General features: G+C 35.2%; 1 protein-coding gene across 3 annotated transcripts; it reads left to right on the plus strand.

Annotated features, from left to right (window-relative positions):
• Positions 1-4629: 4629 nt before the first annotated feature.
• On the plus strand, positions 4630-60566 carry FOXN2 (forkhead box N2). Of its 3 annotated transcripts, none has more exons than XM_068564709.1 (6): positions 4630-4789; positions 35141-35691; positions 46172-46296; positions 48560-48624; positions 54948-55016; positions 56531-60565. In XM_068564709.1, the coding sequence occupies exons 2-6, from the start codon at positions 35155-35157 to the stop codon at positions 57052-57054; spliced, it is 1320 nt and encodes a 439-aa protein (XP_068420810.1). In that variant the 5' UTR covers positions 4630-4789; positions 35141-35154; the 3' UTR covers positions 57055-60565. The 3 variants fall into 3 exon arrangements, with proteins under 3 accessions (XP_068420810.1, XP_068420812.1, XP_068420811.1); XM_068564710.1 differs by lacking the exon at positions 4630-4789 and adding an exon at positions 5500-5580; XM_068564711.1 differs by lacking the exon at positions 54948-55016 and having other exon boundaries at positions 56531-60566.
• The last annotated feature ends 382 nt before the right edge of the window (positions 60567-60948 follow it).

The following is a 60948-nucleotide window of genomic DNA, read 5'->3' on the forward strand; positions in this document are numbered from 1 at the left end:
CTTTTAGTCCTTTGAAGTTATCATTCTATCATTTTCTAGCTTAAGATAGTTCTGTTATTAAGTAAGTTGTGGGACTTCCCTGGTGGTCCAGTGATTAAGACTCCACACTCCCAAAGCAGGGGGCCCAAGTTCAATCTCTGGTCAGGGAACTAGAGCCCGCATGCTGCAACTAAAAGATCCTGCATGCCGCAACAAAGATGCTGCATGCCGCAACAAAGATCCTGCATGCTGCAACAAGGATCCCACAACTAAGACTCAGCGCAGCCAAATAAATAAATAAATAAATATTTTTAAAAAAAATTAGTTGTAAGTCTAATTTTTGTTTCTTTAAAGATCAATTCTTATTTTCTCTAGCTGCTCTTAAGATTTTTCTTTGTCTTTGGATTTTAGCAGTTTTTTCATGATGTGTTTATGTGTCAATTGTGTTGATTAAAAAAATTTTTTTTATCCTGCTAGGAATTCATTCATTCAAATATTATTTCTGCCCAATACTGTCTTTTCTTTCCTTCTGGAATTCCATTCATGTGCATATTAAACTTTACCACTGTATCTTCTACATGCTTTCCCTGTGTTCTGTATTTTCCATCCTTTTTATTCTTTGTGCTTCATTCTGAGTATTTTTTTCTGACTTATCTTCTAGTTCCCTAATTTTATATCTGTGTCTAATATGTTATTATACCCATCACTGAGTTATTTTCAGTTAGTGAACTTTTTGGTTCTAAAATTTTCATCTGTTTCTTTTTTCAAGTTTCTAGTTATGTGCCTAAATTATTAATCTTGTGTTTTATTTATTTATATATAGTAAGCATTGTTATTTTTAAATCTATGTTTGATAATTTCACTCTCTGAACTCCTTTTGGGTCTGTTTTTGTTCTCTGTTGTTTCTGCTGATTTTCTTTCCTTGTATGACTTACTTTTAATTGTACACTAGACTTTGTATTTGCAAAATTGTTAGTAGAAATGACTTCAGGCCTAACATGATATTACTTTACTCCAGGAAGGATTTTAGTTTGCCTCCACCAAGGGCTTGTGGGTATTAGCTCAAGGGAATTATCCTAATCCACTCTCAGGGTTGAGATGTTTTGAAAATGAGATGTCACCCATTTACTTCTAGGATGTAGCCATTTGGATTCCTAGTACAAAGCAAGGGAGTTTCAACAGAGCTCTCCTCCTGCCTCTTTAGCACACCCTGAATTCCAATCACTGTCCCTCATCCCTGCTCATCCTCTCAGCAACCTTCTATGGAATGGATAAATGGACATCCCTGGGCCTCCATCATTCCTCAGATCCATGGCCTGGTAATTCCTATCATGTTAGCTCTCTGATGCCTTTGAATTGATTTTTAAATATTTTGTTGAGTTTTTCTAGTCTCCTCAATAGGAGGATTGGTCCAAATTAATCCCAATACCAGGGCTTATACAAATGTAGCTATGATTAAACACAGGTAGTTGTTTTTAAGAAGGACTTTGAAAAAGATCCTTAAAGGAAAAAAGAATTAAGACTTTCATTCACAATCTTTTGAGTCCAAGTGGCAGCTCAGTATTTAGGAATGTTGTATCCTAGTTCTGATATCATTTGAGGAAAGTTACTTCTTTTATTGACAAATACTATTGAACATCATCTTTGTTCTGAAACTATTCTAAGAAATTACATTATAAGGATGAAAAAGACATGATCACTGACCTCAAGGGGCTTGAAGTCTAGATTCCGTGTTGGTAAACTGGTTATTTTTGGACGCATCAATTCATGATCAAAAAGTCCTTTGTTAAATACACATGATACAATGATAAATACATTTAAAATTTAAACACGTATATTTGAGTTCCTATCACTTTTCAACCTAAACATGAGGGCATTTTAAACAATATATTTTCTAATGCATTTGTCTTCGAGTAAAGTTTACTAATGAGTACGTTCTTTTAAAGTATTTTGGAGAAAGAAGAATACAAGCTTCGGGACTTCCCTGGTGGTGCAGTGGTTAAGAATCCACCTGCCAATGCAGGGCACACAGGTTCCAGCCCTGGTCCCGGAAGATCCCACATGCTGTGGAGCAACTAAGCCCATGTGCCACAACTACTGAGCCCGTGCTCTAGAGCCCGCAAGCCACAACTACTAAGCCCGCATGCCTCAACTACTGAAGCCCACGTGCCTAGAGCCCATGCTTGGCAAAAAGAGAAGCCACCGCAATGAGAAGCCCACGCACCACAACGAAGAGTAGCCCCCGCTCGCCACAACTAGAGAAAGCCTGTGCGCAGCAACGAAGACCCAACGCAGCCAAAAACAAATAATAAATAAATTTATTAAAAAAAAAAAAGAATACAAGCTTTGCAGGAGATCTTAAACGCCAGGATCCTTTTTTTCCTAAAGATTTAGGCTGTTTCCTAGACTTTTTACTCTGTAAACTCCTGGGAAAAAGCTACTCACTCTGAAACATCATTATTTTTAATCAGAGCTTTTCCTTCGTAGATATTCAAAGCCCTCTAAAATAGCCTCTAAGTATAAACGCGTCCCTGGACTCTGAACTGTGTGACAGATTTCCTAAGAGACCTGAGCCTTACCCGCAGAGATTATTTAAATGTGCCAGCCTCTCTGGGGTGAATCAATCAGTAGAGAGGACCAGCAGAGAAAGCTTAGTGGATGCAGACGCAGTAGATTCATTATTTGACCATGGACAAGTTACGTCACTTTTCTGGATTTGTTTTCCCATCCATGATAGATTGGGCTCCTAGATGATATATCTCTAAAGTATATATAACTTCCAGTTCTCAAATTCTGCAATTCTTCTGGAATTGAGGAGGATTGTTTTGTCACCTGAGTTTAAAATAGATTAGAAGGAAAAACAGAAACTAAAGTTCCATATATCAAGTAAGACACTAGTGCAATAATCTATAAGGAGATGAAGACCTATGTTAGTGGCCACCATGACAATGACCAGCAGAGATAAAACAAGACTGAGGTCTGAGGAGACTGTCGCTCTCCAGAAGCCACCTTCTCTCAAACTTTCTTCCTTCTTACCTCTTCTCCCTTTCTGCTACACTGCTCCTCTAGAAACTTCCTTGACTTTGTCCACATGAGGGGGTAACAGTGATTGAGCTTAAGGGAGAAAGTGAAGCAACTCTTGCTTCAAATGAAGCACACTGTACATTTGCCTTGTGGCCTCTTACTCTGAACGCAGCTACGAGGCCCTCCAGGACAGTGTAATGAAAAACAAATGGAACTAGTAGATGACTGGACAAATCGTATAAACAGTGTTTTCATCTGTGGAATGAGGGGATGAAACTTCCATTTTTGTTATTATATATTGTGATTCCTATAATTCTTCTGTATCTCTGTCACCCCCACAGTTTGACTTGTTTAATTGTCAGTAGGCAGCTTGTTTCATATTCTGCCCACTTTATACTTAGAGCCTGGCACATATACAGTTAACATTCATTTTTCAGGAAAGAAATGAACTTCTGTTAGCACCTACTATGCCTCAGCCACAGTCCAGGTCTCTTTCATATACTCTTTTAAAAAAAAATCCATTCAACACATTTGTGAGATAGGTATCACTACTCTAGTTTTTGAAGATGTAGATATAGGAACTCAGAGATTTAATTATCAGGATCAAAATGATAGCAGTAAAATGGAGCCTTAATTTTGTCACTTACCCTCTATTTGACAGGTTATTTTTCTATGCCTCAGTTTCCTTATCTGTAAAGTTGGAATTAGTAAGAGTTAGGATAGGGTTGGCAGATTTAACAACAAAAAAAACCCAAAACAAACTAGGAAGTATTTCCCAAATGGAACATTCTTATGCTGAAATTCAGATTTAGCTGGGCACACCTGTATTTTATCTGGCAATGCTATTTTAGCACTATGGTTACGACAATGCATGTAAAGAACTTAGCCCAGCCCATATCACTTAGTGAGCGCTCAGTAAATGCTTATTAAATTTTGGATCTGATTCCTAAGTCTTTTTTTTTTTCTTTTTACCTCAGACACGTTGAGCTTAGTTTCCACATAAAATTTCAGTCAAGCGAGGGTGATACTACTTTAAGTTTCCATTAGTGCTTTACCGTTCCTAAAGCTCTTTCAAAGCCTGGCCAATGGCGGAAAGCTCCTGAGGAAACCCACAACAGATCGGGCTTTTGAGGGCCGTCGCTGCAGTCCCAGCACAGGCTCCACGGACGGACCAGCCGGGCGGCCACCCGTCGCTCCGCCCAGCCGCGCTCCGCCTCCGCCCCATCTCCGCCACTCAGCGGCCGCGCCGCGCCCCGCCGCATTCCTATAGGTCCTTCCCGGTGCAAGCGAGGCCTTTCCATTTTCCCGCCTTCCCCAGCCCCGCCTCAGCCCGAAACCCGACTGGCCCACAACGTCTCCGCCCTGCCTTCCGTGCGAGCCCCGCCCTTCCGGACACCGCATCCCCCTTCCTCCCCCACCTGCCGCCTGGGCAGCCTGCCGGGTCCCAGGCCTGGCCCCCCGGTAGGAGGTGGGAGGGGACAGGGAGGGACGGGCGGAGCCCCCATCCCAAGGGGTCACTGGAGGCGGGGACCGGAGGGAGGGGCGGGGCTCATCTCCTTGGCGCCGCGTTGCCATGGCAGCGGGGGAGGGCGGAGGGAGGGGAGGAAGAGAGCCGGAGGGGGATGTGGTACTGCCGCGGCCGCCACCGCAGCTGCCGCTGCCTGCTCGTTGCCGCGTCTTCCCGGAGGTGGCTACTGGAAGCCGCCGGGAGCAGCTGCGGTGCTCTGCCATATTGTGTCTTCCCCTGCTCGTTCCTCACCCCTCCGCTGCGGCGGCCGAGCTGACGGTGAGTCCCGGGAGGAGCGGCGCCCTCCTCAGCCGGTGCCGCCCGGCGTCCGCGATCCGGGCAGCGCGTGCGGCGGCCGCCGGGCGTGAGGCGCGGAGGCGGCTGTCCCCGGACGGGCCCGGACATTTTTGTCCCGTGAGGGATTGGCGCTGGCGCGGGGGTCTCCCCTGCGCGCGCCTTGGGTGGCGTGTGGGCTCCCGGGGGGGTGGCGAACTGAGGGTAGTGCGGCCCCGTGAGGAGTTAGGAGTTTTTCCTGAGGGGTGTAATGACCGCCCGGGAGCGGGTGTCGCGCGGCGGAAACCGCGGCGAGGGGTGCCGGCTCTTCAGAAAGCCTCGGAGGTGGCCCCGAGGACGCTTAGCGCTCGACTCGGGACGAATCTGCTGTTGGGGGAAGCGCCCCAAGCCCGTCGGGAGTCTTTGCAGCACACACCCACCCCAACCCCCGCCCCCGGCATAAAGTGCTGCGAGACGTGCCGGGCGTGGAGTCCTCGCCCGGCCCCGTGCGGACTGGCTGGGCCCGGCCAAATAGTGCCCGGGGAGGCTCCGGGCGCGGCCGGCAGTGAACTTCGAGCAGCGGGGCGGCTGGGCGTTGGGGGTGGGCAGGGGCGGGTCCCGGATGTGGGGGTGGCCGACCCCGGCACCCTCTGGCCCCTCCTCCAGCGGGCGCCCGGGGGGCCTCAGAGGGTGGCTGTCTTGGTGGGATGGGAGTTAGTGTTTCAGCGCTGCAATATGGACACTTCCTGTTCGCCGCTTCTCTTGGGCCCTTGGTTACCTCTGCCCTTACCAGGAAGGTGAGAGGTCGTGTGGGCGTGTGCGAGGCCCTTCAGCCTTCTGAGTTCGCCCCATCGCAACAGCAGCGAGGCTGGAACCCGGGAGGACGGTGGGAGTCAGGGGAAAGCGGCCCATGTGCGTAGTGCTCCATCTTACTCAACTCCACCCCATTGCCCCTTTGCAGAATGCCTCTGTTCCCATCGCAGCTCATGGGAGTTGGCGTGTCTTAATTCACTGGGGGCACACTCTCGGGATCTTCCTGGACCTGATTTCTGCTTTAAAGCCTCTTTAAAGCAGCCTCTGTACTTGGTTTTCTCCTTACAGAAAAAAGTCTTAGCGTGCAAAGAAATGACACATACTTTATTTCTTCTACCCCAACTCCGAGGTTGTGGGAGGAGGTTATTATTTCTAGGTTAGTTTACGCTGTTAATCTTGTCTTCTGCTTGTGACAGCCACGTGGCCGGTTGAGTGTAACTGAGCGCTCTAGCGCAGCTAGGGCTGAGGCTTCACTGGTAGCCAGGGGGCTTTGTAACCATGCAGTAGCTTTGCCTCCACGTTTATTTTGGTGTTTTCTGAGATGGGGAAGTGGAAAAAGCTGAACCGTTCATGTCTATCTCTGTTCCAACCGAATGGAAGACTTTGTTTTCTAGCAGTCCTTGTAAGGTATATATTGACATTTTTGCCTTCTGCTGTTTTGATGATTTATCTTTAAAATCTAAGCAGCAGTGTTAGGTACCATTAAGGAGTGATGGGGAATAGAAGAGTACATTATGGAGTTTCTCAACTTTGGGAAAAAATCGTTTGAATTTCAGAGTCGTTAATGAGAGTTTCTAATGTAAACAGAAATAATCACATTCCGCAGGATTTCTTTTTGATAGTTTCATAAAAATCTCAGTTTTTGTCTTTTTACATAAAAATTGTGAACTGAAAAGATATAAATATATTACCAGTGAAAATACTTGCTTAGGGATAAAATAAATACTTGTTTGATTTGTGCATGGGCACTTTCTTAAGCCTTTTTAAGGAAAAGTATTAACAATTCATATAAATGTTAATGTCAACAGATATTAAGGGTATGAAATTAAAGTTTTAGAATATATAAAAGTAAAAGATCAAGGGCTGAAGATCAAAAAATTAATAAAAAGTAAGATAAATAAAATGAAATAATTTTAAATAAATTATTCTAAAGTAAGATAAAGGTTGAAGATAAACTTTTGGAGAGTTTGGAATTTTTAGAATTTAAGAATTACATACAATCCTTGGTTACTAGTGCATCATGTTTCATTTTGTAAATGTTTTGGTGAATTTGAATTATTTCTGTAACATGTTTTTATTTGAATCAGTTTTACTTGAAGAGTGCTAAACCATAGAAAACATTTAGCATGTTTAAAAGAACTGTGCGGAGAAGTTACAGTAGCACCATTTATTAGAATTTTAATTATGCCGTAATAGTGGTTTTCAGTCAGTGAAGCTAATAGTTAAAAAGATTGGAGAGGCTTAGGTGTGCAAAAGATAATGCAATTGAGAAATGAATATGTGTGCTGACAACTGAGAGCAGTGCATAGTTGAGAAAGAAAACTAAATGAGGTGAAGAAATACTTATATAAAGCAGGAAGCACTGAAAACATATGCTGGGAGATAGCTACATTATTAGTTATGGGATCCGGCTATCAAATAAAACTTTAAAAAGTGCCATCCAAACAAGGATTAATCTTGTTCTTATGGCAGCTTGTATGTGTGTGCCTTGCTTTTAGATTGTTGTCATTTTAGTAAGTGGGTTTTGCATAAATGCAAAAAGGTCCTCCAAAAACAAAGTTTTGAGGGCCCAATTCTTTGCTGATTTTTTTTTTTTAATTTTTTATTTTTGGCTGTGTGGGGTCTTCGTTGCGGCCCGCAGGCTTCTCTCTAGTTGTGGTGTTCGGGTTTTCTCTCTCTAGTTGTGGCGCACTGGCTTAGTTACCCCACGGCATGTGGGATCTTAGTTCCCTGACCAGGGATCAAACCTGGGTCCCCTGCATTGGAAGGCGGATTTTTTACCACTGGACCACCAGGGAAGTCCCTTTGCTGATTTCTTAGGGAAGAAAAAGTGCTCTAATATTTGATTCCTATTCTTGGGTTGAAGAGACATGATTAATATATGTGAAAAAAAGTTTACAATGTGAGATGATATAATTCGGAGTTAAATTGTGTGATGCAGGCAGGTGCTGTAACAGTTGAGAACGAAACTAGAGGGTTTGAGTAGATAGGGGAGGCTTCTTGAAGAAAGTAAGGCTTTTGTTTTCAAAAGTCTAACCTTCATGTTACTCGCATTAGATTAATTTTCCTAAAGGTTGTATCACTCTAACAACCAAAACACCTTATTTCAAGCATAATACCAAATTTCTTCTCAAGATTTTTCAAACTTTGGTCCCAGTCTTCTCTCTTCTTATCTTCCACTAACCTACAGGAACTGTTCATTATTCACTACTTCAACATGGTATAACAATTTACTACTTTTTACGTTTGCTGATACAACATTTTTCTGTTGGAAATGCACCTGCACACATCCTCTTAACTGTTGAAGATCTTCTCAAACTTGAGGCTTGGTTAAAATCTTGATTGTCCTGTGAGCCTTAGAATCATAGAATTTTAGACCTGTCTTCCACCTCTCCAACTGAAATTCTTTTCTCTAATAGCATATTATTCTCTTGGGTTGTAGCATTCTATACTGCCTTGTTTTTATTTAATAAATATTTTTTGAGCACCTACCATGTGCCAGGCACTGTTATAGTAACTGAGGCTACAGCCTTGAATAAGACAAATTCCCATATTCTTTGTTATCTTTTTAGGTTTTATCACCCCAAGAAAATTATAGTCTTTGACCACCCAGAGGAGTCTTTCCGCCCCCCGCCTCAGGTATATGTTATATGCTTAGTGAGTATTTGATTATTTTCTGAGTAAAGAAAAGGCAGCACTTATGAGGTGGAGAGATGGATGGAAAGGTCTTTCTTTATAAGTGAAGGGTACAAAGGAATAACCAATTATGGATGGGCTTGAAAACATCACTTTTGAATTTAAACATGGTTTAATGCCAAAAAAAAAAAAAAGGTGGCATTTAAGCTTGGGAATGATAGGATAAAATCCTTATTTGAGGAAGGTTCATTTGACAGCAGTGTGCAGGACTAATTATTGACTATGGGAAGGAAAGAGATCTATTAAAGGACAAATTAATAACTTTGAGGAGGAGGTTTGGAAGGGGAGCATAATCAAGAAGATGGTGAGTTTAGTTGGAATGTTAGGTGAGTGGGAGATATCAAGGTGAATATAACCTTTAATGACTAGAGATTAGAGCTGTGAGATAATCCATTCAATATAGAGGTGACAGCTAATGTTACAATTTTTTGTTATAGAGTTAGTAATTGAAGTGTTGAGGCCTAAGAATGATGCTTTGGGAAACAAGAATAAGGGGCATCTGCTTTGGTCATATGTGACTTCATAATTAATACTGTAGACTTGTTCAATAACTTAATTTCCACTCTATGAGAATGCTACCAAATATATAGGAACCAAAAGAATGTTTATCATCATCCACTTCCAAAGGATTTTGATTCATATATTTCTTATTCCCCTTACCCTAACTTTTTAAATTTAAATAAACGTTTAATTTTAGAATAGTTTTGCAGTTACAGAAAAGTAGCAAGATAGTAGAGTATACCTCACCCAGTTTACCCTATGGTTGACATCTTATATTACAGTGGTACAGTTGTCACAACTAAGGAAACAAAATTGCTACTTTACTGTTAACTAAATTGCATACTTTATTCAGATTTCATTAGTTTTTCCCTAGTGTCCTTTTTCTGTTCCAGAATTCTAGTTTCTCAAATTTTTCTTATTTCTGATGATTGTGACAGTTTTTAGGAGTACTAGTCAGAAATCTTATAGAACGTCCCTCAGTTGAGATTTATCTAACATTTTCCTCATGATTAGACTGGGGTTAGAGTTTTAGGGAGGAAGAGAACAGAGGTGAAGTGCCATTTTCTTCACAGCGTATTAAGGGTATATACTAAGAACATAAAATTGATATAATGTTAACAAACATTGATCACCTGTTTGAGGTCTTTGTCGGGTTTCACTCCCCACCCAATCATACTCTTTGGAATCAAGTTACCAAGCACAGCTCATGCTCAAGGCCTTGACCTAATTTTAATTCATGTATTTCTTTATTTCCCTCGACCTAATTTTCTTGTCCATAAATAAACATTAAAGTTGGACAAATATTCATTGAGCATCTTCTGTATTTAAGTGCTAAGGGTATAGTGGTGAGCAAGAGACATCATTTCTACTCTTTTGGAGTCTGCCTGATGTGAACATAAAATAAATAGAATTTATCCCCTCACCTACATAGGTCTTATTTCACTGACAGTTGTAAGCATAGTATTACTGTAAGCCTAAAAGGCTAAATAAAGTTCTTAAGTAGCCATTTAGAAAATATGCTGTTATCACAAAGATTAAATATATATACCATTACAATAACCATCTTTTTGCTACCAGCATGGATAAGGGAAAATTACTTTGATTCTCTCCAAGTAGATGTATTACTGTTTAATTAGCAGAGTAGTTTAATTATTGTTAATTATCTTCGTATCTTATAAAGTTTGCAGGTTGTATAAGAAAATTCTTGGCTTCTTGATTTTATTTCAGAGGCATTTGGTGCTTTTGCTACTTAGAGGTTTTTTCCTAAGAAGTGGTTTGAAAGACGTGTTGAATAAGAATTTCAGTTAATTTTTTCTACTTAACTGGGTTAACTAAAAGCACTATTACTTTGGACTCTTATTGAAATTCTCCCTAAAATGTATTATTAATACATTTACACTTTTCACATTTTATGGTGTTCAGCCCTCTGAGCATAATTTAATATTTAAATTAGAATTTTGACACAGAGAACAGTTATTTTGAGTTTTTATATAACCTTGGAGGTAGAGAATTGAGGAAACTGATAAACTTATATCCTTGTGGTTTGTTTATCTTAAAAGAGGAAATACAGGAAAAAAGGAAGAGATTTCTTGTAAATTGAGATTTTACTGTTCCTTCTGCCTGCCCTATGCCTCTGTCCAACTCCTCCATCCTTAAAAGTTCAATTTAAATTCTACCTCTATGCTGATTGAGCAACATTTATTAATAATCATGGCAACAATTACTACCTTTTATCAGGTGCCTACTATGTTCTGGCGTGGCATTATACTAGACACATGAGTATATAATTTAATTCTCCAAAACAACTATGCAGGACATATTTTATTATAAAGAAACAGAAGTTATGTAAATGCAGACCTGGGTGTTTGAGCCCAGGTCTGTCAGATTTTAAAATTTCATATTCTTTGTGCTGTGACCTGAAGTCTTTGAAAAATAGATATTTGCCAGGATGAGATACTTCTTTCCCAGGAAAAAGTAAGGAAGAATACAGGGTAAAGAGAGCAAACTAATATTTATAGAATGCCTATTCTGTGACATGAATGCCACTACTTTATTGTCATAGTGAATTAAGTAAGTGGTGTTATTCCCTGGGATGTAAGGGGGTTAAGTCATTTGTCAGAGATTGCATAAGAAAGTTGGTAGGTGATGGGTCTGCTTGACTTCAAAGCCTTATTAGTCTTTTACTTTTCTAGTACAGGATGCTGCTATTTTTATTCATTCATTTAAACATTTGCTTACTAATTGTTATGGTCTGCGGTAGAGCATAAAAGTGAATGTATTTTTGTTCTGCCTACAAGGATTTATATTCTAGTACAATATTTCTTAAATGTATCCTAGAGAATCAATATAGTAAATTGTGACCAACATCTCTTAAATACAGTCAAATAGAAAATTTCAGTGTGTTGTATGTGGTAAGGGTAAAAGTGCTATTTCATTTTGTTTCCATTACATATGTAAGTGTATCATGGATCTCTTATAAAAATATACTTCTTATTGTGGGATAGCATCAAAAGTTTGAAAACTACTGGTCTAGTGGCTGAGTTGGAAAGGTAAGCAAATAATTATGAATAATCAGAAATAGCAAGTAAGTTCTATAATAGGGCTCTAAATAGTATGCTAAGGAAGCATGATTGGAAAAAATTGTATAATTCAAGGAGGGTTCCTAGAGAGATGACTTTGAGTCTCTCTGAAACATGGGGTAGAGAGCCTAAAATACATCTAAAAGCATGAAGAAGTTAAAGAGCATTGTATACTCAGGAAGCTTGGGGTGGTGTGAAATAGGTGCAAACAGGAGCCAGATTTTTTATGGAAGTTGTAGGCCACTGTACTAAAGATTGTAGATTTTATTAGGCCCATGGTTTTTCTGTAGTCTCATGGCATTCTTTTGCTAAAGAACAGATACATTTGTATATTTGATTCTATCATACAACCTAGAAACAATTTTAGGCATAGAAAATTTGACCACATAACACATTACGTAGTATAAAATGGTGGGTATGAGCACAACTTTTGATAAAAACAATCACAACCAAAAAAAGATTAAGCCGTTTTGAGGCGACGATCAAATGTTCCTTTTCTACTTTTTCTTGCATTTTTGCTATTGCTAGCAGACTAATGGTAGCAGGTGCTAAAGTTTGAAGAAAACTTTATAAGAGAAAATTGTTCGTTTTTTTCCTTTGAATTGGAAGACAGCCATTATTCAATTTTGAGGACAGTAGGGACCCTCTATTGGAATATTAATATCAGACCCATTTCTGTAAGCCACAGTTTGCAGCCTTTACCTACAGTTGTGTTTTGTTTGGCCTGGAATATTTTAAAAAATTTTTTGGCATATTTGCCAACATTTAAATATTGGTACATTTCACACAAAAATCTAGAGTTCTTTTGTCCCTTGAAAAATTGAACATCGTGGCAGCATTGGTTTCATAGGTTGATTGGCTGAAGCTTATAAGCAGCTGCCCTCTTTTGGCAGTTTCCATCATTCTCTGTTGTCTTACAGCAGACCAGCTTCACTTGTTTGTTGCCTGCCTGGTTCTTGTAAGGCTTTTGAATTGCCTGCTGTGTACTGTTATTTTGTGAAGTGTTTTAAAAGGGGGATTTGGGGTCTTTGAAAGATCATTCTGCCAGTATTGTAGAAGATGGATTGGAGGAATATGAGATGCGTCTGGTTAGAATTTTAATGCAGGTGGGATGCCCTTTTCTTCTTCTGAACCCATATTACTTTGTACCTTTCTCAAAGCACTTACTATATATAGCTTCCTCTTATATGTGTTACATATCTCTTCAACTAAATTGTAAACACCTCATACATAACATGTGCTGAGTGAATGCTTGTTGAATTTAATTATATTTATTTTTAAGAACACCATGTTTGTCTCAAAGGTGAGTTTTCTTGGCAGTTTTAGAGTACCTCTTAACTGAAAAAATCTTTTACAAATTTTAAGTATTAGCTGCAATTTATTCTAAGAATGAGTAAATGTCAAACACTTTAAAACCATCTGTTACATGTGAAAAACAGAACAGGTAGGTTCTGTATAATAAGACGGTGGACTTTTAATTCATTGTCCTGTTTGCCAAACATCAGGATGAAACGCTGTGGGAAACTTGTCTCTTGGTTTGCCGTGTAATTTTTTTAAGTCATTTTGAAGATTATTCCAAGAGCTTTTTGTTACTGTGTTTTCTACTGATAGCTAGAAGTAGTTTTAAATTAATACCATTTATGGTTTTTTATTTTCTAAATTTTTTAAATGCTTTTTACTATAAAATAAAATGTAGATGCAGAAAACCACACAAGAAATGCGCAGCAGTGAATTATTCTAAGGCCAACCCTCGTGTAACCATCTTCCAGGTTAAGGAATAGAATTTTGCCAGCCACCTTAGAAGCCCTTTCGAGTGCCTCTTCCAAAACCTAACTCCCTTCCTTCAAAAACTAACCACTATTCTAACTTTTTTGAAAATCCCTTAAGTTTCTTTTTGGTTTTATTACCCAAGTATGTGTCCTTAGACAGTGTGGTTAGCCTGCTTGCGCCCTTCCTCTCTCCCTTCCTCTTTATTTCTTTCTGATTAAGTTTTCTTCCTTTTTACCCTTGTTTCTTTTAAGGCTTTATCTTATATGTTTATTTTTTCTCATATTCCTTTAACTTAAGTCTTCATTTCTGAAATGGTTTTTTTTTTCCTTTTATTTCAGATTCTTTCTTGAGCTCTGTCACTTTATTTCTGAGCTTTTCGGTTTTTTTTAATTTTTAAATTTTATTTATTTTTTTATACAGCAGGTTCTTATTAGTTATCTATTTTATACATATTAGTGTATACATGTCAATCCCAATCACCCAATTCATCACACCACCACCACCACCACCACCACCCCCACCCCGCCACTTTCCTGAGCTTTTCTAATTCTGATTTTTTTTTTCATGTCTTACATAATTTTTTTAAGCTCTTTTTGAAATAGAAGCTCATTTTTATCTCTCCTGTGAGCATCTCTTTCTGGCATGCTTTCATTGTAGGATATCATTTTATTCCCTGTTTTTTCTTTTATATCTTTATTTTATTTACTTATTTATTTTTACTGTGGTAAGAACATTTAACACGAGATCTACCCTCTTAAAATTTTAAGTGTACAATACAGTATTGTTAACTATAGGAAATGTGTTGTACAGCAGATCTCTAAAACATATTCACCTCGTGAAATGGAAACTTGTACCCATGGAACAACTCCCATTTCCCCCTCTGCCCTGCTTCTCTGAGTTTAACTATTTTTCTTTTTTTTTTTAATATTTATTTTATTTAGGCTGTGCTGGGTCTTAGCTGTAGCATGCGGGATCCTTGTTGCAACATGCAGGCTTCTTTAGTTGCGGCATGCGAACTTCTTAGTTGCGGCATGCGGGCTTCTTAGTTGAAGCATGAGAGCTCTTAGTTGCGGCATTCATGTGGGATCTAGTTCCCTGGCCAGGGATCGAACCCAGGCCCCCTGCATTGGGAGCGCGTGGTCTTATCCACTGGACCACCGGGGAAGTCCCGAGTTTAACTATTTTTCTGTTTCTCTTTCCTTATTGTAACTTTGTATGATATTCAACCCTCAACACTTTTCATCATTTCTTTATATGAAACTAGTTTTCTTGAACTTGTAAGAGGAGGCTTGGTTCCGATAGCTCTTTTAACTTCACAGTCCTCTGTTTTTTGTTTTTATCCATCGTTTAAAAAATGGTGGATGGCTTTCTGAGATTTTCTGGCTCTTTCTACTCTGGCACTTCTGTGTGGACCCTCTTTCCTTAATCTTGTTTTTCCCTATCCTGCTCAATTTTGTTTCTATTCCCAGTACTTCCTCTTAAGTCTAGGGTCTGTCTTGGAAGAGAGCCCCAAAGGTCAAGTTTTGAGAGCTCAAAGGGACTAGATTGTTCCATGCCTGTAGGCTTTACTGTAGACCCCTTGCACTTACCCACTTTTGGAATAGCTTCAGCTTCTGTTCACAAACTGTCTCTCAGTACTTTCCAGGGACTACCTTTTGGCTGTTTTGTGCTTCTTAAGTCCCTCAGACACCTCATTGCTTCCCTCTATTTTCTCTCACTTAGACACTGATAGAAAATAAGTCTGTGGGCTGTTGGTGGTTTGTTTACGTCCTTGTATTTTGAGGTTTGTGGGGAGACTTTGTTAAATAGTTTTATAGTAGTTATTACCCATGGGTTTGGGGTTTGCTCTATAGCTGCTCTGCCTGTTTTTATGTGAAGATTTGCAAGGAGTCAAAAATTTGCTGCCACGACAGCTGCCATCTTCCCAAAATCATCTTCCTGATAATTTTAATTCAGGGAGTGGTCGTGTCTTTTTTTCCTAAAATCTTGACAAAAAACTTTCATTTCTTCTGAAATTATTGCCACTTAATGCCGTCCACTGATTGTATATAGATGTCACAAAATTCTGAACCTGTTGTTTTGCCCTGATTATTTCTTCATAGTTAAGAGAGCCTTTAAGAATCTATTAAAGATCCTTTGGGAAATTGTGAAAGAGTCATGGGATTGTCTTTCTGTTGCACATATACAAGTGTTAGTGCTTTGACTTTTAATGCTTTAGCTTTTTCGAATATTCAAAAGCTAACCTACATTGTGTACACCTAGGACCATTCTTAAATTACGGAGAAAAAATTGGGTTTAGTAACAAGAATCAGATGCATGAAAGTAAATAATTGCAGTGTGAGACATACCCTTCTAGACATGGATTCTAGTACTGTGGGAACACAGAGTAGGAACTTTCCCCAATGAGTGGGATTGAGTAAGGTGGATTTTATAGTCATAATGGAGGCTTATTAATGGTGTGTCAGTACCTTTAACAACTCATTATCTCTGTTTTTTTCAAACTTTTCCTTTAGTAGTTCTTAATACACATGGATTAGCATTAGGCTTTCTTTAATTGCAACTTCAAAAGAACATGTTCTTCAGATGGAATTAAAATAATTGATGTTTAAAAGTTTCCTTTTGTGATAAAACTGTTTTCCAAATATTTCTTAACTAGCGAACTGAAATTTAGGAAGTGAAAAGATCAGAGCAGAATGGAACATAGTATCTAACATAATATTCTTTACTTGAAAGTTAATTGCTCAGAAAATATTTTTTTAATGAATATCATATTTCACCCTTCAACTTATTGTTCCATATAGTTTGATTAAAATGTCTCCTTTGTTTAATTGAAAAAAACTTATCATGCAGTATAATTTGAGTGTAATTTTACCTTTGTGTTTCTCCTCTAGTTGGCAGCAAGTTAGAGCCAGGTTGTACTTGCTTGCAGTATTCTGCTTAGGTGTGTTGAACCCATTGTTTCCTAGTCTCCTCTGGTTTTTTACTTAGTCTGGATTAAATACTTTATAATATAGAACTTTAGTGTTTATAAAGTGATTTCATGTTAATTGTTTCTTTTGAGCTGTTGACACAAATAACTACTGTAAAAAGAGGACATATAAATGCAATTGGAACATTGTGAGAGAGATTGAAAATCCCTCAGAGAAGTTCAGGTGGGAATTACATGGAGGAGTTGTCATTAAATGAGGACTTAAATATTAGGGTTTTGACTGATTGGTGGTAGGGAGGGTAGACAATCCTGATGTATAGAATAGTAGGAGCAAGCATATAGAGAAATGTACAGGAAGTATTTGAACAGGTTTGTCTAGTTTGGACTACATATGGAAGAGCATTAGGTTGAGGATGTATTGATAGATACTGAGTCGGATATATTGACGATAGTATGTAGCTTTTTTTGTTGTTGTTCTTATGAAGCAATCTAGGTAGGATGACAGCTAGTATACTAGTGAAGAGCATGAGCTCTGGAGTCACATTATTCCCTGAGCTTATATCCCAGTTGTGCCATGTCAAGATTTGTGATGTGGGCACACTATTTAATCTCTCTGCATCTGTTTCCACATAAAATGGACACTGATAATAGCAGTTGCCTGGTCGAGTTGTTACAAAGATTAAAAGAGTTAATACTAGTAAAACACCTGGTATCAATAAGCATTCAATGAATTTTTTTATGTAAGAAACTACTAGCTCTCATTTACATAAATTATGTGTACATAATTTATACACACACTCACACATGTTGGAAATGTACATACAAGTAGGAAAGGTAGGTCTTACCATGTATATATCTACAGGAAAGCTAGTAATATTTGAATTTCAGTTTTTAATAGCACTTAGATTATTGTAGAACAAAAGTTCAACCATCTCGTTTTATAGATATCACAGTTATGTAGTAGCAGAGCTGGAAGCAAGATCTGTCAGACAATAAATATTTGAGCAGTAAACAAAACAGACAACTGTTTTGTCTGCCATTATGGAGCTTTCAGTCAGTTAGGAAAGATGCGTATTGAGCCATCTCAGGTGTGCCAAATGCTATTAAAAAGTATAGGCAATTATGGAAGAAAAGAACTTGGGGCCCTCTGTAGTCTGGGATGTTAGAGAAAGTCTCTCTTAAGATTTTTAAGCTGAAATATGAATGGTAGTCATTAGCCAGAGCTAGGTGAAATGTACATTCAAGTAAGAATGAAATGAAGAGTATTTTAGGCAAAGATAGTAGCATTTGTAAAGACCCTGAGGGAGGAGAAAGCATGGCCTATTCAGACATCTCAAGTGGGGAGAACAAGGAAGAGTGGCAAAAGATAAGGCCAGAGATGTTAGACAGAGGCTAAGTTAGGCAGAGTCTCGTACACCATGTTAAGGCCTTTGGACTTCGACCTAAGGGTCCCTTTGATAGATTAAGCAAGAAAGGGACATTTTCAGTTTTGCATTTTATAAGATTATGCTATATTATAGAGAACAAATTAGGAGCATCAGGCATAGATGCAGGGGAACTAATTTAGGAAGATATTATCAGAGCCACTGTGTATGTTTGTGCAGAACACAAACCGTAGGGGGTACCATTCATGTAGACTACCATCGTAGTGGTCTAGATGAGAGATCATGTTGACCTGGACTATAGTTGTGACTGTGAAGTGGAGAAAGATGGGCAGATTTCAGGTTTAACGACTCCAAAATCTATCTCCAGACCAAACCTCTCTCCTGAACTTTAGATCACATATATCCCAAATGCCCACTCTACTTAAGTATCTCACAAGTATCTCAAACTCAACAGGTCAAAACAAAAAATACACACACACACACACACACACACACACACACATCACCACAAACGTTGATCTACCTCCAAGAAGAAAAACAGCCATATTCTCTTTCAGTATTCTCTATATAGTATTATCAAACGGAACTAACATCCACTCAGTTGCTGATTCTATCTACTAGTAGTGACAACTAGCTGTAAATAGCTGCAGTTGATATGGCTACTTAGAATTCAGGTTTTATATTCCATGTAAGTTTATTTAGAAACTTGAATGATTATTACAGTTAAGTATTACTACTTTCTAAAATGCTCTGGAGATAGTCTATTTAATAACATATGCTTTTAAAAAAATAAATTTATTTATTTATTTATTTTTGGCTGTGTTGGGTCTTCTTTGCTGCGGGTGGGCTTTCTCTAGTTACGGCGAGCAGGGACTTCTCTTGTTTCTGTGGCTTCTCTTGTTGCGGAGCACGGGCTGTAGGCGCACGGGCTTCAGTAGTTGTGGCGCATGGGCTCAGTAGTTGTGGCTTGCAGGCTCTAGAGTGCAGGCTCAGTAGTTGTGGCACACGGGCTTAGTTGCTCTGCGCCATGTGGGATCTTCCTAGACCAGGGCTCAAACCCATGTTCCCTGCATTGGCAGGCAGATTCTTAACCACTGTGCCACCAGGGAAATACCAATAATATATACCTTTAATAATTTTTAGCATAAATATATTTTACTTAAGTAAGTGTTCATATAGGGTTAGTTTAGTCCTATTTTAAGGAGGACTTAATTCTGTGTTAAGTTAATCATGCTTTTGTATTGTTTTTAGAATTACATATAAAATCAGTATATTAAGTCAACCAGTATACAGTCTTAAGTTTTAATCTTGGTTTCCAAATTTGATATGGGGGTTATTAGTAAAGTAAGATATCATTGTCTGCCTTTATTAAATTTATTTTAATCATGAATGTGCTTTTAAAAGATGCTTATTTTCAGTGGAACAATTCACTGTAGATTTACTGCATGGCTAATTATAGCTTATATTCAAGGCACTGAAAACCATATTACACATAAATAAATTTTGGTGATAAAGAATACCACCTGTTTGTATTCACATGCCAACCAAATTTATCTTTGTATTTCAGAACATTAGATCTGTTGATTTTCAGGTTTCTGTAACTTTGTTCCTTTCAAAATAACTTTTCAAGTACAGTTACAAGGCTATCAAAAAACCAAAGTGCTGGTTGGCTAACTGGTCACTATATGGTTTGTAGCACAGGTGACATTACTTCATAATGTCATAAGGATATACATAAGGATATTTCTCTCCATTTGTGGTTTGTTTGTTTTTCTGTACTGTCAGTTTTTTTCAGCCTTTAACACATTTTGGTTCAGATATGGCATTGATTGCAATCCCAAAGATTGAGAAGATGGGTTTTCTCAGGTAGATTTACTCTGAAAGCTAGTAGTGCTTTTTTTCTATCACTATGTTTAATAACATGTAAGGTAAACTAGTGCTATGTTTTAGATACTAATAGTTTACAAATTATTTTGTCATCAACTTTTTAAAAACATTTATTAGAAATAGCTATTTTTCTCGACAGAGAAAACAATTTTCACTCAATTTAGATCTCTTGTGGTACTATTTTTTGAAACCAGTATTTCTCTGTGTGAAAGGCAGGGTTATGTGCTAGGGATTCATTGTTAAAAAAAAAGAAGTATTTGGTCTTTATATGGAAAATATCATGTTTGTTTACTGGTTAGAAGCAATTTTTTTTTTTTTTAACTTATAAAGCTATTGCTTCATTTTAACTTCTCCAAGAAGCAAATGAACAACTGAGACTTTTTTGGGGGGTGGGGGGAGACAAGTGCTGTAACAATGTGTAGGGAAACTCTATATACTGTATACAAGTAGCACAAAATTGTTTAGGTAGACATGGCATTTGAACCATGGTTTACACAAGGTATTTGGGCAAGTTAACTTAGGAGAAAAGTGGATTCAGTGGAAGATTACCACAACAGATCCCACTCCCCTCCCCAATTTTAGTGTTTTCTGCTTTTAGCACGAGTTGGGGAAAGGTTTTTTTCCCTACTCAATTTTATTTCATTTTTTACCCCTATTTGACAAACTGTTTCTCTGTGAGACAAATCTTTGACCCTTTTGTATTCTGCGTCCTTCCCTCCCTTTCCCTTTCTTGACTGGAAAATGCAGCTGCACACATTTTTTGTTTAGAGACAATGGATCACATGCTGTGTCACCTATATCTATGACCAAGAGGCAGTTTTATCCCTAAGAGACCATAATGCTTCAGTTGTCCTGGCTACATGACATAATGTAGCATTATAATCAAACATACGTCTTTTTGCAGTAGTACTTTTGGGATTTGAATCTGCCCTCTAATCTCAATATTGGATTTTATGCGATGGACAGTATTTATAATAGAGAACCTTAAAACAAAGAATGTATTGTAGGAAAGGTTGTGAGTTCCTTTTATATGGCTTAATTTTCTTACCTGAGGGTTACCAAAGTTATCAGATAATTTGAGTTAATAGAGTATCTTTAAAGTTCTAGCATTAAATTTGTTACACAAAGCCTTGCAAATAGTATGTGCTCAATAAGTGTTACACTATTATTGCTACCAATGTGATAAATTAACAAGAAAATTGTTTTCCTTATTTAAAAATGAGGAACTCTTAAGATTTTGAAAATAATTAGTATCTGTAAACTGCTAAAATATTTTATGTTGAGCTTATTATAAGCTTATTATACTGCTGAATAAATCTAGGAAATATAGTACTGTGGCTTCCAGTCTTGAGTTATGGTACGTTTTATAATTAATTAATAAAAATGGTTTATTCCTAAGGAGGTGAAGGTGAGGAAAGGAGGGGGAAATTGAACGGAAATTCCTTTTATTATATAGTAAATCTTAATCAGAGACAAAGCTTAAATTACAGTAAAGAATTGAAGTAATTGCCAGGCAGTTCTGATAAAATTCACAAACATTTTGGATTTCTATGTATGCCTTAGCTCTGTAGTAGATTTTTTTTTCTTATGGAAAACATTGTTTAGTCATGTGAGCTAAGTGAATGACAGCCTGTTTCCCCTTGCGAGGGTTGTCTTAGCCTGTCAAATGGTTTTTTGTATTGGTTACTTTAAAGTGATTGGATGGGAAAGCCACAAATCTGAGAAGGTGCCTACTCTCTGGTTACTCTTTTGACACTGCTAAGATTGTTTAATTTACTGATGACATTAAGTTCTTGGTGAGAGGTAGAATAGCAAGTCAATAGAAATAAAGTTTCCAGATGTCTTAAGACCATGTAAAAAAGCATAATTAGAAATTGTAAATATATATAATTAAATACAACCAAATATCATACTCATTTGTCACATGCTTCAGGAATTTAGATGTTTAAAGTATTTATAATGAGACTGATTTTAAATAGGAAGCTAGACTAGTAGGGTGAAGATGGTGAGAAACAACTGTATCTGTAGGTCAGATGCTGCCATATAGTTCCAGATTAATCATCCCGTGCTTTAAGTATTCTTCGGGGCTTCTCAGTACGATTGCTCAAGAGCTGGTTTCAACTTCTTTCCAGTTCTAGTAGAACATAACAGATGGTATGCTTCCTTTTTAGTCCAGTGTAGTAAAATTTTTTTAGAAACAGCAAAATTGATTTTCCTCATTTATCCTTTCTGTGTAATGAGGACAGAAATATTCAATGATTGGCTCAAGGGTGCAGGGAAGAAATAAATTGGAATAAATTTCTTTTGGGATATCAAAAATTAACTATTATTTTATTTTGATGTCTTTTTTCAGTGCTATTTTTCATTTCCTAAAAGGAATTCTTAAATAATATTATGGATTAAATCTAAGTTTGTAACAATTAAAAAATTATCTTGCAAACAATAACTTACGGATTTAGGGTTCTAAGAACTATGATATAGGTAAGATAAAAAATTAAAGTTGAAAAATGTAACATGAAGAAATTCAGTAATATAATTTGAAAAGCACTTTTTACAAGTATTAAACACATTAGTAGAACTGAATTAATTGCAATTATTTCTTATTTGCTATGGATTTATATTATTAAGGTACACATTTAAAAACTTTTATGTTCATGAGAATTGCTGGACTGAGAGCCTGATTTTTTTGGGTTGTTAAATTTTATATACATGAGTCTATTTTTAAGGTACTGTAGATGTTATCCTGAAATTTATAGTATAAGTAATATAAGTAATATCTTAAAGAAATTATTTTGTATATTTTAACTTGGTAAGAATTATGTAGATTTATGATAGATTCTGAACTAGTCAGATACAAATAAATATAACTATATGTGTAGATATTTATATTCCTGTCCTGTTTTGTTTATAGCATTATATTTGCCACTGTATCTTTTTGTTATTGAGAATGTCATTACTAGTGAAAACTCAACATATTTTATTTCAGAGGTAATGTAGTTTTTTTTTTTATATATAAATTCTTTTGTTAGAATGTTAGCATTAGGCAGCTGTTAATAAAGGAACTTAAAATCTTTTGGGGCCATTAATAACAAAAAACTAAAAAAAGTTCAGAAAGTTTGTATGGTTTAAATGCTTTTAGATTATTAAACTAGAAAGATTTGAAGAAAGGATCTGTCATGTGGTATGATTGGTAAAAGACTGACATACATAAAGTTCATGGAAACAATAAGGAAGTGAAAGTCGCATCATAATGAAAATGATGAAACTGTTATTGCAGCACTCTTCTGAGAAGTCCTAATTTCTGCCTCACCAGAGGGTGTCATTGGTCGTAAAGGAGGCCCATCCTTAATACTAGAATTTTTTTTAAAATTTCTTCAAAACACAAAGTATAGTTACTGATTTTATACCCTAATTTTTTTGTATTCGAGAGATATAACATTTATAAATCTACTACGTTAGGAAGAAAACTAATAATAATTTAAAAATTAATAACAGTAATAATAATTACCATCTCTATAGCTAGTATTTATTGTGTACTTACTCTCTACCTTTGTTCTAAGTCCTTTATATTTATTCTCATTTAATTTGTACTAACAATCTTATGAAAGTAGGTACTGTTAGAATTCTTCGTTGATAGGTCTTATAGCCCGTTGAATGGCAGACCTGGGATTTGAAACCAGGCAATATCTCTTCACAGCTCATGCTCTTTAACCCTCTGCTTCACTGCCACCAGATGTGATTCTAATGTTAATAATAATGATCTAGATTGCACTTTTATGACTTTATAATATGAAATTGCCTTATCTTTCACAATTTTAACTTCAAATGTACTGCCTCCCCAACTTTCTGTTTAGTACCTTCTAGTATTACATATATATATTCCTTTCTCAAGGAAGAAGCCTTTCATTTTATAGTTGTACACTGTTTTACCATAGAATCTAACACCTATGACAACGGAGCCATGAGTGTAGTAGGAGTAAAAGGTTTCTTCTTGAAGCGTCTTAGAAAAGGACCAGGAGAGATTATTCTGAATAGTGTATCTCTTATACTTCGCTTTCTCTATCTTTTATCCACATTACCAGATGTAGAGATATTATAATCATAATCCAATATAGCTTATATGTTAGCTTTGGAATATATTTTAAATTCCTATATACATTTAGATATTTCTGACATTTTAGAATTCATAATATAATACATTTCCTGGTTATCAGGAGATTGCTTATTCTGTATCCTCAACTATTAAACTATAAGTAGACAAAAAGGGGTTCCTAAGTATTTGGGGAAAAAAATTACAAAGTTGATGCATTAAATTCATGCACCTTAAGGTGAACTCTTTACCATTATCAGATCTTACATGAAATTCTAATGAAATTTATCTGGCTTTCCAGTCTATAGCAGATAATGCTTCTATAATTGTATTTCCATGTTTTAGAAATCCAGAATGCTCCGAAAGCCAAAAGTTTTCTCTTAACCCATGTAATGTGTTAAAACATGATCTGAACTGATATAAGACTATTGATGGTCTTTATTTACTCCCTTCTTACTGTGAATATCCATTTTTCTGCAGAAACATTAACATTTTTATTATGGGGTCCTGCCTCAGACCTCACTGACACATTGTATAACATATCACGTGTGCATTGTAGTCCCTTTCTAACATCCAAAATATTCTGAATTCTGAAATATATCTGCCCTCAAGGATTTTAAGTAAGGGATCATATACCGTATAATCAGGTACAGTGACTACAGTACAACTGAGGACTAGGATATAGAACTAGGAAGATTAATCCAGTAACTCAAGCATAGCAAATGTGAGACCTTTGAGTGTGAAGCAGTATTTGTAACTGGAATAATATATGGATCCCTTTTAAAGAAAATAATTATATATCCCATTTGTAGAATCACTGACTTTAGTTTCTGAAGTAAGTTTAATTTTAAGTCTTTCTTTTTTTTCTTTATATTGTTATTGAAATGAAAACACAAAATGAAAATTTGCAAAACTTGTGGCCCCCAGAGTTTATCCATGGCACACACTTATTGAGAAACACTGAGAAAGTGGCAAATAGTCCTATATACTTGAGCAATCCCTATAAGTATTATTCTTTACCAAATCTTTGTTTATAATAGCCTGAATCATAGTTAAGGGGTTAAAATACCTTTCCTATATTTAAAGTATGATTTTTTAAAGAGATAAGAAGTACCCTCTTGAAAAAAAAAATGTACACACAATTTTTGATTACCACCTTTCACCTCCAAGGAAATGTCTTCTACCTACTGCCAGTTGGGAATCACTGTCATAACAAGCAACTCTTAGTGATAGGAGTAAGTGAAATTCCTCAAGTGTGTGGAGGCAGAAGAAACTTAAGAACCAGTGCTCTAAAATACGGGATAATGTACGTTAGAGAAGAACCAGTGCTCTAAAATATGGGATAATGTACGTTAGAGATAATTGCCATCAGAAACTAATGTAAACATCCGTTTCCAGCAGCATGGGGAACTAAGTACCTGGACTAGCCTTTCTGCTGAAAACAATCTAAAATGCTGGACAAAATGCATCAGTGCTCTGGCACAAAAGTAAAGAATATTTAGACTGAACACTAATTGGAAACCCAGTGAAGTAAGCCAGTACTGAAGCTGGCTATTGCCTTGAGGGTATTTACCAAATCAAGTGAGCTTCTGTTTTCCTGGCCTTTAGGGGGCTCAGGGATCAGGAAGCAAAGCCCAGACCCACCAAAGTAAAACATTTAGCAGTCTTCTCCAGTAATAGCCCTTTTCCATAGGGGTATGTACCTTCTAGGTGTAAGAGTGATCTAGAAATTCTTTCTCAACAAAGAAAATTATCTTACTATAATATTGCTGCTAACAGGAAAAATAAAAAATCTCTACTGAAAATTTGTTACCACAAACCAGCCCTCACACTGGTTTGCAGCCTGAATTCACATTAGACCTCAAGCTAAGAATTTTATTTTATTTTTTGTTTGTTTTGTTTTAATATTTATTTATTTATTTTTGGCCGCTTTGGGTCTTAGTTGTAGCATGGGGGATCCTTCGTTGCAGTGAGTAGGCTTCTCTCTAATTGTGGCACGTGGGTTCCAGAGCATGTGGACTCTGTAGTTGCAGCACACAGGCTCTCCAGTTGTGGCACACAGGCTTAGTTGGCCCACGGTATATGGGATCTTAGTTCCCTGACCAGGGATTGAACCCGCATCCCCTGCATTGGAAGGCAGATTCTTAACCACTGGACCACCAGCGAAGTCCCCTCTGCCCTATTCTTTTGTCTCTTTGCTTTTCTTACCTTTTCCTCACCTTCTATACTTTCCATTTGAATTCTGTTCTAAGAATTTTAAATGATCTTGGATTGTTACTACTCCCAGGGGCCTGACAGAAGCCGCACAAATCATCATTGTCAAAGAATTCCTGTTGGTAAAGTTATAATGAAAATGAGTTGCTTAAAATAAAAATTTACAAGCCATCTAAGGAAACAGGGCACAATATAAGAGAATCAGTAGAATCAGACCTACAAATGGTTCACATCTTGGAATTATCAGATGTAAAATATAAAATAATTATATTTAATATGTTCAATGAAAGCTTACAAATGAGGAAAAGAGCAAACAAACATTTTGTAGAAGAATCAGAAGTTCTAGATATGAAAATATACAGTAACTGAAATTAGAATTCAAGGAATAGGTAAAAGCAAATAGATCCCATTGAAGAAAAAATCATACAATAAAAGATAACCCCCGGGACTTCCCTGGTGACGCAGTGGTTAAGAATACACCTGCCAATGCAGGGGACATGGGTTTGAGCCCTGGTCTGGGAAGATCCCACATGCTGCAGGGCAACTAAGCTCATGCACCACAACTGGTGAGCCTGCACTCTAGAGCCCGCGAGCCACAGCTACTGAAGCCCGCGTGCCTAGAGCCTGTGTTCCACAACAAGAGAAGCCACTGCAATGAGAAGCCTGTGCACCGCAACGAAGAGTAGCCCCTGCTCGCAGCAACGAGGACCCAACGCAGCCAAAAATAAATAAAATAAATAAACAAACAAATATAAATAAATAAATTTAAATAAACAAACAAATAAATAAATATTCCGATTACATCATTTAAAAAAAAAGATAAACCTGAAGAAATCCAGAATGCAGTACAGAGAGACAATAAAGTGGAAAATATAAAAGAGGTTAATAAAGGGGAAATTTTTAAGAGAAAACAAAACACTTTCAGAGGATTATCAGGTTTCAATAACAATAATGGAAATAGAGACTATGAAATGATATACTAAGTGAAAATAAATCTAGAAGCTGTGACCTACTCTAGTTCAACCCAGAATTCTATAGCTAGCAAAAAATAACTTTCAAGAACAAGGGCAAAATAAAGACATGCTCAGAGAAATGTGAAAGTTCACTAGCAGACCGCTTTTTTTTTTTCTAACTGAAGTATAGTTGATTTACAGTGTTGTGTTAATTTCTACTTTTTAGCAAAGTGATTCAGTTACATGTATTCTTCATATTCTTTTCCATTATGGTTTATCACAGGATATTGAATATAGTTCCCTGTGCTATATAGTAGGACCTTGTTGTTTATCCATTCTATATATAATACTTTGCATCTGCTAACCCCAAACTCCCACTCCATCACTCCCCCATCCCCCTAGCAGGCCATTTTAAGTAGAAGGAAAATGGTCATTGAAAGTCTGAGATTCAAAAAGGAATGATGATCAAAGACAGTGATAAGTGTATGTTAATAAAGTGTAAGTTAATTTTTTTAAAACTGTATAAACAATAATAATAGTGTCTTATGGGGTTAAAAGAAAAGAAAAAGCTGAAACTGAAATAGCAGTTGTTTTAGTTATTTACTAATTGTCAGTTTATTTTATAAACTGGGGGGAGGTGATTGGAGCTAGTATCCAAAAGATCTTTTTATTACTCAGGAGAAGATTAAAAGTAACTTTGGATTTTGATGAGTATGTGTGATAAAAATGTTATGGTAACACTTTAGTAATAGAAATAAATATATAACTTCCAAACTAGTAGATGATAAAAAATGGAACCAGAAAAATACAATCCCAAAGGAGGCAAGAAAAGAGAGAAAGACACAGTGTGGAACAACAAATAAGATGATAGAAGTAAATCCAAATATACCTATGCCTTATATTTTAAAATGTTCAGCTATATGGGGTTTAGTCCAGACTACAAAGAAACAAAAGGAAAACATGTTGTAAGTAAAATGATGGGAAAAGATATACCAGGCAAATGTTAATGGAATGAAAGCTGCGATATCATTTGAAATAGATTTTAAGACAAGTAGAATTACTAGAGATAAAAAAGAATTGATACATAATGGTAAATGTTTCATTTCGCCACGAATGTTTAGAAGTTTTAATTGTATGCAACTAATAACCAAAACCACAAATAAAGCAAAAATTAATAGAACTACCAGGAAAAATTGATAAATTTCACCAGTATAGTGGGAGATTGTAATGTATCTTCCTCATTAATTGGTAAAGAGAGCAGACCAAAAAAACAAAAAAATCAGGAATATAGAAAACTTAATGTAACTAACAAGCGTGATCCAACGGACATAATATTGCATCCAGTCACTGTGGAAACATGTGCTGAATCATCATGAAAATCTACCACATACTGGACCATCTAGTAAGTTTCAACAGATTTCAAAGGATTAGTATCCTATAGATCAATTCATTTAAGTTAGAAATCAGTAAGAAGAAAAATCACATGGAAATTAAGATATATTCTTCTAAATAACTCGTATGAAAGAAGAAATGTTAATGGAGCTTGGACTGCCCTTTGTCTGGGAGATGTTAGGTCATCCCTCAATTTTGTTTGTGGCAAACACAACCCTGAGAAATGGCCCACATAAAGGCCTTTCAGTCTTGGCATACCTGGTGAGAATGTTATAGATGCTAAGGACCAATGATGAATTGGTTCTCCCAGCAGGAAAGAGAAAATTTTTAACAAATAATGCTGGAACAGTTGTGTATCCATATGTAAAAAAATGAAATTGAGTAAAAAAGACATGCATAACTTTTTTCTGAATTGAAGACCTAATGTGAAAGGTAAAAACTATAATACATTTAGAAGACAGTATGGGATAAAAGCTCTATGAATTTGGTGTACAGAAGGAATTCTTTTTTTAATAAATTTTATTTATTTATTTTTGGCTGTGTTGGGTCTTCGTTGCTGCACGTGGCCTTTCTCTAGTTGCGGTGAGCAGGGGCTACTATTCGTTGCAGTGTGCGGGCTTCTCATTGCGGTGGCTTCTCTTGTTGTGGAGCATGGGCTCTAGGCATGCAGGCTTCAGTAGTTGTGGCACGCGGGCTCAGTAGTTACGGCTCGTGGGCTCTAGAGCGCAGGCTCAGTAGTTGTGGTGCACGGGCTTAGTTGCTCCGTGGCATGTGGGATCTTCCCGGACCAGGGCTCGAACCCGTGTCCCCTGCACTGGCAGGCGGATTCTTAACCACTGCGCCACCAGGGAAGTCCCCAGAAGGAATTCTTAAATGAGAAACAAACTATGGTAACCATAAAGAAAAGGGTTAATCCACCCTATTAAAGTTAAGAACTTTTTCATTAATAGGCAACTAATAAAAAGACAAGCCACCTAAATAGGGAAAGATATTTGCATCACATATAAGGATTGGTATCCAAACAATACAAATGACTTCAATAGACACTTAATAGAAGAGGGAATCTAAATGGCAAATATATATATATATATGTTTGCCATATATATATACTTGACTTTTAGGTTTCTTTTGTATATGAAGAGGTATTCAACCCCATTACTTATATGGGAGATGCAAATTAAACCACAAGGAGTTACAATTTCATAGTCATCAGGTTGGCAAAAAAAATTTTTTTGATGAGTACATGGAGCAAACAAAATACACATACATTCCTGGTAGCAATTTGTCATTATCAGTTAAAATTGAAGAAAAGAATACTCTGTGACCCAATAAGTCCACTCCTTCACATATATTCTGCTTCTAGAATTTCAGAAAACTTATTTACAGTTGTGTTCCAAGGGATATGAACAAGGATGTCCATAACAATACTACTTGTAATAGCCCCAAACATAAACATAAATAAATGTTCTTAAGAGTATAATAAATTGTGGTATGTTCATAAAGTAGAATATAAGTCATCTGTAAAAATGAATGAATTACTGCTGCAATAATGTTAATGAATTTGGTGGGGGGAAAAACAAGTTTCAGTACAACTCAATTTTACATGATGTGTGAAAAGCTTAGAGGGCTAAATAATATAATATTTAAGGATTCTAACTATAAAGGAAAAATTTGTTTGCTTAATCTTTGATACAATCAATTAAAAATGTGGATAAATTAAGTCATAAAATTTATGTGGTTTTAACCAACATTTTGTGTTTAGGAGGTTCCTTAGTTATTTCAGGTAAAAAAAGCTATCACTGTGACACCTCTAATACCTTGTAATTTGGCACCTTGTACCTTAGATGACACTGAAAATTCTCTGCCTTAGTTTACCTTCTCTTACTTAATCTCTGTCAAGCATTTCCTCTCAGACCAGTGTTAATACAAACCTAAGCAAAAGTGCTCTCCTCTAACCTTTTGAGAAGTGATCTGAGAATTCCAATATGGAATCTTATTATATTTTTCTTGCCCTGGAGTTGAGTGTCATTGTAGCATTGAACATAATATGCAGGCATGCAGTTCTCTGTTAGACAGCTTTGGAGATGCATGAGCTGCATAGCTGTGGGAAAAAATGGTGCATTTTAATCCTGAACTGTCTTCTCAAGATGCTGCCATGGCCGTCATACAGTGAAGCTCTAGACAGGGGCTCCAGAGTGATTGTACTGGGTTTATTTGAACTCTCCACTTTGAAAATTCTCCTTGTGAGAGGAAATTCTGTCCTTTCCTGAAATGTAGATTTGGAGTCTTAACACAAATGTGTACTTTGCTAAATCATCTTGTACATTTACATGCCTTTTTTTTGTAGCAATGTCTTGGTTTTGGAAATCTATTTGTAGTGGATATGTTCATTATTTGGGTTATGTTATTTATACACCTAAGAAATTAGGATACATTTTCATATTCCACATTTTATCTTCTAGGCCTTAAGTGCCTATTTTGAGTGACATTTATTATGTGTAACGGTTATATTTGGTTGAAGTATTGTTCTTAAAAGATTACTAAAAGGAAATGTTATCAATACATCAGTAGCCCAGATTTCCTTTTATTTCTTTACTTATTTTGCTTTATGAAGCAAACTTCCATGCACATTATTAATTATCTGCTATTGAATGCTTTCAGTTCATTTTAAGAAGTAGTTTCATAAAAATTTAAAACAAAGTTTTCTTGATTTTGGTGTAAAATACACAGACCTTTCTGTTGTAATGTTACATATTATGTATTTCTGAAAACACTGAAATTGTGCACAGCTGATGGGTCGCACCCAAAACATGCAGAGCTTTGTAATCAGAACACTAATAAAAATAAATCTTAATAAGAATACTAGAATATTTTAAAAGATATATTAACTCAGTTACATATAAAGAAATACTACAGTCGACTTAAGGTTAAAAAAAAAAGAGATGAAGGTAGCCTGGTGGAAGGGTGTGCAAGGAGGGGTTGAAGCTACAGGGTTATGGAGGCCAGAGTAAAATGCATAAAGATTTGCAGAGAAGAGTTCATTAAGTATTTTCAAGACAATGCGTGTGACCAGGCTGTGCCAAGAGGAAGAACATGGGTTGAATGAGAATTGTGTACAGTACTGTATTTTCAGCAGCTTGCTGCTTTCCACTGTGTTAGCTTGTTTGGGGTTCAGCTCTTATTATTTAGTAGTGCAAAGACATAGGCTGGGAAAAATCATGTACAGACCAGTGTGACTTTCACATTGTACTAAAATCTTTCCCCTACTTACCAGTGAACTAATTTGTGTTACAGAAAAGCTTAATAACAAAATAAACTGTACTAAGAATGAGAGGTGGCTTCTGTTTTTGATTAGAGGTCTTTGATCAGTCTGTGACCTTTCTGTGATTTTGTTTCTTGTGAAATGGAAATACTACAACTAAAAAATAGTCTAACACAGTCTTTTCCCCCTTGAGTATATTGTTTTAACTTTAAACTATAAAAATAATAAACACCTTAAAGAAAAACCAGAAAATATAACAAAGAAAAAAATTACCAAGTTACTAATATAAGGCACTGTTAGCTTTTTGTATATTTTCTACTTTTTCACCAGTTTTTAATAAGCTTTTTTGTTTACTTCACAATCTTCAAGACAGTCATTTTTAACGACTACTAAATATTAAATAGATGTGCTTTTACTTAGCTATTTCTCTATAATAAAATATGTAAGCTATTTATAGTTTTACTATTATCGTTCATAATTCTTGGATGAACAGGTGTGTGTGTGTGTGTGTGTGTGTGTAAAAGAGAGAAAAAGGAGAGAGGGAGAGAATCTTTTCCCCTACATAGGATTATTTCACTGAATTATTGGGTCAAAGAATATGACATTTTTAATGATTCTTGGTGCATGTTGCCAGCTTGCTTTCCAAAAGGGCCCTAGGTCCTTGCCCAAAATTGTGTATTATATATTTTTTAAACTGTTGATAATGGGCAACAATAGATACTATTATTTGTATTACTAGTATCTGTGCTTATCAGACACTATGCTAAGTACATTATAGTATTTAATGTCACATTTTTGTTTTGGTTTGCATTTCTTTAATCATCAATGAAGTTGAATATTTTCTAATATATTTGTTTGCTATTTATATACTTATTTGTAAGAAAAGATCATTTGCCTATTTATTATGGTGGACTTAGTGTTCTAAGTGGACGGTGTTCTAAAGTATTCTACAAGAATAGTTTAGAAACAGCTTTTTTTCTTTCGCTGAAAATACAGTAACCATTAAAACCTTACTAAGAAAATGTCAGCCTTTCATCGTCAGTATTTGATTTTTTTAACTTTGCTTGGCTATACACTTTGTGTAATCATTGGCACATTTGCTGCCATAGTATTGTCTTACATCTGAAAGTAATGGGATTTTATTCTAAACTTGTAATTCAGAGGAATAGTATATTTGCAACCATTTGAATTAGTTTCTGATGAGACTGTCTGTCAACAGTATCTGTTTTAAGTAGTATTGCTAAAAATATATGTTCCTTAAGAAATAGAGTGTATTCTAAATGGACAAAAAAGCTTGAATCTTGAATTCAGCCTGGCTTGTAATTTTGGCTCCACTTTTTATTAGCTTTAGAATGGTAGGCAAATTACTTACTGTACTTCCATTTCCTCATTCATAACAGTGATTTCAGTTTTCCAGTTGTTACTAGTGAGGATGTTTCCTAGCATTAATGATTCATTTCTAAAATAAAATAGCTCTTAAAAGTAGGTAGCACAGCACTTGGTATTTGTTAATTATAAGTTCATTTCAGTTTGAAATAATTATAATTTGAGTCCCTGCTCATGCCCAACATTTTGTTATGATGTATTAGGAATACAAAAGTAAAAGACTCTTACCTCTTAAGGGATTCACAGTCAAGAAAGGACCATACATAGAACTAAGTAGTAGTGTAAGTAGAGATGATGCATTTTAAAGCCCATAACATAGTGCCTGTAATATAATAAAATCTCAGTAAATGTTAGCCACTGCTATTTGGTTACGCTCTAATTTCTATATGTAATTGAAGATAAATGAATATAGGTGAAAAGGCAGAAGTGGACCATTAGAAATTAGTTATTCCTCTTTGAACACTGAGTGCTGAGAGTGTTTTCTGTTTGTTTGTTTTTTGTTGTTTAAAGGAAGCAAGACTTTCTTTAACCAATGAATTCTCATCCACTACATTTAAAAAATTCTCTATGGGCAGAGAGACTATGATGGAATAAATGAATAAGTTGGTCAGTTACATAGGACAGAATATCATCTCTGAAATATGTTGTGTACACATATGTGCACATGTGCATATGTTTATGTGTGGTTTTCTTAATTGATTAGAAACCAAATTTATTGTAATTTGAACTTTTCCTTTTCACAGTGTCTTAGCATGTCAAGTTATAGGTATAGGTGAGAGAGATAGGAACTGGATAGGGAGAGAACAGTGAAAAGATTTTAAATGGATAGGATTGGGTCATTGGTATTCATAGGTGATATGTATACATATACTGTTACCAGGATAATATAGTGGCTAGAGTTTTGTCTCTGAGGTTAGTCTGACTGGGCTTAAGTTCTGGTGCTTCCAGTTACCAACCAGGCAGTCTCAAACAGGATGCTTAACCTCTCTGCATCACTTTCCCAAGCAAGAGACTATTGGGTTAATAGTAGTGCCTACTTTATAGGGTTTAATTGATAGTTAATTGAGATACAGTATGTAGTATTTAGTACAATGGCTTACTCCCAAAATATTAACTGATGGATGCTATTGATAATTGTGTGTTCTGAGACTACATCTAATAGCTAACAGAATCCAGACAGACTGTTCTGCATCCAAAATTGACCAGTTTTCAAAATTCTTAGAGTAACCTGCCAGCTATGTTTTAAATAAAATAAAATCCTGGGGGCACTTCTGTTATTTCACTTATGTAAGCATAAGAAGTTTGAATAGAATAATAGAAGATATAGAGGGCTTTTCACAGAATTCGGAAATGGAGGAAATGAGGTACCTTGAGGAACCATTGAAAATGAATTAAATGGCACATTAGTTCTGTCACTTTCCTTTTTGGTCAGTTATTCTCCCATAATAAGATTTTGAATTGAAGTACATTTCAAAAGCAAAACAAAAGTCATTGAGAAAATGGAAATAAAAAAGGATAGTTTAGAAACAGCTTTTTTTCTCCCCTTGAAAATACAATGACGGTTCAGACTTTACTAAGAGAATGTCAACCTGTCACTGTGAGTACTTGATGAGATAATATAGAAGGAAGAGTTAAAAATACTGGAATTTACAAATAAATAATAAATTTACAGTAAATATAATTTTGCTAGTAATGAATTTAGTGATTAAGGAATGTTATATTTTTAGTATGATATACTATAAAAATATTAGAAATTATTTATAGTAAGTATTTCAGATTTGAGGAAAGGGTTTATTTGGAATTATTATTTGAGCTTTATTTTAAATTTGGTTATTGTTTGTATTGAGCCATATGTATGACTGTTAATTACAGTGAAGTCATAGATCCATAAGATGAATAGATTATAGAGTTTTATAATTCAAAGAAACAATCTGTTCATTTCTAGTAACAGCAAACATTACTTATTAGGCAGTTACTATGGCCTAGGGACTTTAATAAGTATTCAAAATCCATTATTTAATTTTGTTAATATCACCTGTACATATTGTGCTATAGTGCTGCATTTTATTTGCAGTCATTTCAAATAACATGAAATAAGTTCTGTTCCTTGTATAGTAACCTTTAGCATCTTTGTTATACAAATATTGTGCTTAAATATTGTGTGGGATATTGATTGCAAAATTTCTCTGATTTGGGGATGTTTAAATATGTATTTCCTTCTTCCATGAGTTTACGAATCTTAAGTATTACATTGATTGATAATTGTTTCTTTTGTTGCAGAACTGTAAGAGTAAATGGGTCCAATAATTGGAATGACTCCAGAAAAGAGAGCTGAAACTCCAGGAGCTGAAAAGGTTGCAGGATTAAGCCAGATTTACAAAATGGGAAGCTTGCCTGAAGCTGTTGATGCTGCCAGGCCAAAGGCCACTCTAGTGAACAGTGAGTCAGCAGATGATGAACTCACAAACTTGAACTGGCTTCACGAAAGTACTAATCTCCTAACAAACTTCAGCTTTGGAAGTGAGGGTCTTCCAATTGTTAGTCCATTGTATGACATAGAGGGAGATGATGTGCCATCCTTGGGACCGTCGTGCTATCAGAACCCAGAAAAAAAATCAGCAACTTCAAAACCCCCATACTCCTTTAGTCTTCTCATTTATATGGCTATTGAACACTCTCCAAATAAATGTTTGCCTGTGAAAGAAATTTATAGCTGGATACTGAACCGCTTCCCATATTTTGCAACCGCACCAACAGGCTGGAAGAATTCTGTTCGACATAATCTGTCCCTGAATAAATGTTTTCAGAAAGTGGAAAGAAGCCATGGCAAGGTCAGTGTTTATGAACATTGCTATATTTAGGGAGGTGGGGGAGAATTAACATGGAGATCTTAACATATGAGGAAATCAAAGGAAGACAAAAAATAGTCAATCAGATTACTTCAGCTTGAGGTTAATTATATTCACCATTTGCTTTCATTTGAGAAGTTTTAAAATTTCTTCAGTATTGATATAAACCTAGCAGAATTATTTTCAGTCTACTATAGGTACATAAATTAGGGTTTATTTATTATTCTCTTTTTTTTTAAACTTTTAAAAATTGAAGTATAGTTCATTTGCAATGTTGTGTTAGTTTCGGGTGTACAGCAAAGTGATTCAGTTATAATTAGTTTTTTTAATGTTCTAACTTTCTATTCTTAGTTTCTGTAATGTTCTTGTCACTATATTTATTTATTATTCTTATTTATTCAACGTGACCATCTCTGCCTTATAATTGGAGTGTGGATCATTTACATTAATGTAATTGATACGGTTGGATTTAAATCTGTCATTACATTATTTTTTTTCTATTTGCTGTATCTGTTCCTTTTTCCTTTTCTCCACTTTTCCTGCCTTTTTGTCAATTGAGTATTTTTTTATGATTCAATTTTATCTCTTCTATTGGCTTACTAGCTACTCTTTTTTTTAAACTCGTTGCTATACAGTTTTCAGTATATATTTTTAATTTATCACATTCTACCTTCAAATAATTTTAATTCACTTATTATCTGGCCTTTTACAGAAAAAGTTGACTAATCCTGATGCCCTATCTGGATCAATTCCTTTTTCCCAAGAAGTTGATTTAACATTTCTTATAGTTTGGGTCTACTAGCAATGAAATATTTTTTTAACCTTTTTGTGGAGGATGGGTATGGAATTCTAGGTTGACAGGTTTTTTTTTTAAGTACTTTAAAGACATTACTCTCTTTTGGCTTGCATAGTTTCTGAAGATAGGTCTGTTACGATTCTTATCTTTGTTGTTCTGTTTGTAATTTCTTTTTCTTACTATCTGTCTTCAAGATTTTTCTCTTTATCACTACTTTTTAGCAGTTTGACTATGATGTGCCTAGGTGTGTTTTTCTTTATTTTTATTCTGCATTGGTTTTTCAGAGGTTCTTGGATCTGTGGTTTGTTGTCATTCATTAAACTTAGAAATTTTTTTCCTCATTATCTCTTCAAATATTTCTTGTGGTTCACCACCTACTTCTAGGCTCCAATTAAAAATATATTAGACCATTTTCTATTGTCTCACCTCTTAGTTGCTTGTCCCTCTTCCTACTCTTTTCTTTCTTTGTTTCAGTTTGGATAATTTCTATTGATCTTTCTATAGTTTGTGTGGGTATTTTGAATATTTGAATTTTATTTTATTTATTTTTTATACAGCAGGTTATTAGTTATCTATTTTATACATATTAGTGTATATTTGTCAATCCCAATCTCCCGATCTTTCTGTAGTTTTATTCTTTCCTCTATTGTGTTCATTCTGCTGATTAGCCTGATAAAGTTGTCTTCATATTTTTTAAGTATTTTCATTTGCCTTTTAAAAAATAGTCACCATCTTTTTGTTAAAATTTCCCACTAGATCTTTAAGCATATTAATCATAGTTATAGTGTCTGTCTGATAACTTCAATATCTGGTCCATCTCTGGGTCTGATTTTGTTGATTGTTTTATCTCCTGCTTTTGTGTGTTGCATAATTTTGGATTAAGTGGCAGCCATTGCTTGTTAAAGAATGGTAGAGACTGAGGTAAATAATATTTCTATCCAGAAATAGATATTCCTCTACTTCTGTCACGTTGTTAGTATGAACAGGTATTGGTCAATCTAGTAAATACTTGAGCTGGGTTTGGGTTTTGTGGTTGTCATAGTTACCTTCAGTGTACCATAGTCTTCACATTCCTACAGAGATGGACTGTTGATACTTTGTACTTAGTGTGCGGCCTGGAATGTCAGGTGATTTTTCTCAGCATTTCTGCTCCAACTCCATCTTTCAGTTTGTGATACATTTAGAGGTGAGAGGGGTTGAATATTTCTGTACTCTTGCCCCTTCCTTAGCAATAGATTGCTCTTGCTTGTTACTTGGTGCAAAGTTCTTAGTGTGAACAGGGTGGGTTTCTCAGTTCTTCTGCTCCAGTTTTAGTCTTAAGCAGACTCTGTACGCCTGTGCCTCAAGAGTGGGACTTTCCTTGTCTCCTCCACGAGCGGACAGTCTCTCCCGTTTACTCAGAGTGGAGTCTAGAGCTGCACTCATCAGTAGCCAGTCACCTACATATGGCTAGTGGTTGGCATATTGGATAGCACAAAATAGGATATTTCTGTCATTGTATAAATTCCTACTGGACAGCACTGTTCCAGCGCTCAGGCCAATTTCTTGCTCATTCCCATCATGGTGAGTAGATGTTGCCTAATATCAGTGGGAAGTTCTAGGTACAAGTGAGAGACCATTTCCCAGCAGCAGCAGATCTCTGCTTTGTATCTTTGAAGGATTTGGGCATCAACAGATTTCCTGCCCTTCTAATGGCATGTAGTATTGAATACATTGCCTAGTGTCAGTGAAATGTGAGGATAGCTGGGTTTTGTACTTTTCTCCCAACAGCAGCCATCCTTTCCCGGGGACTGGGGTGAGGAGTGTATTTTGCCTGTTTCTCAGTGGCAGACTGCTTTTGCTTCTTATGGAGCTTTGTCCAGGGTTTAGGCAGGTTTTGTGCCTCTGCCACAGTGACATCTGATCTCACCTTATGCTCATTCAGGGCCTGGAGCATGAATGGGCTTTGCCTGATATTTGCTCCAGCCTCAGACCGTGGTAGGTTCTGCACATCTATCTCCGTCTCCAAGGGTTTCTTCCTTAGGTCTCCTGCCTGCCTACAGTTTTGAGTATTTTTTTTTCTTGCCTTTTATTGTGACTGCCACTTCTTCCATGCTCTACCAAATGTGAAACTGTTCATATGTTTCGTCTCTCCTCACAGGACCTGTCATACTTCAAAATTCAATTATTTCTGTTGTCTTGCAGCCTTAGATCTCAAATAGGCTCATAAAAAATTATGGTTATGTAGGCTATTTTGTTTTTTAATTTTTTTAAAAAGAAATTAATTTTTTTAAAATTTATTTTTGGCTGTGTTGGGTCTTCGTTGCTACACACAGTCTTTCTCTAGTTGCGGCAGGCGGGGGCTACTCTTTGTTGCAGTGCGCAGGCTTCTCATTGCGGTGGCTTCTCTTGTTGTGGAGCACGGGCTCTAGGCGTGAGGACTTCAGTAGTTGTGGCACACCGGCTCAGTAGCTGTGGCTCGCGGACTCTAGAGCACAGGCTCAGTAGTTGTGGCACACGGGCTTAGTTGCTCCGCAGCATGGGGATCTTCCTGGTCCAGGCTCGAACCCGTGTCCCCTGCATTGGCAGGCGGATTCTTAACCACTGCACCACCAGGGAAGTCCTGTTTTTTTCTTGTTAGGCTGGGAATGATGTTCTTTTATGGCTTTCTATACCCCAAGTGGTAGCAGAAATCTCCTATTCTTATTTGGAATAAAAGTTAAAAGGACAAGTACTTATATTTTTTAGTAACTGAAGGATTTTATAGGACAGTGCTGTTCAAACTTGAATGTACCTATTGATCATCTGGGAATCTTGTTAAAATACTGATTCTGCTTCAGCAAATCTAGGATGGGGATTGAGGCTTTTTCATTTCTAACAGGCTCCCAGGTGATCCTGATGCCTCTAATCCATGGACACACCCTGGGTAGCAAGACATTTGGACACATCATCATCTTATAACTAACTTAGGAGCTTATTAGTTATCTATTGCTATGTAATAAATTGCTGTGTAACACATTCTTTACTACACATGGAATATTTATGAAGGCCAACTATGTGGTTAGGCCATTAAACAAAGCCTTAGCAATTTCAAAGGATCAGTCTCTGTTATAGCCAACCTCCAAGATGGCCCCCAAATGAGCCCCACCTTCCGGTATTCGTGCCCTTGTGGAGTCCCCTCCAATACTGCATAGGGCTGACTCGTGTAACCAAGAGGATATTGTGGAAACGATGGAGTGTGCCTTTTGAGTCCAGGTTATAAAAGACATTATGGTTTCCATCTTGGATTCTTGGCTGGTTAGCTCTGTGGGAAGTCAGCTGCTATATCATACAGACACTTAAATAGCCCTGTGGAGAGGCCCCTGTGGCATGGAAATGAGGCCTCCTTCCAATAGCCATATGAGTGAGCCATTTTGGAAGCAGATCCCCTCGCCCCAGTCAAACTTCCCTTTCAGATGACTGAAAGCATTGGAAATTTTGGATTTATCCTTTCTACCGTGCATTACTAGATTTTATTTTTTGAACTGTATCCTTAATTCTTTTCTAGTTTTAGACCTATTATGTTTATGCTTATGATGGGATGTAAAAGGGGAACTGTCTACTAGATATTTAGAAATATGATACAGGAATGGTAGTGATGTTATGGTATTAAAGCTCTAAGTTTAAAGCCCTCACCATTGATTTTCAGTAGAAGAGTCTAGGAAAAGTATGGTATAGTGGAAGCCAGGGAGAGTCAGTTTAAGTGTGAATGAGCAACAGTGTCAGATGCTGCAAAAAAAAAAAACACACTTGAAAATGATTAGCTAAGAAGTGATTGAGACAAGTAGCACCCAAAACATTAGAACTAAAAATATATGAACAGTGGTTATTTCTATTGTGGCCACTTTCGAGCTACCAACATTATGTCATTAAATGCAAAGTGGATAGGCGATGTTTACAGTCAGCAGCACACCTCTGTATGTAAGGAACACATACAATCCAATAAGAAAAAGAAAACCTGATAGGAAAATTGACAAGAATATGAACAGGGGGTTCACAGAGGAAGGAAATACACATGGCCATAAACATATGCAGAGATGTTCATCCTCTCTAGCAATCAGGGACATACAAATGAAAAGAACAAAAAACCAGTTTTTACCCATTAGATTGCAAAATTTTTTAATGTTTTATTAGTTGAGTATATGGGGAAATAAATCAATATCAATAGTTTCTCACCATTAATAGGAGTGTAAATTAGTATGACCATTCATGAGGGCAACTTGGCAGTAGTTATTAGAATTAGAAACGTGCGTATCCTTTGATCTAGTGGATCAGATTCTGATTTCTCCCCTTAAGTAAAACTCATACTTGCACACAAAGAGATGCATTCAATATATAAGAATATTCATTGTGGTAAAGTTCTAGAACAATATGTCTAGTGTGGTATAATTTGTGTTAGTGATCAAAAGGGATTTGTTCTTATCCCTAATTTTTAATTGTATGCATTATTTATATAATTAACCTGAGCATTTTTGAATCTTTAGAGAAAGAAAGCAATTAAGGAAGTGAAAGCTAGTGAATGGGAAAACATACAGTCCAGATTTCAGGGAGAGTGTGATAAAGAGAAAGAAATTATCTTATGAGCTAATAAAGAATATGAGAATAAATACAGAAATTGTAATACATTGGCACAAAAATTAGCCAGCTATTGCCACAAGTCGGGGTGGGAGGGAAGGAACTGGTAGGTGATGGTCTTCACAAAAATCAATGGATCACTTTACTTAAATGTCTGAAATTTGGACAGAAAGTGATACATTCAAGTGGGATTGGGAATGCTTGTGAATTCTTTTTTTTTTTAATTTATAAAATACTTCTTGAATCAATGCCTCAAAATGACAGTATTTCTCTTCCAATCAGCAAAAGGCAAGCAAGCTATACTTACTTCCATTAGATGCTGGAACTGAATTTGGCAACCTTGAAAGCACTTTTCTGATGAAAGCTGTTATCTAGAGATGGTAATCTCAAAAAAGAAGACAAGATTGACAAAGGTCCAGGTCAAACTGCAAATTGATATTGATACCCAGCCAGCTGGTATAGCTGTTGATTAGTTTCCTACCCTCATCCATACCATAGTTACCACTCTCAAAAGATGGGTCTAAAAATCTTGGCTTGGCATTTATCTGTCTCAGAATTTTAAAATTACAAAAGCTAGACATGGTGTTTTTTTGTTTTGATTTGTTTTTATGTTTCAAATGTTAACACTGAAGTCTTAAATCTGCTTTTCTAATTTTTTGTAAAAGCCAAACTAAAACAGTTAATGGAGATTTTAACTGGGAAACATGAAATTAGAAGTTTTGCCTGGTTTAGTACAATTTTAGTCTGTACGTTTTCGTAGTCGTGATTTGCTTCAATAGCTAAATCCCAAGAAAGGAAGTCATGCAAGCCACCATAAAAGTTCATACTATAAGCAAGAGTTATGAACGCCCTTTTAAATTTAGTGGTTCTAAAAACCACTGAAAAAGGTAGTCAAGGAGGGAAACTATTAAAATGTACAGGGCAGGTACATAAAAACATTTCAGGAATAGGGAACATTGTTTCTTCTCCCACTTTTCTTTACAACTTCCATTAAGATAAATCTTTTTAAAGTTCAATTCTTAATATATTCCTCATTTCTTCAAAAGCTTCTGTGGTTCTTTACCAAATAAGTCCAGAAGCCTTAGAGTTCCAAAATGCAAAATAGTACATGAGAGAATGCACATTTCCTGTTTCCACTGCACAAAAAATGTGTCTTGTAATAGGCAAATTTATTTTAAAACAATACTTAACTGCTAAAACTCTTTATTACTTGTGTTCCATCATCTAAGCACAACTTAATAAAGAGGCAAAGTTTTTAAGTGAGACTTAGATTACAAATAAGTTTTTTGCTCTAGATTCTAAAACATAGATTAGCAAATATATACTTTCATCTTGTTACTGATAGTTTGTGAACAGACCCAGTGAACGGAAGTGCTGCCATGGTAACATAAACCAGACTGTTATTTGGAGAACTTACTCAAGACACTTAACTGCCCTGAACTACAAGTTTTCAGTACCAGTTCTTCCAATTTGCTGTTTCAAAGAAATAGCAATTCTTCTAAGATCAAAATAATTTGCAGTTCTCTCACAAGAGAATTTTAAAAGTAGATTTGAACTAAACAGCTTCTAGGAGTATAATCTCAGGAATACCAAGATAGAACATGGTTAGAATTATTAAAATAATTGTCTTAGTCAATATATGAAAAATAATCATGCATATCTTTTCTATATGAAACTGAAGTGGTTTTGGGGCAAAGGATGTTGTGGGTGCTAACATTTTAAAGTTTTATTTCCCAGTCTTCAAAACACATTTACCACTTAGGCCAAGCGACTGAAAATATATCTAATTTAAGATGTTCCATCACTTAATGCAAAACTACATTTGTAAAATTTGACTTCCTTTGGAAAAAAATTAAAATTTCAAATACTTGTTTAGTGTACTTCATGTGATATCTTGCTGCTGTAGGCCAGAAAAAGTTTCACCTGATAGTATGGTATGTTTCTTACTATATTACAGTGTGATTTGACACCCATGGTTTTTCTTTTCCAATATGTTTAAGTAGCTAGGATGTTAAAAACTGCCTTATACTCAATTACCATACTTTTCCTCAGACAAAAACATTTTTCCTTTATCAATTTAATTCATCTCTTTTTTTTCTAACTTTTGTCTCTTCAGAATTAATTGATTTTTGTTCTTATTGTTGATGTTTTTAAAAACTCCCTCATCTCTTAAAAGAGAAGGAGTAGGAATATATTGTTATTAAGCCATATAAACTTACTATTGATACATGCCAATTTCAGTATAATCTCTTAGTATTCACTTAGTTTGCAGCTCTATGTCGCTTACATATAAATTACCTTATTTGACTCTCATCACAACTCAGTGAAGTGGCCTGTTTTTTTAATTTTACGGATAAAATATGAGAGGACAGACTCTAAGAGATGAAGTGATTTGTCCACTATGAAGTAGCCAATCAATAAGCAATGATTAGCACCTCAGTTTGAAAACGTGTGAAACAGTATTCTTTCATTATGCCATTCTGCTATAATAGTTACGACATGATATTTAGAGATAAAAAAGCCTCAGTAATAGACTAATGTTACCTTGAAAAAGAGTTCAGGAAATGGAAGCACCCTGGAATTTATCACATTAAATCTTCAGCAATGATAATAGCTTATATCATGTAGGATTTTATACAAGCAAAAAGGAGCAGGGGAATAGGACACAGGTCAGTTTTATTGTTGTCTATATAATTGTTAATGTTGTGAAGTGTAATTCAAATTTTAAGAAAAGGTTTTTGAAATAGAAAAGGTGTAATATAAAAACAAAAATTAGTAACAGTTTGAATCCCACTAATCTTGTGAGTTAGTTCTGAGGAAGCTTTGTACATCATGGTGGGAGGGGGTCAGGTTATACCTTATATTTATTTTTTGACATTTGTATCTTCAAAAGATTAAATATCTTCAAAAATATTTATTAAAATTTAGTCTCAATAACTAGCAGAATAGAAACAGAAAAACAAATTTGCATGCTATTAGACTGGAAGAAACGAACAATTTTTAAAACTACAAAGAAAATGAACATAAAATATAACAGTAGTAGCCAATGTTTGAGTGCTTTTGTGTCTGGTAGGTACTGTTTTATATATATTTTGAGCATACTAATACACAGAGAACATAGACGTTTTTCTAAAGGTTACACAGCTGTTAAGTGACAGAGCCAGGATTCCAAAATAGGTATTCTTCCTCCAAGGCTTGTACTCTTAACTTCTGTACAAGTAGTGTTTAGCTCTGGGGCAGTGTGGGATGAATTTGCAGTTGGACCTCCTCTGCATGGCTATAGGGTTTTGTATGTAAGCTGTAGGTAGATGTGGTACATTTGTAGGGATGTGCATCTAGTCAGACTGTTCAGGATGTGTAGGTAGGGATGGATGTTCAGCTAAAGAAGTAGGAAAGATACATCCTGAAGGAAGAGTTTGCAGGTGATCTTACAGCTCCTGAAGCCCTTCAGTTATTTAGTTTGACTAGCTCTACTAGTGTGTGTGGCATTTGACCACACCCACTTAGTTTTTATATAACTGTGTTTCTTATACCTTTTATTTACTAGATAATCTGTAATTGTAGTTTGGCTATCTTTTTACAAGAGTGTTTATAAATTTCCAAGTGGTCAGAGAATTTTGTTGTTGGGATATTTTTTTTTCTTTTTGCGCTACAGTGATCTTTAAAGGGGAATTTATTTTTCTTCGTGGTCTAATCAGTGTTTAGTTTTTTCTGTTAATATTTGGAAAGTATACTCTCCAAGAATTCTTTAATTACATCAGTGTTTTTCATAGGTGTTCCACAGAACACTAGCTTCCTCAGATGTTTCCTGGGAGAAAGAGGTTCTGTGTCAAATAACTTTGGGAAACTTCTTAAAACAGGTTTAATTAAAGCAGGACTGTTTAGGACCCTTAATCTGCTAATATGTAATGTAACCTTCTAAGAAGGAAAGAGGTAAAATACTCAGCATTTTTCAAACCTATTTGAAGGAATTATCTCATAGCCTGGCCTTTCCCCTTGCACATTAGATCATTTTCGTGAGATTCTTCAGGTATGTTGTCCACTTACCTTCCTGGTAAGCTGTTCCTTCATATTAGGGGAATTGTGGAGCGGGCAAGCCAGTCTTTCAGGCACCTCCCATTTGCAATTTAGCGGGCACTTCTGTTATATTTTCTCTACTTTCCAGAAATCATACAAATTGTATTATTTTTAGATTCTAATGACTATTTCCATGAAATCTGGGCTTGTGTGCCCATTACCATATTATCCAGAAGTTCCTCGAATGTTGTAACTTAACCATCTTGAGGGAAGAGTTGATACTTCTTCCTCTTTTGTATCTTTTACAGGAGTCTTTTCCATGCCTCAGTTTTTGACTTAACTACTCTTTGAGACTTTTGCCATCTTTTCATTAAATTGTTTGCCTCGAATTTAAACAGTTTAAATGGGAAACTAAACACTAGTGTTAATGCCATAAAAAATAAAGTTATTTTTATATGCATCACCTAATATATTGTTTAGCACTTTTGGGAGAATAACACTACCTAATTTTTTCTTTTTGTTTTTTCTTTAACAGTAATGATAAGGGGTAACATTTGTTGACATCTTAGCATGTGGAGGGCCACCTTGTACAGCCCTTCATGCTGTTCTCTGCACAGCTTGGTGGTGTAACATTCTCACAGAATGTGATGTGAATGCCATGTCCTAGAGTTGTGCAGTCCTGTGGCCCTATGTGCCATGCAGTGTGCAGAGTACTTTATGCATAATGTAATCCATAGAACAAGCCTATGAGGTAGGTACTGTTATTATCCATACCTTACAAATAAGGGAATAATGGCCCAGAGAAATAGAGGTTAGTTAACCTTCCTAAAATTACACAGCGGGTCAATGGCAGGGCAGGGGATAGGAACCCCGGCAGTCTGCCTCTGGGACTTTTAGTCACATAGTCCATTCCTAGCAAATTTACTTCAACTTTTGCATTGTATTCAAAAGGTACTATTGGGGTTTTTTCCCCACACACATTTACTAAAAACATTCAGACACTGATTTTGTGTGTCTTAAGTTCCAGGTTACTAATTCTTATATATTTTATTCTAGGTTAATGGAAAAGGTTCCTTATGGTGTGTTGATCCAGAATATAAACCCAACCTTATGCAAGCACTGAAGAAGCAACCTTTTCCCTCAAGATCAACATTTTACACCCCTCCTGCATCACCACAAAGGTACAGGATCTGACATGTAAATGTCAGTGGTGATATATAAGATTTCATTATATGAGATGGAGAAACTTAGAGTTGTAGTTTTTTTTGTTTTTAATTATATAGAGATTTATGGATAAGACATTAGCGTAAGGCATTTTTACTTATAGTCTAACTTATTAGGAAACAGGATGTTGGATAAGTGAGAACATAAATTCTGGAAAATGTAGTTAACAATATTCTAACTAAACTCTACACAGTGATAATATGATTTCAGGTATAACCTGAAACCTTTTTGTAAAGGTTAAATCATTTAAATTGTCTGCAGTGCTAATGCTGACCTGAAGACATGGGAAAGTAAAAGTATATTTAAAAATTTTTAAATAAGGTGATTAAATTTGTCATTGCAGCATTTTTATATACATATTTATATTTCTTTTTCTATTTTAAGTCTTTTTCCTTCACAATATGTTTAATATTTGAAAATTATGTTCAAGTCTCAAATTTTTAAATGTTGTCAAGTAAAATAATGCTTTGGAGTTTTTTATTTGTTTTGTTTCTGCTAGTAAATATAATTATGATTTTCCTTGGCTTTTGTTTTCTAACTCAGTGATCAATAAATTGATCTTATAGCTTTCCAATTTTAAGTTAAATCTGAAAATATGATGTCCTTAAATCTGATTGTTTCCTTTTCTTAAAGAAACCTTCAGAATCTTTTTTTTTAATTCTATTACGTATATTCATTTGAGTTAAAAATGACAGATTTTGTCAAGATACTTTTAAGGGTAGTCTATAAAAAGTTTTTTAAGCTTTTTAATAAAATAATACATGGAAATTTTGAAACATACACAAAAGTAGGGAGAAAGAGTGAACTCCCATTTGCAACAGTTATCAACATTTCATGTGTTTAATTTCTTTAAGTATTATTAGATGACTTTTAGAGGAGTGGTTATAGCTGAGATACAGTTAAAAAAATTAGTAAGACTAAGTTGAAATGTCAGCAATATATATACTTATATACTCATTGAGGTTTAAGCTTATTTACCATATTAGTAGATTAGAAGGATCATTGTAACAAGAACTGGTTTATCCTTATGAAATGAAACCTAGAAAAGACGTTATCAGAGTTTATATTCTCATTGTTTGGGAGTTGATACCTTCTTTAATGTTGGTGCTTATGAGATGTCCTAGTTAAAAAAAATAATAGTTTAGAAACTAATGGTAAGTTCTGCTGATGGTCCTTTCATGTTTTATTTAGCAATGTTATTTTTTATTAAAAATTAAATGGGAGAATTGGCACTCTTTTTTGTATACCATCAAAAATACACTTTCCTGTGCCTTTGATATGATGCATTTTCATGTTTATATTTTGAACTTTATCATATGTTTATATGTTAAATAAAGTTGATTTTGTGGTTTAAAAACAGGTAGATAAAACAACAGCATAAAGATTATAATCTTTGACCTTAAAACATTACCTTAATATTTTTAGAAACATTTTCTCTTTATCATTGTTTGGCAAAATGACAGTTCCATCTGACACGACTTTGTGTAGCCCTTTCATGTCATAATTGGTAAGTCTGAGGAAGAGAATGATCTATAGAGTATGTAAAACTGTGACTAAGAAATAGACTTTTAATTTGGTTAGCAAAACAGATTTTTTAAAAATACTATCACAAATTCCAAAGAAGAGAAATAGTTTGTCCCAAAAATATCTTCATTTTTGGAACTAAAAAAAAAACTACGGGTCTCTTTTCATGAATATAGAAAGTTTAATTTGATACCGATATTTATTGATTAAATCAGGAATTTATCTGTTTTTTGTCATCACCATACAGTCTTCCTTAAACATTGTTTTGATAAACACTTTATTTTTATAGTAACACCTGTATTAATATCATATCAAACTTAGGCATCCAATACAAAATCAAACAGTAACTATTATGTATTGTCTATTGTTCCAGGCATTTTAAATTCATTATTCTTATTTAATTATCACAGCAACCCTACGTGGGAGGTTTAATTATTCCTGTTTTACAGATGAAGAAACTAAAAGATTAATTATTTTGCCTAAGAACACCCAGATAGTTGTGATTTAAACTTGGATCTTATGCTCTTTCTGCTTTGGCAGACTCTTCCTAAACTGAATAGTATTAGCAAAGAAAACAAGGTAAAAATAGTTTTGTGTTTTTTATTGTGCAAATTAGTTGTATTTGTAACTAAGTTCTATAAAATGTGAAATAAAGATCTTTTATAAGTATGCTTGTCTTATCTCTTTATTTTTCAGTGGTTCTTTATCACCTCACTACTTAAGCTCTGTACTCAAGCAGAACCAGGTGCGAACTCTCAAAGGTATGTGAAAGATCAGTATTTTAAATCATAAAAACTCAGATCAAAAATCAGAATTTTTGTTTAATTATTTTTTAATTATAAAAGTATTAAATGTTCATTGTAGAAATTTTGGAAAATAAAAACATTTATAAAAAAGAAACTAAAACGTACCTTTTATTCTGCTGTTAGCTTTTTAATTGGGGTATACTTGATGGTATACTTGATATTATATGTTTCAGGTGTACAACATAGTGATTCACAATTTTTTAAGGTTATACTCCATTGATAGTTATTATAAAATATTGACTCTATTCCCTGTGTTGTACAATATATCCTTAAAGCTTATTTCTTTTATGCATAGTAGTTTGTACCTCTTAATCCCCTACCCCTATCTATCTTGCACCTCTGCTGTTCACATTTTAATACAATTGCTTTGGTCCTTTTTATGCCTTTCACATGAGTAGATATGTTTGCGTGCATGAACATACACCCCCCACCTCCCACACACACTTTTTCTCCACTGGGATTAATTATACTGTGTATACTGTTTTATATCCCTGTTTTCATTTCCTTTTATGTATACTTTTCCTTGAAAATAGGGAAATATTTCTTAGTAATGCCCGCAATAGAGAATTATCTTTTTAAGTCTGTCAGACTAGAATAGAGGTTGACAAACTATGTCCCATGGGCTAAATCTGGCCTGCCACCTGTTTTTGTACGGCCTTTGAGTTAGGGATGGTTTTACATATTTCTTTTATAGGTTAAGTGTAAAGAACTATAATTTAGGAAGAAAGCAATAAGTTAACTTCTGGAATTTTGTAGACTTTTAAAAAGTAGGTCAAAATTCTGAAATTGCAGTTTCCTCCCCCTACTCATAGTATTACAGGTTAGTGATATATTAACATAAGTTTTCCTAGCATTGTTGCTTTGGAGCCTACAGATGTTTCTATGACCTTTAAAAATAGAAATTCCCAGACTAAAAGCCTTTCTGTGTATCAGAGATATTTAGGCTCTTTAGAACTACACTAAGCCAAGCCTAGGAAACAATATGATGGTGGTCTGTAAAAATAAGGGAGGGAAAGAGTGTGAAAAAGCTTAAGAGGACTCTGCAAAGAAGTTAAGCGGATTGGGAGTCTGCTTCAGATATGTTGTAACTTAACATAAGGCAAGTATCCATTTTCCTGTTACCTGCATGAGTAAATGTGCTCTCTTTACATTTAGGTATTGCTGAAACTTCCTTTATCTTTTTATTACCTCAGTGAGTTCTGACCCTTAGTCTTTTAAGCTTAGTTCATATACGCATTTTGAGAACATTTTCTCTTTTGAATTCTGGGGTTTATTTAGAATTTCTTCTTGCTCTTGTTCTATTCCATCCAAATTCTTCTTCTTTGGGGAGCAGCTTCCACAACTAGAGCATAGGTACTTCTCCTTCATCTAATGTGAGTTTACATCTCTCCATGACTGCTAACACCTTACTTCCCTCCATCTCTATCATTGTGAGTCTTAGGCCTATTCCCCTTCTAGTAATTAACTTGGTGGGGAGGGTGGTTGGCATTCTGTCAACCAATGCAAGTCTGTCCTGAAATAGAATACACAATTCTCATGAGTTTTAACAGGAAAACGTAATACCACACAAAAACTTAAGAGAATTTATAATTAAATCAGGTTGCTCTAGCACATATTCATAGACTTCTGAGGAAATTTGCTTTTTCATAACTCTTGATATTATTTCTAGGGTAAAGTTTGAAAAATACAACGATAAATCGATTAATCAACATTCAACTGTTTATTCTACAAGTACTTGTTGAATTCCTCCATTGTGCCAAGCATTGAACTGGGTGCTTTGGGATATGCAGAGATGAAAGAGACCCAGGCCCTACTCTCAGAAAACATACAGTTTAATTGAAGAAGGTTGACTAGAATTATGCAGAGTACATTGGGAGAAAAGGAGTGGGTGGCAAATTAAGCTTAGAGGTGGGTCAGGAAAGGCCTCTTAGAGAAGAAACTGTGATGCTTGAGCTCTGGGCCTCAGAAGTTGGGAGGATATTTTTGGGTAGAGGTTTGGTGGAGGACAGTTGCTGGGTCGGTTAAGTATGGCTGAAACCTAAGAGCACAGAAGAGGACCAGGTAGCCTCGGTCCAGTAGCTGTAGATGTGATCGTTTAGTGTGAGCAAGGCAAATGAAGAAGTTTAAGCAGGCATTAGCCAAATCAAGAAGAGCTTATTTAGCATAATGAGTTTGAACTTCTTCCTATAACTATAACATTAGTTCCCATTGAGTTCCTGACTGTGGTGTTTCGCACGCATTACAGCAACTCTTTGAGGTATTGTTACCCTCTCTTACAAATAAGGAAACTGAACTTTGGAGAGATTAAGTAACTTTCTCAAAGTCACACAACTAGTAAATGGTATAGAAGGAACTCTGATTTCAGAGCCTGCACTCCTACCAGATATGAGGCGTTGGAGGAACTGCTGAAGGTCTTTAAAGAATGAGATGACATTGTCAGTTTTGTGTTTTGTAAAGATCACTGAAGTTTCATTGTTGGCTCCAGTATTAGAATCCAATATAAGATTCATCTGTCACTTCACAGAATCATCTTTTTTAAAGTCTAATCTTTTTTGCTCATCTTGCCAATAGCTATTTTACAGTATTGTATAGCGGGCAGCAGGAGGCACAGGGATCTCATACTGAGATAGCAAAACAAAACCTGTTTTTGTCAATATTTGGTGTGGGTTTGGAGTAAATTCATCTGTTTAAAAATATTTATCGAGGGCAGTTGTGTGCTAGGCACTGTTCTAGGCACCAAGGATATGTCAGTGAACAAAGAAGACAAAAATGGAGCTATATTCTAGTTAGTAAATTTTAGTATTTATACTTAAGCACTAACATACTACAAGGAAATATGAAACTTAGACAGTTAATGATGAAGTTAGGGGCTAAGTGCATATCTAAGTTCAAATTTAAGGTTACAAATTAGCATAATTTTTATCTTAATTGAAATGAAAGTAAACTGGTGGTCCAAGCAGCTAAAGTCTTAGTAATTTTTTGAAATCGCTCTCCTACTTCTTTAAAGAATCACAAGAAACAGCTTCTCTGTTTGGATGCTCTGTAAATGTGTATATTGGTTTTGATAAAGGCAGTAAATCCTATTATTGTTATTACTTAGCTTACAACCATTTAAATTCTGCCTCTGGTTCTCATATCATTCCTTAAGCAAATGGACTGAGAATCAGATGATAGAAACTTATTTGTCTTATTATAACCCTCACTTTCACATAGTTAAGACTGATGTCTTTTAAATTTTTTTCTCAATTATTGTTAATAATTTCTTAGCATCAAGGCTAAGAAAAATAAACCAGGAGGCATAAATTAACACTTATTACAGAGATTTATTTGAACCAGTTATTAAATCAGTAGCATATTTTGAACTCCAGTCAGAACTATGAAGGATAAAAAGGGAAATAATATGGCTTTTAACTAAGTTGTTGTTGTTGTTATTGTTTAACTCACTGTTTTGATGGCTCTCATGGCTCTAATGACAAATGACTGTAAACTGGAAGTGAATTATAGCATTAAACTAAATAGTGTCAGAGAAAATATATACAAAAGACTTTATAAAAGAACCAAATTTTCATTCTTCATGAACTGAATATGTTAAATAATATAGCTAATAGTATGTTTATTAAAACCACAGCACCATCTTTAAAACAGCATGAAGTACTTACTAATGAAAAAAGCATTATGAAGTGTGTTCAGTTGTGACAATAAACAGATAAGTCTTAAGTTTAATTTTAATACCAAAACTGATTTGGTACTATAAATAAAAATTGTTTGTAAAATCTACACAGACAGTTTTTGTTCCAAGAAGTTCAAGATTATATTGATAATCAGGTGTTCTTGATGACCGAGACAAATCACTGATAATCAGGTGTTCTTGATTACCGAGTGTCTGCGATCATTTCTCTGGTGCTTATTTTAACACTGAAGTTAAACTTTTTTTTAGTTAATTGGCAAGGCATTGTGGGAAGCATACTTAGCAAATGTTCTAAACCAAACAGATCAGATGTAGATAAAATCCTTTTGCAAAGAAGTAATTTCATGTGGGAAAATTCAAATTAATTTGCCTGTAACAAATTCCTACAAGAAATAAGGGTATTTAAGGAATACTTTTCCTATCATTCTACTGTTATAGAAACAGTACCTAATTTTGTTATTATTTTAAGAAAGGAAATGGTATTCATGCAGCTTTCTTATTTTGTCAGGATAAGTCTCTTAGTCGATTTTCTTTTGTTTTAGGTATTGTATTTCAGAAATTAAGAATGTTTTATAGGTGCTTCATTTATAAGATTAATAAATTTCCTGAAATTGTTTCCTCATTATAATGCATTTCAGTATTAGATTCTCTCCCTCACTACCACTCCCTTTTTTTTTTAAATAAAGTTGGAAACAAGGTAAATATTTAATTATTTCATGGAGCAGGAGTCTCTCTGTTAGTATAATGCCATGCAAGTTGTGCCCTGCACAAGGACACCTGGCTGAGGCGGTGAATGGGCTTTGAAATCAGCCCACACTCCAGTCCCCAAGCTGTGTGCCTTGGTATAGGGAAACATTCACCTGGAGGCGAGTTGTTTTTTTTTTTTCCAGTTCACACAGAGATACAATATGGGCTATAGCTGTACCTTTTTTTCTTCAAAGACATGTTAGAATACTGAACTCTATCATATTGTAGTCAGGTCTCATTTTGAAAGATAGGAATTGGAGAGGTCTTTGTTTTGCTAGCCTCTGTGGCTGGGGCATGTGGGAATCACTGATTCAAATTCTTTTTAACTTGCTGTTTTTTTCTGCCTGAAGTGCTTTTCCTTTGGATGTCTTCATGGTTTCATTCTCTCACCTCCCTGAGGTTTTTGCTCAACTGTTACCTCTCCTTGAGGCCTCCCCTAACCTCTACTTAAAATTGCAACCACCTTTCCCCACATTCTCTGTCTCCCTTCCGCCTTAATTCTTCTCCCTAGTGTTTTTCACTCTGATATACTGTATTTCTTTGTGTTCTGAGAGGTTAGGGATTTTCCTGTTTTGTTTTCTGCTATATTCTCACAGCCTGGAATGATGTCAGCCTCATAACAGGACACTCTATTGAATGAATAACAGAATAGAGAATTTCCAGTATACTCGGTAATTTTCTACAAAATTTCCTACTCTAATTATAGATGCTTAGTAAGTATTAAGGGATGATGATAGAGTACAAATTGAAGGCCTGGGTTCTGGAGGTAGAGTGCACAGGTTTAAATCCCACCTCTGTTGTTCTTAGAGACCCATCTTTGCCCATTTTCTAAGTTAATACTTAGAACATGCCAAGGACTCTGTAATTTGGTGATAATCAGCTTAATCTAAGGAAAGGAGGGAGGGCAAAGATGTAATACATTCTTTACATATTTATCAAGGAACCACTATTTGTTCCAGGCATTATGGAACATAAAGAGAATAAGACATGATTCCTATCTTAAGGAAGCTGACAGTCTAATTGGAAAGACATTCATCTAGAGACTCTGATTCATGAGATCACATTTTATTCAAGGGGAAAGAGTATAGTATTATGTGCTCCTTCATAGCAACAGTCTTCTGATTTACTTAAGCCTGTTTATTAAGGTCAAAAACATTTCCTGCCTTCACAGAGTTTATGGTCAAGATGAGGAGAAAGCAAGTCACTATCCTCATGGATTTATTATCAAAAATAACTCTATAATTAGATATTACAAGTAAAATGCAAAACTTTGGGGTAATAAAAATTTTCCAGCCTTGCGATAGAAATGGGGGGTTTTATGTCAGTCTTGTTTTAAACTTATTCTTTATAATCTAAAATTTATAAACATTTTCTAACTTTTCCTTCACATTTTAGATTATACCATTTTACTTTTATTCAATCACGATTATTCAGACTAACAGAGATGGCCAAGATGGAGAGGGGTGAACTTTTAGTACAGAAGTAGGTATGAGAGCATAATGACCTCTGGAATAGAACCTGCTGATTTTACCAGCCTTTTAAAACCCATTTTTCTTACGGAATATCCATAATTATGTTTGAGCTCTTGAGTATTATATAAATCTGTAGTACTTGTAGGCTTGTATATAATTATGACTAAAGACAGTATTAATATTTTTGTGTTTTCTTGGCTAATTTAATCTGTTTAAGGGCAATCCTTATTGAAATGCAGGTCAGGTTCTTATTTTCATTGTGAATAATTAAAGAAGAGAACTTTCATTATCTCTAGTACCTCTTAATTCTCCTTTATAATAGACTCTCTTTTATAAAGAACATGGATATTATCACTCTTTTCCTTTTTCAGAATCTGATATTGACGCTGCCACTGCAATGATGCTTTTAAATACTTCTATAGAACAAGGAATTTTGGAATGTAAGCAATCATGCTTTTCTTTTTAAAATACATTTTTTGTGAGTGCCTTTCAAATGTCATTTTTTTTTTTTAATATTTATTTATTTGGCTGCTCCAGGTCTTAGTTGCGGCACACGGGATCTTCACTGTGGCATGCAGGCTCTTTTAGTTGCAGCGTGTGGGCTCTTTAGTTGTGGCATGCGGCGTCTTTTAGTTGCGGCATGTGGGATCTAGTTCCCTGACCAGAGATAGAACCCGGGCCCCCTGCATTGGGAGCACGGAGTCTTAACCACTGGACCACCAGGGAAGTCCCTCAAATGTCATTTAGAATGCAAAATATTTCAGTGTTACAGGCAAAATTACTTCTTTCTAACTAGATTGTGTTTTCATCTGAATAACTTAGTTTCTGTTTTATTGTATTTCTTTTAATTTATGTGAGAAATTGAGAGATCGAGGTTAATGCTGTGATAGATCTTGTTACATTGACCAAGAAATGAAGAAATAAATAGCATACTTAGAAATTAAGCTTGAAGATTTAAAAGTAAAAATGAAAGCTATGAATAAGAAAACATAGAAAAGTATGTTTATAACCTTGAAATGGAAAAAGCCTTTTTTGAGATGAGATGCAAAATGCAAAATCCATAAAAGCTGTGTAAATTTAATTAAACATCAAAATTTTAGAGTTCTGACAACAGCAGATATCTTTAAGCATAACACTGGGACAACATACTTCTTCACTTTATATAACAGACAAAGGAATAATATTGAGTATACATGTGTATATAAAAAAGGTTTTATAAGTAAGAAATAAGGAAACAGTTCAACAGAAAAGTCAGCAAAATATATGAATAGGTGGGCCTCAGAGGAGGAAATATATAGATGGACAACACACGTTTGAAAAGATGCAGCTTCTCTAGAAATCAGTGAGATGCAAAATGAAACAATATTGAGATACTATCTTTTTGTCCATGAGATTATGAAAAATTAAAATGATTGATAATATTAGGGGTTAAGTATAGGAAGTGGGTATTGTCATACACTGTAGAATATAAATTGGTACAACCATTTTGGAAGGCAGTTTGGAAATACCAATTAAAACTTAAAATGTGTGTATTCTTTTACTTATTAATTGTATTTCTTGTTATCTCTCCTAGAAAAATATTGCATATGTGTAAGAAAAGGCATGTGGATGGATTTTCGTTGCAGTATTATTTGTAATAGTGGAAAACTGGCAACAACCTAAACACCAATAAGTAAATGGTTAGCTAACCAGTGGTACATTGATATTGAGGCATTCTGTGCAAGCAGCTCAAAGTAATTATATTGTCCATGGAAAGGTCAAGACATACCATTAAGTGGTTTAAAAATGTTTCACATTAATACCTACAGGATGATATGGTCTGCATAAAATTTAAAAATCCACAAAACATTACCAATCTAAAGCACTTATTCAGGAGTGATATAGTAGTTTTTAAATGGCCTGTTTCTGCAATCAAATGCATTTGATTTATTGATGGAAACTTTATTTTCCACAGGTAAGAAGCCTCTTCCTCTTAAAACAGCAGTGCAAAAAAAAAGGAGTTATAGCAATGCATTTAATCATTCCAGTGCTATGCGATTACACGAGAGTGATTCTTTAGCCACCAGCATTGATCCAAAAGAAGACCACAATTACAGTGCAAGTAGCATGACAGCACAGCGTTGTGCATCCAGGTCTAGTGTGTCTTCCCTGTCTTCTGTGGATGAGGTATATGAATTTATCCCAAAGAGTAGCCATGTAGGAAGTGATGGCAGTGAAGGATTTCACAGTGAAGAAGATACAGACGTTGATTATGAAGATGATCCTCTTGGAGACAGTGGCTATGCATCACAGGCTTGTGCAGATACCTCTGAAAAAGGGCAGCCAGACAAAAAGATGCGAAAACAGTCATGTCAAGAAATTGATGAGGAGCTCAAAGAGGCAGCTGGATCTCTGCTCCACCTTGCTGGAATTCGTACATGTCTAGGTTCCCTAATAAGTACTGCAAAGACACAAAATCAAAAGCAGCGGAAAAAATAGAAATACTTATTAGTGTGAAATTATTTTTAAATGTGGCAATACTCTTCTACTTAATTCTTTACAAGGGATATCAAAGCCATAATGGACTTCTTTTGTTTTAGGGTGAGGGAGGGGTGCTAATTACCTGTTTATTTCTAAACATTATTGTTTTTTAAATTTTTATTAAATAATTGCTGTTAGGATCATGCGTAATCATAAATATGATGTGAAGTCCTAAAAGCATAATTTCTGTGATAAGTGTGATAAGATTTGGAAATATTATGTAAAAAAAATCCCCAGCCTCTGTCTTAAAGTTGTAGGGAAAATCTTTTATTCTATTGTGTCCAAATGTAAGAATTGGCAACTCTGTAACATATTTTTTTCATTTTCTCTTCTAATATGTAATTAATTATAGTTGCTGATCCAGCTAAAAATTTTGCTGCTTTCTTTCTCACATACTCCTCTCTTGACACATGCAATTCAGTAGGATGAGATTTCAATTTTTTATTTTGTCTTAATTTTTGTTTTTAATTATTTTTTGTTGACACATGAACAAAGTTGAATATAAATTGGAAAAGATCCTAGATGTCTAGAAAGTTCCTTTTGGATACATAGGCAGTATAGCAAAAATTCTAGGATTTAGAAAAGGCAATTTTGTGATGTAATTTCATTTAAGAACACTCTAATTCCTATTACAATATTATCTTTCAAATTTTTTAACTTCCCAGATATTGCATAGCATTTATTGGAGCCATTTGTTCTTTCCCAAAGTGCTTTGCAACCATTGTTTAAATTTTAGCCACTAACTGTCTGTTGAGGAGAAACTATCCAATGAAAGGATATAGCCATAGAGTGTATTAGGAAGTTAACGCCCATTTTGGCACACTTCTGCAATAAGAGGATCTTTCATTTGCTTGTTAAATGTGCTGCCTTCTGAGAATCTTGTAGTACGAATGGAGTGTAATCTAATATAAACATTTTGAATACGTATTACTTATGTTATCGTAAATAAAGGTAGATATTTAGGAAAAAACTTCTGCCCAAACTTTGTATGAATTAAATTTGTATGTGCACCCAGTTAAGTTAAAGGATTTAACAAAACTATAGAGACAAAATGCCTTCGTGGATTTCAAAATTCATATAAAATTTAATCTTATATGATACATCCTTTTGAGGAGGCAGTGTAATACCTATTATGTGCCATTAAATCCATGCTAAAAGATTTTGTTACTGTTCGAAATGTGTATTGACCAAGGCCTTTTTCAGTATTTGAACAAATCTGCTTGTATGATACATTTTTTCATATTATTTATATAATGTGACTATATCATTCAAAAGGAACAAGGGATACTAATAAAACTAAACTTACTCACTATATATTTTTTTACAACGGCAGAAGCAACTTTCCAAAAGTTCAGTCTTATCTCATGCTACATCCTGTTTCATAGACAATGACCTTGTTTTCATTTTCTGATAATTTCATATATACATATACATACAGACATATACATACATACACACATAAGCTCACGATTTTGGTTTGTTACTTTCAGCTACTTCTATGACAATAAAGCATTTTCTTGGATTTTTTTTTAAACAAACAAATATTTTTAACTTGTAGAGTTTATTTGGGCAAAACTGAAATGAGAAGCATAATGAAAACGTCTTTTTCAGTTGGCAAGACTTTAAGCCAGGGATAACAACATTAATATTATCTGTCCTGTTCCCATGTTAATTGTAATTGAACCTGGATAGCCACGTTAATAGAATCGGTGCTGTTGAAAAATAGTAATCCTTCAATTTGTTGATAATGAATAAGTGTGCAGGATGAGGTATTGGATTTTTTTGTTCTTCATATATGTCACATCTGCTACAGAAAATGGCTAACCCAAGTTAACATCTTTTACTGTAGACAGTGACTATAACACCAAAAATCGTTTTTACCACGGTATAAGTAGTACACAGATTATAAAAATCATTTTAATAACAAAACGTTTTTAAGCTATTTACTGTGGCCCTCTGGATAGACCTTATTAACAGTGTTTTAATGATCTGGTTCCAGTTTATCTTGTTCAACTGAAATTCTGTACCACAAATGTTCTGTCTGGTTCCTGTCCATTAGATAATTAGCATTTGTGAAGTAAAGGAAAATAAGATAAGGAGGGGGAAAGTCCTTCCCAGTTCAAATAGAGATCTTCAAAGTTATTTTTGTCTTAATATAAATAACAATAACTTTAAACTTGATTTTCTCTCCCTCTTCATTGTACTCTTCGCACAAATTTAAAAGTTAAAAGTTCTATTCATCACTAGCAAGGTCAATAAACTTTCACACTAAAACCTAACAGGAAGAAGTTATAGGATATTATATATTGAATTCTTATATAGAATTCAGTGCATCACTTTCCATGTGCTGATTTACCAAGGCAGTTATTTTTAAGGTGAAGAACCTTTTTAATTATGGTCCCCCATTAGTACTTCCATAGACATCCCATTCCTCAGGTTTGTTGAGATAAAAATATGGCTAATAATCACCCAGTTAAGGAAGGTCATTTCAAGTCCTATGGACTGGAAATTGTATTTCTAAGAATATATTACTAGCAAATTTTACTATAATAAAAACAACTTGGCAATCCTGGAGAGATTTTATATTTTAAAACTGTGACTTAAACTAACATATAATTTACCTTGCATCAATATAAATTGTTACAACCAATTCCAGTTTATAATAGATCCCTAGTAGAAGTTTTAACAGTTAATCTTCATCTTTCACATCCCAAATAGAATCAGTGTTTCATGAATATGTATTTTTGAAATTTATTTGTGCAATATATTACTAAGTTAGTTCATGTTTTATTTTACTTTTCAAATTCAGAGAAAGAAAGTATTACATGGAGAAGCTAATTATTGGTGGATCACCTCCTTTTTTCCACCTTTGAGCCTTTCATGTCCTCCTTGTAACCAATGTGACTTCTCTTAACTAAGATTCCTTTGTATATAGTAAAGTTTAGAATATATATATTTTTTCTTTTGCTACTTTCTGAGGCATTATGTAAAGGGTCATACTAGGTCATCAGTTAAATATATGTTAGCACGAATTCAAAACTAGAGAAAGTTTTAAGGGGGGAATGTGTGTGTCTTGGTAGACCAGGAGGTCTTTCCCAGCAATTTAAGCAACAGATGTGAATACTTCACAAAGCTGTGAAGAGTATTGTCTTAAATACTACAGTAACTTAACAGCCTTTTGTGAAGACCATAGCATTTAATTAAGAAACTTTGAGGCTTTCTAGTTGACATATATTTTATAGTTTTTTGTTAGTTTGAAATGTTATATAAGCTTTGATTTAAACAAAGTTTGCTTTAGTATGTTAATGATGTAGTCAAAATATTTATTGAAAGACAAAGTAGAGTATTTTAATGTTATACCTGCCATTTTTTTTAAAGCACATTTTTTGCATCTAACTGCCAGTGCCATTGTCAAAACTTGTTTTTAAAATTGTTGTACATTTCTTATTAAACTAAGTGCTTAATTTTAAAGTATTATGTTGCCATTATATAGTGTATAAAAATGTATAACTGCCAATTCATTGTAACTATTATTTATTTTTAAGTGAAAGTGTAAGAATGCTTTCTGATTCAAGAAATTTGAGTTATTAAACTGTCCTTATCCTCTTTTCTAAAGTAGCATAAAAATTACCCTGAGTTTGAGTTATAATTGCCAGTAAGTAGATGACCAGTCCAAGTGAACCACTTCTCAGTTGCCAGTCTTTGCTCATATTAAAAACAACTTAACAAATGTTTAATTTTTGTATCTAATCTCTGATTATTAAATTGTTTATAAAGTTTATTTTTACCAAAGAGATGCAATTCATTATGATAAAGTATTACAGAATAAACCTTGTTTTATAACATACTTGT

Source organism: Eschrichtius robustus, chromosome 15, assembly GCF_028021215.1.
Source record: "Eschrichtius robustus isolate mEscRob2 chromosome 15, mEscRob2.pri, whole genome shotgun sequence".
Classification (NCBI taxonomy): Eukaryota; Metazoa; Chordata; class Mammalia; order Artiodactyla; family Eschrichtiidae; genus Eschrichtius; species Eschrichtius robustus.

Coding starts and splice junctions, on each gene's coding strand:
- FOXN2 (XM_068564709.1), top strand. CDS start 35,155: ATGGGTCCAATAATTGGAATGACTCCAGAAAAGAGAGCTGAAACTCCA. Junction 46,297..48,559: donor CCTCCTGCATCACCACAAAG/GTACAGGATCTG, acceptor TTTATTTTTCAG/TGGTTCTTTATCACCTCACT. Junction 48,625..54,947: donor CCAGGTGCGAACTCTCAAAG/GTATGTGAAAGA, acceptor TTCCTTTTTCAG/AATCTGATATTGACGCTGCC.